Source organism: Cibotium barometz, chromosome 3 (assembly GCF_041138505.1).
Source record: "Cibotium barometz isolate CiBa-2024 chromosome 3, ASM4113850v1, whole genome shotgun sequence".
In the NCBI taxonomy this organism is placed as follows: Eukaryota; Viridiplantae; Streptophyta; class Polypodiopsida; order Cyatheales; family Cibotiaceae; genus Cibotium; species Cibotium barometz.
The window spans coordinates 10,796,025-10,868,113 of NC_141048.1; the positions used below are offsets into that span (position 1 = coordinate 10,796,025).

Consider the following 72,089-nt stretch of genomic DNA (forward strand, 5'->3'; position numbering starts at 1 on the left):
GGGGCTGATGTGAGTGGAAATGTGGTTACACAGAATACAAGTCAGCAATCACAGTCTTTGAGTGGACCAGGAGAGTCCTCATCTAGTGGTTCAGTTGATAGACCATGGAGTGGCAGGCTGCATCATAATACCAATCTTGCAAATGTGATTAGTACATCACATAAAGGCAAAGAGAAAGTGGTTGAGCCCCTTAGTATGCCTGACATTTCTAGAGGGAATTCTCATGTTGATGGAGAGTCTAGTGGCTCAGAGATGAGCCTTGATGAGGATCTTGGGATACCAGCTATGAGAACACCTGGTGTAAAGAAGGCTATGGAAGCCATGAATACAAAGCTACAAAGATCTGGGAGAGTGAAGAATCCTGTGCAGAGGTTTACCTATGATGGTTATGTGGCACATCACTATGCATATATGGCAAAAGTTGTACCGATTGTCGAGCCCACATGCATTGATGAGGCTGTTGGAAATGTGTGTTGGGAGAAAGCTATGGATGAGGAGATGGATGCACTATATGGAAATGAGACTTGGGATTGAGTGCAATCGCCTGAAGGCAAGAAAGCCATTGGATGCAAGTTGGTGTACAAAGTAAAACATAACAGTGATGGAAGCATAAGCAGGTACAAGGTTAGATTGGTAGCCAAAGGATATGCTCAGACATATGGCATTGATTATGAGGAAACTTTTAGCCCAGTTGCCAAGATGGCAACAGTGAGAGTTGTGATAGCAGTGGCTGCGTCAAAGCAATAGTCTTTACATCAGATGGATGTAAAGAATGCATTCTTGCATGGGGATTTGCAGGAAGAGGTGTATATGTTACAGCCACCTGGTTATGAGGATGTGAGTCACCCCGAGCATGTTTGCAGGTTGAAGAAAGCCTTGTATGGCTTAAAACAAGCACCAAGAGCATGGTCTCACAAGATTTCTGAATATCTTGTCACTATTGGCTTTCATGTAGCCAATGTAGATTTCTCGCTATATGTGAGACACAGTGATAGAGGGGTTGTGCTTGTTGTCATCTATGTATATGACCTGATCATTACGGGGGACCATGATGTAGAGATCTTTGATGTAAAGATCTTGCTTAGACAGAAGTTTCAGATGAAGGATCTGGGGGAGCTCAGATATTTCTTGGGCATTGAGGTGATTAGGTCACCGCATGGTATTGGATTACTGCTTCTGCAGAGACAGTATGGCTTGGCCATGTTATCCAAGTATGGTATGACAGGCTGTAAGCCTATCATCTCAGTGCCATTGGATCAGAATGGTAATTTGAGTGCAGATTCAGGAGAGATTTTGGAGGATCCTACTATGTATAGGTGCATAGTAGGAAGCTTGATCTATATGTCGATTACCAGGCTAGATTTAAGCTATGCTGTTGGGTTGGTGAGTCAGTTTATGTAGGTTCCTCGACGGAAGCCACATTTGCATGCATTGAGATGCATACTGAGGTATATAAGGTCTACTTTGCATTGTGGACTATTTTATAAAACTGGAACAGAGATATATGTACATGGGTACACATATGCTGATTGGGCTGGTAGTATCTCAGATAGAAGATCTACTAGTGGCTTCATGTTTTCTTTGGGGAGTGCTGCTGTAACTTGGAGCAGCAACAAGAAGCAGCCTACGGTTGCTCTATCCAATACAAAGTCCGAGTACAGAGGTGCTACTATGGCAGTATGTGAGGTAGCTTGGTTGAGAAAGCTACTTGTAGATTTGGGTCTATCAGTGGATAGACAAGTTGTCATTTTTGTGACAACATTAGCAGTATGGCCAAGAACCCAGTTTTTCATGCTCGCACACACGAAGCATATAGAGGTCCACTACCATTTTGTCAGAGAGAAGGTTTTGTCATGTTGACCTTATTTATGTCAGCACCACACAGGATCAGGTTGTTGACATCTTCACCAAAGCATTGGGTACAGAGAAGCTCCGCAGATTCAGGGCTTTGCTTGGTGTACATGAGATGGAGTTGAGCTCGAGGGGGAGTGTTGAGATATCGAGCTCATCTAGTGAGGCGGTGGACACTGATGACCCGCCTGCCTGGGGGATAGGCCCCACACTTACACCACTGGCATGGTTGGTGAGATCATGGGGGATATGCGGCCAGTGGGATGACAGGCTATGATAGCCATTCTAGAGACTAGCATAGTTATAGCGCCAGCTCATTTAGTTGGGTTCACACTATAGAGAACCCTAGTATGTATTTGGTTGAGTACCTTTTCATATTGTGTGTACTCTTATCTTTGTATATGGTGTGTTGAGTGTTGTGTGAAGAAGAAGAAGATTTTCAGCCTCTCACCTTGTGTGTTCTCTTTTAGGGTTTTGTGAGTGTGTGTGTGTGCTTGCTCAACAAGAGCTCAAGCTCTATTCTCCCCTGCATCTTTTCAAGAAGAATTTTTGGGTAGAGTTGATTAGACATGAAACGCAATTATTCAGGTGCAGTAGGGGTGATTAAGGAGATCTAGGTGATGGGTCGTACCATGGACCCCCAGGCTTGCACCCACCTAGATGGTTGTTAATGATGAAGCTTTATGCAGTGTGTGCGCATAGGACAGAGCCCAGTAAGATTTGCAGGTGTTGTGCATGGGTGAGGGCAAAAGTTGTGCCTGTGGTCTTAATCACCTAGAGACTTTTTTATTTGCATGTTTTTATTGGTTAGCACCCCTAAGAGGGTTTTGTACTGAGTGGCCCATGTGGCTATAGTTGTGAGCTTACCTTTGAGTTTATCTTTGAGTGGTTGGATAAGTGTAGCCATGTGTAGCATTGCCCCTTAGTTTGGTGATGAAGTCAAGGGGCGGGGTGCGCGAATGAGGCTCTGTGGGTTGAAAGGGTTGGGAAAATTTAGTTTTGGAGTGCCCATGGGTTGGGTGTGGGCAAGCTCGGAGGATTTTGTCAAGGAGGAGGGGACTTGTGTACCCGTTGGTCGCTAAACCATCTTTGTTGATTGGACAGGTACTAGCGTGGCGGGTGTGGTTTGGGTGAACTGTTGAGGGGTATGCCTTAGGAGCCAAATGATGGAATTGCCATTATCATGGAAGCCTTGGGCTTCTAGGAGATATTTGGGCACCCAACGTTGCCAAGTGATGAAGGTCTATGGTTGGCGAGGCTTCCAGATTTTTTATCGACGAGGCTTTGAGCTATGAGGTGTTGTCGACACACGCACAGTTAAGGCTTTTGTGTTGAAATGTGAGCATAATGATGAGCTATGGTGGATCAAACACTAGAATCAACATCATTAACAAAGTGATTAGCAAATGATTAAGACGTAATTAGTGAATAATTAGCAAATAGATTAATGTAGGCATGGATACTCAAAAACCAGCAAATTCTCATTAGGGCTATGCCTCAATTTATAGAGTTTACATCAAGCATCAAATCCCATTGATTTCTCCGTGATTCACTCCCAGAATATCTCCACCTTTTGCCTGATTCTCTCCACCTCTTCTCTTTTCCCTGAATATCTCCACACTCCTAAATTCCCTCATGCTACCCATTATTCTCTCCCAGTAGATTTTTCTAACCTTTTCACAGGTTCTTTCACAATTACATCTCCTCTTTTACAGCCTCTATCCAAGAGCTTGTTCCCACACACACCCTATTCACTTGTATATTCAACACCTCCCCTCAAGTGAATAATCCTAGCACACCTGGACCCTGTATCAAGTTTCCCTCTTACTTGATAGCCTGCGACCAGTGCCTCAAGTCCCTAAACTCCATAGTCCTTGACACTCTCTCTCTCAATGTGTCCAAGGCTACTATAAGTGCCCGCGACCTTGACTAAAGTGCTCACACATACATCTACCACTTGGCCTACATCATCGGGGTGGCTCAGAGGTGGTTTTACTTTATTGGGGCAGGTTACATTGGGTTGTGGGTTCTCTCTCTCTCTCTCTCTCTCTCAGAAAAGATGATCCGACTCCACTTCCCTTGGAGCCTCCATGAAGTTTGCCGATGTCGTTCCTTCTTCACTGGATTTGCTGTAGCAGTCTCTCGCCATGTGTCCTGGCTTTCCACATTTGTGGCAAGTGAAGGTCCTCCCTCCTACTCTGCCTCTTCCTCGTCCTCGTCCTCGAGAGAATCCTCCTCGGGTGAAGAATGCTTTTTCCTCTCCTGCTGTTGAGTGGAGCTCTTTCTTCTCTTTGCCTCTGCTCTCTTGCTCTAGTAGAGCTGCTTCTATCTCGCATATCTTCAGTTCAGGTACATTCTTTAGTGTTGCTACAATGTTTTCATAATCTCTTTTGTCCACACTTTTCAAAAGTACAGCTAATGCTTCATCATCTTCTACCTTTTTGCCAATAGAGCTGCCAGCTGTTGCTTAATGCTTTTATATTTGTTCAAGTGTGTGATTAAAGGTTCACTTTCCTTCATGTCCAATTTGTATAATTGCATTAATAGATTTATCTTGGAATTTTTTGCTTGCGTACCAAATAATTTATTGAGTTCATCCCATGCATCTTTTGCCCACTGTGTCCCTGTGATATGATGAATGATCTCATCATTTAAACTGAGTGCAATAAGTCCCAATGCTTTTTCATTCCTACTCTTCCACTCATTTTCCCCTCTCTCTGGGCATTCATCTCTCCCTTCAACTAATCCCCACAGATTTTTCCTCATCAGCAAATACATGGTTTTTGTTTGCCATCATGTATAAAACTGTTCCCCATTAAATTTGGCTATTTCCTGTGCTGAATTCATGGTGATGTGAAGGGGGTCTTACCTCTTGATCCAAATTCAAGATTCAAGGGCAGTGTCTACCCTTTTACAACTCAATCTGGTGTTTAATAGATGATTACAACAATTTTATCAGCATAAAATCACTAGAAATTACATTAAATTGAGAGTAACCAATTTGTACGGGATGGTTGGAGTATCAAACCAACTCCGATTTGCAATCTGAAGCTTTAGGGATCTATATCAGATACCTAATGGTTAATTTGAACCCTCAATTGCACCAAAGTACAGTGATTAGCACTGATTAATCACTGATTAGCAAATTAATGCTCTGGTTTGTGTGCAAAAAACATAGTATGCGGGGAGCCCAGATCTGGTGCCTTCCACTTCAAATGAGCTCAAATGCTTTCAAGGGCATCAATAGCAATGAGTCTAGTAGAGGATTAAGCCAAGAAACACAAGATTTGACCAAATAATGAAAGCTTAATCTCTGTTTTACCAAAGTCACATGCAGATTTGATGAAGAGCTTTGATCTCAATGTAGACTTGATGAAATTGATTTCTGTCTTCACCAGCTTGTAGAGCATGCTTGATTACCCCTTGGGCTAGGAGGAATTGAAGCAATTTGACTTGATGAAGTAGCAATGGCAAAATCTGCAGAGAAAAAAGGCGCCGGCGAAAATGACGATTTCTCCTGATTCCTTCGGCGGTTTGCTGCGCTGTTTCGATGAGCTGGTAGCCAGGGGTGTTGGCTAGCTTAAGCTAGAAGCTTGTGCCCTAATTTAGAGTGTGCAAGGTGCTAGAGATCCTCCACTAGCTGGGGGTGAAGGGGAAGATGAAAAACTCACTAAAAAATTGATTTTTTGGCTAATTACCTACTAATCCTAATTAATTCACTAATGGGCTCATAAATCTGGTTGATTCTAGGCATGGCTCTGATACCATGTTGAAATTTGAGCATAATGATGAGCTATGGTGGATCAAACACTAGAATCAACATCATTAACAAAGTGATTAGCAAATGATTAAGACGTAATTAGTGAATAATTAGCAAATAGATTAATGTAGGCATGGATACTCAAAAACCAGCAAATTCTCATTAGGGCTATGCCTCAATTTATAGAGTTTACATCAAGCATCAAATCCCATTGATTTCTCCATGATTCACTCCCAGAATATCTCCACCTTTTGCCTGATTCTCTCCACCTCTTCTCTTTTCCCTGAATATCTCCCAGAATATCTCCACACTCCTAAATTCCCTCATGCTACCCATTATTCTCTCCCAGTAGATTCTTCTAACCTTTTCACAGGTTCTTTCACAATTACATCTCCTCTTTTACAGCCTCTATCCAAGAGCTTGTTCCCACACACACCCTATTCACTTGTATATTTCAACATTTTGATTGTGGGTTGGGGAGCCACAGCTACCTTCTTGGAAGCCTTGTGCTTTGAGCACATTGGTAGGCACCCATCGTTGTTGGCTTCACTATGTTTGGGGTTGCCGACCTTTGTGGTTGTGGGACCTTTTGTCGTGGTTTCTTGGGGAGTTGTGGTGGATGAGCACAAGTAGCGTGCTTGGGTAGCTAGAGGCGAGTGTTGCCTTCATAGTAGCTTTGTGCTCGTAACAGGTGGTTGGGGACTAGCCAATGTTGAAGCTTTGTCTTAGGGTTGGTGTGTGTTGGCTTAGTTGGCTTTTTGTGCTTGGGTTTTAGAGATGGCCGTTTGGGGATTTATAATTCTATGTAGCCATTGTAGAATCCGTGAGCAGCAAGAAGATTCTTTGGCACGCACCATTGATTGTCATGATAAAGATATGAGGTCGGGGTGCTTGCAGTGTGGGAGGTTGAGGATGTAGAGTTGAGGGGGGCAATGTTGACGACAAGGATTGTTTGTCATTGGTGGGTGGTGTCAACAGTGGTGGTGGCTGATCGACCGACTTTTGTGAGGCATGGGGTAGGGGAATAGGGGAGACTGCCGGTGATGAGGATGGGGCGTGAGGGGGAAGGGCAATGAGGGTGAGGGTGTGTGGATGATTTCCTCTTGGGGACACAAGAGGACAGTGGCCTTTTTACTGTGAATTTCCATGGTGGCCGTTTCTTTGCGCGCCAATTGATTTGGCACAGTGGCATCAATCCACTCTTTTCTAATTATTATCTAGCCTTGGAGTGCACCTGCATCTATGACATAAAATCTGCACTCCAATTGGTTGTTTCCAATAGAAATTTTAGGAATGAAATACCCAACACTCATGAGACGCATTTCATGTGAGATTTGAATGTAAGTGTCTTATTTTGTTAGTGTGGGTTTTCCAAGAGCTTTCCGTGCCTCTAGGAATATGATATTGGTGTGGACCATAGGATATATGTGGGCTTTCCACCGTTGTAGACCATTCTCGGTCGGTAGTCCAATCATCATTCTTGGTGGGTTGAGTTCTGGGGGGTAGGGGGCAGTGGCCAATTGTTTTTGGGGAGGGTGTGAGAATACCCTTTGTGTAAGCAGTTTTTGAGGGCAGAGGAGCATCGTCGATACACTCCCCATCTCAGAGGATCATTGTTACCTAGGATAGTTGTGTTGTTAGCGAAGTTTATTGTACTTGTAGTGTTCTGAACCTAGCTTCCTCCAAGGATGACTACTTCCTTTGTCTCACCTATGGGAACCACATAGAACTTACAAGCCAATGGGTTAGATACAATATGTACAGTTTGTGTAAAGGACCCAAGGCTTTGTATGCATTGTCCACTCGGCAATTGAACTTTGGCATGGGCAATTTTTAGAGATGGTTTTCCTAGAGAGACCCATGTTTTCCATGGCAAAAGATTGTGGCTAGCTATGGGAGATAGCAAGGCATGCTTTCTTTGAATATTTATGCCAAAGGGAAAATCTATCCAAACCTGTAGAGTGGTTGTTGTAGGTTGTGGAGCTATGCTTACACTCAGGGTGTTAAGCGAGGCAATGGCTTTGTAGGGTTCATGAAGGGTGTGGCCATTTGGGAGCACAAATTGTGTGCCGAGTGTGCGACCAGGTAGGGTGTCAAGCATAGCAAGGACTTTCAGCTAGTCATGGTTGACTTCGTCATTCATAAATAGAAGTGGCTGGGGATGGCACTTGCACGTCCACTCTCATGGCATCGAAGGCCTGGTAAATAAACATTGCAACAAACAAAGAGATCGTGGCTTCTGGCGGTGGTCACAAAATCTCTAGCAAGGGGAGATTTGGCCATGGGATGTGAGTGCTAGGTATATAAGTTGACCTTAAGTGTTTGAGATGCTTTGCGAAGGTGGACATTATGTAGGTCCCAGTCATGGAGCAATCGGGTTTGTCTCATGAAGGTCCAACCCAAGATGGCATCATAGGAGGCGTTACAAAAGTCCATGACCACAAATGTGAGGTGGAATGTCATGTCACAGACTTTGACCTTGAGGTCATGCACTAGGCCCAAGGGTTTTGCAGAGTTCCCGTCCGCAAGTTTGATCACCAATGTGGTGGGATCAAGGCATGGTTGGCCCCAGTTTTCCCAACATGTTTGTGTGAGGATGCTTACACCAGCACCTCCATCCAGGATGCCTTTGACCACATGCCTATTATAGGAAATGGGCAATGTTGCATTTGTGTCATCACCTTCAAAAAGTATTGTTCCCACCAGTGTATTGACGCGAATTGTTGGTGCACCTTTGGGTCATGGTGATGGTGATGGAGTAAGTTTGGATGATGGGGCTCAGATTCATCTGAGGAATCTCGAGCTGCATTTGTGTCATCACCTTCAAAAAGTATTGTTCCCACCAGTGTATTGACGCGAATTGTTGGTGCACCTTTGGGTCATGGTGATGGTGATGGAGTAAGTTTGGATGATGGGGCTCAGATTCATCTGAGGAATCTGGAGCTTCCTCGTCTACATAAGCCTATAGTTTGTGTTCCATCCAATCCCGAAGGTCATTCCATAAATTTGGACTACCTTTTAACAAGGTTCTAATGGGCATTTGGATTTGGGAGGAAAGGAAGGCAGAGAGGCCGGCCAGGTTGCATTGATGAGTAGGGGATTCTTGAGGGGCAGGGCTTTGATCATAGGGTGGACCAGCAATAGTTATGGAAGTTCAATTTGGGCCTTATTTGATAGGTGTGGAGGTCGAGAGGCAGTTGTAGTAGGAGGATAAAATTCCTGAGCAAATTTGGTGTGCAGACCTCGTGAGTGTGTGTCGGACTCTGTGTCATTGTTCGCATCGAGTTGTTTGATGTGAACGTGGGATTTGGGCTTGGTTGTTTGTGGAATAGGCATAGGAGGATGAGGAGACGCATGAGGGGCAAAATCGTCATTTGTCAATGTCATGTTGGTGAATGGATCTTCCTCAGGTTGGAGTGATTTTGCGGGGACTCCTGCCTGACTTGGTGTGGAAGTTTAGGTTCAATGGGGGATGGCACGCACTCCGGTACAAGGTTAAAGGTTACGAAAAATGGGTGGCGGTTCAAGTTGAGACTGGTATTGCTCTACTAGTGCTTGGGCCTTCTGAAGACGTTGCTTCTCAAGGATGGCATTGATATATTTGGCCATCCATTTTTCCCATTTGGTGATTTTTGATGGGCTGCAGGGGGGAGTGATAGTTCGACACGATCATCGCTCATGAAGGAGAGAATGACGTGGTCTTTGTTGAGCCCATGCAGATGTTAACCCGATCGTCACCGTGTCCAACGTGCTTAGAGCGTTGTTTCTTTTGGGATGTGGCCTTCTTTAGCTTGGCTTGTAACCGTGTGACAACATTCAATGGGACAGTGGATATCTTCCCATGCTGAACGCTCAACACATTGAGGGATGGCATCGATTGTGGAATGAGAAACTGATTGCAAGGGGAAATCCTTATAGTAATGGTCATTTCCATAGCCACCATGACATTGTGGTTGTATTGGGAGACGTTGCTTCTAAGGGCAATCCGCCACTCTATGGGGTTCATGGCAAAGGAAACACATAAGAGGTGGTTTTCCTGCAGGTGCACCTATAGTGTGCACAAGTGGTTTAGGGTCCATGTGAGGCATCGCCAGAGGGAGATGAGGTGGTGGGGTGCCTTGGGTATGGTGGAGCGCATGGTCCGCTATGGACCTGGTTGGGGTCTTTCCATAAGCAATGGGGTTTTCCTGGAGAGGCAGCAGTTGGCATGGAAAGATTGGTACATGAGAGAGTTGCGTGGTGGCGCCATGTGTGAGTAGTGAGTTTGTGGTGGTGCCACCAACAAGGCTTGGGGCCCACGAGGAGAGGAAGGTAATGTTACAAAGGAGATGTGGGGGTGGTGTTGGTGCGGTGGCCAATTGCATGGAATAGCTTTCTCACATGTTGTCATCGAGAAAGATCGCCCATTTGCAAGCCTGATCAAAGGTGGAGGGGTCCGTGTCCAACGTGCTTAGAGCGTTGTTTCTTTTGGGATATGGCCTTCTTTAGCTTGGCTTGTAACCGTGTGACAACATTCAATGGGACAATGGATATCTTCCCATGCTGAACGCTCAACACATTGAGGGATGGCATGCCTTCGATTGTGGAATGAGAAATTGATTGCAAGGGGAAATCCTTATAGTAATGGTCATTTCCACAGCCACCATGACATTGTGGTTGTATTGGGAGACAGGGCAGTCCGCCACTCTATGGGGTTCTTGGCAAAGGAAACACATAAGAGGTGGTTTTCCTCCAGGTGCACCTATAGTGTGCACAAGTGGTTTAGGGTCCATGTGAGGCATTTCCAGAGGGAGATGAGGTGGTGGGGTGCCTCGGGTATGGTGGAGTGCATGGGCTCCGCTATGGACCTGGTTGGGGTCTTTCCACCATAAGCAATGGGGTTTTCCTGGAGAGGCAGCAGTTGCCATGGAAAGATTGGTACGTGAGAGTGGTGTGGTGGCGCCATGTGTGAGTAGTGAGTTTGTGGTGGTGCCACCAACAAGGCTTGGGGCCCACAAGGAGAGAAAGGCAATGTTACAAAGGAGATGTGGGGTGGCGTTGGTGCGGTGGTGGCCAATTGCATGGAATAGCTATTCCAATTGCATGGAATAGCTTTCTCACATGTTGTCATCGAGAAAGATCGCCCATTTGCAAGCCTGATCAAAGGTGGAGGGGTCCATGTCCAACGTGCTTAGAGCGTTGTTTCTTTTGGGATGTGGCCTTCTTTAGCTTGGCCTGTAACCGTGTGACAACATTCAATGGGACAGTGGATATCTTCCCATGCTGAACGCTCAACACATTGAGGGATGGCTTCGATTGTGGAATGAGAAACTGATTGCAAGGGGAAATCCTTATAGTAATGGTCATTTCCATAGCCACCATGACATTGTGGTTGTATTGGGAGACGTTGCTTCTGAGGGAAGTCCGCCACTCTATGGGGTTCATGGCAAAGGAAACACATAAGAGGTGGTTTTCCTGCAGGTGCACCTATAGTGTGCACAAGTGGTTTAGGGTCTATGTGAGGCATCGCCAGAGGGAGATGAGGTGGTGGGGTGCCTCGGGTATGGTGGAGCGCATGGGCTCCGCTATGGACCTGGTTGGGGTCTTTCCATAAGCAATGGGGTTTTCCTGGAGAGGCAGCAGTTGGCATGGAAAGATTGGTACATGAGAGTGGCGTGGTGGCGCCATGTGTGAGTAGTGAGATTGTGGTGGTGCCACCAACAAGGCTTGGGGCCCACGAGGAGAGGAAGGTAATGTTACAAAGGAGATGTGGGGTGGCGTTGGTGCGATGGCCAATTGCATGGAATAGCTTTCTCACATGTTGTCATCGAGAAAGATCGCCCATTTGCAAGCCTGATCAAAGGTGGAGGGGTCTATGTCCAACGTGCTTAGAGCGTTGTTTCTTTTGGGATGTGGCCTTCTTTAGCTTGGCCTGTAACCGTGTGAGAACATTCAATGGGACAGTGGATATCTTCCCATGCTGAACGCTCAACACATTGAGGGATGGCTTCGATTGTGGAATGAGAAACTGATTGCAAGGGGAAATCCTTATAGTAATGGCCATTTCCATAGCCACCATGACATTGTGGTTGTATTGGGAGACGTTGCTTCTGAGGGTAGTCTGCCACTCTATGGGGTTCATGGCAAAGGAAACACATAAGAGGTGGTTTTTTCCTGCAGGTGCACCTACTATAGTGTGCACAAGTGGTTTAGGGTCCATGTGAGGCATCGCAAGAGGGAGATGAGGTGGTGGGGTGCCTCTGGTATGGTGGAGCGCATGGGCTCCGCTATGGACCTGGTTGGGGTCTTTCCATAAGCAATGGGGTTTTCCTGGAGAGGCAGCAGTTGGCATGGAAAGATTGGTACATGAGAGTGGCATGGTGGCGCCATTGTGTGAGTAGTGAGTTTGTGGTGGTGCCACCAACAAGGCTTGGGGCCCACGAAGAGAGGAAGGTAATGTTACAAAGGAGATGTGGGGTGGCGTTGGTGCGGTGGCCAATTGCATGGAATAGCTTTCTCACATGTTGTCATCGAGAAAGATCGCCCATTTGCAAGCCTGATCAAAGGTGGAGGGGTCTCTGACCAACATGTGGTCTTGAAGCCTTGGATTGTGCACGCCCAAGAGGAAACGGTCCATTAATTGCTTATCAGACAATTTTACCCTCTTGTCGCAATGCGAATCAAGATACTTGATGTGTGCAATGTAGTCGCGTAATGTTTCCTTTGGTTTTTGTTCCAATTGGAACAGTCGGATGACAGGGCTCCATTTGGGCTTGTAGGGTGCAAATCCGAGAATGAAGGCCTCTCTCACTGCATTGAAAGTGCTTTTGTGCCGAGGGTCCAAGGATTGGAACCATTGCACGACCTTGCCTTCAAGGCCGAGTCCAAGTAGATGGACTTTGGTTGTATTGTCGAAAATTTCAAATGCCTCACAGATTTGCTTAAAGACCAAGGTGGAATACAGGGTCTCCAATTCCGTAGAATTTTGACAGAAGTTTAAAAATTTTTGCCCACATAGGTTTTGTATGTGATGTTTGTGGGTGCAAGTGTTGTGACACTCCCCTTCTTAGAGCTTGTGCTAAGCTTGGGATGTCAAGTTGTGGCATAAGGGGAGGTGTTGCAAGGGTGGGGGGTGGGAATAGATCCGTGGTGGATAGAGAAGAGGATATGTGAATATGCTCGGGGCATCTACACACGCTGGGGTGCATCTAGGGAGGGGTCCTACTCGATGAGGGCTCTTCAAAGATCATTTTGCCCTCTCGGCCAAGCGTGTGTGCCATGGCGACCACATGTGAATCAGCAGTTGAGACCGGGGTGCCACTGAATGAAATGGAGGCATTGGGGGCATGCAACCATGATTGAAAGGTGTTTATGGTGTGCGGGGAAGCTTAAAGAAGCTTTAATGGTGTGCGCGCAAGCCCGAAATAGGTGTTTTAGGTAAGTTTTATTTTTTTGATTTTTTTTGAGTTGGCACAGTCGTACGCTTACAAGTGAACGCCTGTGGCTTTAGCTTGGAATGGTTGTTGGCAAGTTTTTTTTTTGAAAAAAAAAGATTTTTTTTTTTGGGTTGGCACGGCCGTATGCTTACAAGCGAATGCCCGTGGCTTTAGGTTGGAATGGCCGTGTGGCAAGTGTGGAACGGCCCTGACAAGGTTTTTTTTTGGGTTGGCACAGCCATACGTTTATAAAAGCGAACGCTTGTGGCTTTAGGTTGGAATGGCCGTGGTGGTAAGTTTTTTTTTGGGTTGGCATGGTTGTACGCTTACAAGCAAATGTCTATGGCTTTAGGTTGGAAAAAAATGGTTGTGGCAAGTTTGAATTTGAATTTGAAATTTAAAATTTTGGATTTGAATTTGAATTTCAAATTGGAGGGAAGTGAGTGGGAGACAACTAAGACCCCCTCTTTAATGCTAGCAAGTGGGAAAGGGCTAAATTTATAAGCTACCTCTAAATTAGTGGATTTTGACTAATTTAGAAGCCCTCTAGCTTAACTAAAGATTAATTTCTTAATCCTACTATTAATCACTCCTTAACCCTCTTCTTTGCCCTCAAATTACTCCTAATTGGTGAGGAGTTTAAGCATGGGGATTTGATAGGTGGATTAGCAATGTTTATGCTAATCCAAACATGTGAAGATATTGTGTTGACAGGTTGAGATATGATGTATATAAAACCCATCATTATGGGTAAATGGTTAAAGCAATATAGGAGTTGGAGCACATTTGTTTTGAGTAGGCACTTGGAAATAAAAAATGGAAAGATGCCATGAATGAGGAGATGGCATGCAAATGCAACATGGGAGTTAGTGCCTTTGCCTAGGGAAGAAGGCAATTGGATGTAAGTGGGTATATAAGGTAAAGTAGATGGGTCAGTGAGAGTAGGTACCTATAAGGCAATATTGGTTTCCAAGGGTTATGCGTAGACCTATGGCATTGACTATGAGGAGACATTTAACCTAGTTATGAGAATGGCACCATGAGAGTTGTCATTGCTATGACTGCAACAAACAAAGGGTTGGTCTTTCAATCAAATGGATGCAAAGAATGCTTTCTTGCACGTGGTGATTTATAAGAAATATACATGATGCACCCACTAGGTTATGAGAGCGATGCACACCTAGATTTTGTGTGTAGGTTATACAAAGAATTGCATGGCTTGAAGCAAGCACCCAAAGCATGCTCAATCAAATTTGGGGAGTATCTTGGTACCATTGGATTTCAGATATTCAATGTAGATTTTTCACTTTATGTGAAAAAGACAGATAGAGGGATCATGCTATTAGTAATTTATGTGGATGACTTGATTATCACTATTGATAATCAAGTCATCCACTTGATTATCACTATTGATAGTGATACTAATATACATGACGTTATGACATTTTAAAGTAAAAGTTTGAGATGAAGGACTTGGGTGAATTGCGATATTTATTGGGCATAGAGGTGGTGAGATCACCTCACGCATTTTGCTATTACAGAGGCAATATGGCTTGGACATGTTGCCCAAGTATGGTATGACAAGCTATTTCAATGTCATTGGAGTAGAACACAAAGCTTTCCACAGATACATGTGAGCTTTTGGAGGATCCCACTATGTACAGGTACATAGTGGATAGCTTGATTTACATAACCATTACTAGGCCAGAGCTCGGCTATGCTGTTGGACTTGTGTTTACATGACCATTACTAGGCCAAACTCAAGTTATGTTGTTGGACTTGTGAGTCAGTTTACGCTGGTCCCTAGGAAGTCACATTTGGATGTGGCTAGATGGATTCTTAGGTACATAAAGTCCACAATTGATTATGAAATTTTATATGAGGCTAGCATAGAGATATAGCTACATGGTTGTAGAGATGCTGATTAGGCTGGTAGTGTCACAGACAGGAGATCTGCCATCGGCTTTATGCTTTTATCTAGGAGTGTTGTTGTGAATTGGAGTAGCAAGAAACAGCCTGATAGTTGCGTTATCCATTACAGAGGCAGAGTACATGGGTGCTACTATGGCAGCTTGTGAGGTAGCTTGGTTTGAGAAGCTACTTGGTTTGAGAAGCTACTTGGTGATATGGGTGAGCTCGTTGGATAGGGCCATTGTCATTTATTGCAATAACATGAGTAGCATACCAGTAATCCAATATACCATGCTAGAATGAAGGACATTGAGGGAGAAGATTCTGGTAAGAGTGATGTAGATCTGATATATGTCAGCACATAGGATCAAGGGGGCTGACATCTTCACGAAGGCACTTGGCACAGAGAAGCTCCATAGGTTTAGGAGCTTACTTGGACTGTAGTGTGTGGAGTTGAGATTGAAGGGGAGTGTTAAGATATCGAGCTCAACTAGTACTATGGATATTGACGCCCGAGTGATAGCTTCCTTACGCCACTGGCATAGTTGGTGAGATTACGGTTGATATGCCGCAAGTGGATGATAGACTGTGAGCCACTATGACGTACTAGAGCTATGGCATAGTTATAATGCGAGCTCATGTGGTCGGGTTCACACTATGGACCGAACATTGTATGTTATAGTAGGAGAGTACTTTCCCTTATAGTATGTACTCTTATCTCTTTATGTTAATGGTTGTAGAGAAGAGAAGGAGTAGAAGAAAATTCAGCCATCCATCTATCTCTCGTGTCTTGCTCTCTCTTGTGTGTGTGTGTGTGTGTGTGTGTGTGTGTGTGTGTGTGTGTTTTCTTGCAAGAAACTTAAGCTCTTCATCTCCCTCACATTCTCTTCATTATAGTGCATCTATAGAGGCTTGGAGACATGGGGCGGCCACTACAAAGGTCCATGGTCATAGTTGGTTCCATCCTCAACTGTTCAATGTCTAAACTAGGCTTGTGTGTCAAGTTTCTCAACCATGGCTTCTCCTCATAACGTGGGCCTTACAAAATATGAGCTAATTAAATCCATTAAAAATCAGAGTGAAGAAATAGACAAATGCTACAATAATAACCAAAAAACAAGCAAACTAAAAATTATTCAAAGATCCTAAGTAAAAAATCATTCAATGTTTCTATGTGATAAATTAAGGGCCATAGGGATAGTATCAAGGATGTGACCACCTACATCAACGTGCATGTTAACTCAACAAGATGTGAAAATCAAGAGATCATTGTGAACCTTTTAAGCTTGCTTCCCTCTAATAATGTTCCTTATCTTAAGGCTTGCCTTGGGTATTATGGGTCACCACAATATACAAGGATGGGCTTGACTAAATTAGTGATCTTTCAAGTTAGCTCTTGCAAGTGCTATGCCCACTTCTTGGTTTGATTATAAAATGGTATAGAGTCTATTCAAAGGTTGAATATCTTATTGTGTAAAATGAGCCTTTCTTTGCCACAACAATAAACTTTAACATCAACCTTCTCTACACTTCAAAGAGTGTATTTTATTGACACTCAATAGACATCTCTCTTAAGGTTTGTTTGTGGGTGAAGGATGATCTTGTCTATACATTTCTTAGAAGTGAGTGTATTTAGTGTGCTTTTGAGGGTGTGTGTGTGTTTTCAATAAAATGCAAGAGAACATATATTAATAACGGTAAAGGATTATTTATGCATGACTTGTGAAGAGAATAGATTTCAACAGATGTACCTCTCAGGGCCCCGCATGCCCTTCTACAGACACCACACCCCACACACACCCGCGGGCAATATTACAAGATAGTATCATTCGGGGTAGCTAGTAAGGTTTGAACCCATAACCTCGGGCATATCAACCAAACACCTTAACAACTTATGTACACATGGAACGGCTTTTGGGTGTGGTGCTTTTGTGTTTATCTATACAAGATAAAGGAAGAGTGCCTACCCCTTCACGTGGCGAAAGCAGAGGGAGAATTTTTGAAAAGGAGAAAGGAGAAAGGAGAAGAGAAGACAAGTGTTTGGGGGTTTCTTTCCCACACGCCGAGATGCATTGGGGCTCACAATTAGTTGTCACCACCATCAAACCATTTACTCATTGAATGAGTTTCTTATATATATATATATATATATATATATATATATATACATTAGAAAGCAAATTGCCCACCCCTCCCCCCTCCTCCTCATCACACACACACAGAGAGATATATATCTTCTAATATTATATTATGTGCATGTGTAAGAGAGAGAATATACATACACACACACACACATATATATTATGTGCATGTGTAAGAGAGAGAATATACATGCACACACACACGTATATATATTATGTATGTATGTGTATCTATAGGTATGTAAGCATGTATATATAAATAGATTTATATGTATGTCGACACACACACATGTATGTTTATGCACACACACACACACACACAACACAAACACAACACAAACACAAGCACATGATACATGCACACACATATACAACACACATACACACTCGTACGCATGGACACACATGTAACACATAGAGATATGTACACTTGCACACATACTTAAGCTTGCACATACACACATGTGTATACATGCACACAAGCATATAAATACACTCACATACACAAGTACATGTGCATACACATGGACATGCATACACTCACACACACATGCACTTACACGTGCACACACATAGATGTACACACGAGTATATTCACATGCTCACACACACGTACATGTAGACACTCGCTATGGATACACATAAATAAAAACATACACACCATGTACACACACACAACAGATACACACTAACACATACACACAATCAAGACATTTGCACGACACGTGCACGCGTGAAGACATTACATAATCACACATAAGTGTGTATGTACACACCCACCAATCACACACATATGTATGTAAAAGAGAAGACAAAAGACATTGTATATAAGATACACTTATTTAAGAGTGAACACACCTCATCATGCATCCCCACTTATTAAAATTTAATATTAATTAAAAATGTGTTTATTTATTTTATAAATGCACATGTATACATAGGTATACGTCTCTAAATATAATAAAACATAATATTATAGATAATATATATTTACATATGGGGATGTGTGTGTGTGTGTGTGTGAGAGAGAGAGAGAGAGAGAGAGAGAGTGCATGAGAAAGAAGTGTGTTTGTGTGTGTGCATGAATGTATGTAAGAGAGAGAGAGAGAGAGAGAGAGAGTTTCTATATGTGGGAGAGTGTGTGTGAGAAGAGAGATAGCATGTGTGTGTGTGTGTGAGTGGAGGGGGGGGAGAGAGAGAGAGAGAGAAACATAGAGAGAGATAGAGACATGGAAGTCTATGTGTGAGAGTGTGGGGGGGGAAGGAGAGTGTGTGTTTGCATTAGTACATGTGCATGTGTGTACATATGTGTGTGTGTGTGTGTGTGTAAGAGAGAGAGAGAGAGAGAGAGTTTTGACATTTGAGAGTGTGTGCATGTGTACGTGAGAGAAAGAGGGTGTGCATGTGCATGTGTGTGTGTGTGTGTGAGAGAGAGAGAGAGAGAGAGAGAGAGAGACATTACATGTAAGATGCATTTATTTGAGAGTGAGCACACCTCACCACTCATCCCTACCATTAAAATTTAATCTAAAATTTAATTAATTAAAATTATATATATGTGTGTAAATCTATTTAAGCGTGTGTGTGTGTGTGTGAGAGAGAGAGAGAGAGAGAGAGAGTTTCTATGTGAGAGAGTGTGTGTGTGAAGAGAGAGAGAGTGTGTGTGCATGAGAGAGAGAGAGGTAGAGAATTTCTATGTAGGAGATAGTTTGTGTGGGAGGAGAGAGTGTGTGTTTGCATTAGTGTATGTGCGGCGTGTACATGTGTGTGTGTGTGTGTGTGAGAGAGAGAGAGAGAGAGAGAGAGAGAGAGAGAGAGGCAAATAATTTTTACGTAGGAGTGTACATGTGTGTACATGTGTGTGTGTGTGTGAGAGAGAGAGAGAGAGAGGCAAATAATTTTTACGTAGGAGATAGTTTGTGTGGGAGGAGAGAGTGTGCGTTTGCATTAGTGTATATGCGGTGTGTACATGTGTGTGTGTGTGTGTGTGAGAGAGAGAGAGAGAGAGAGAGAGAGAGAGAGTATATGCATGCATGTGCATACATTTGCATCTATGTGTAGAATGTGCTTGCGAGAGAGTGAGATGGGGAAGACCTTGAGAGAGAGAGAGAGAGAGAGAGAGAGAGAGAGAGAGTATCCATGCATGTGCATACATTTGTATCTATGAGTAGAATGTGCTTGCGAGAGAGTGAGATGGGGAAGACCGAGAGAGAGAGAGAGAGAGAGAGAGAGAGAGAGAGATGTAACGAGGGAGAGAGTGAAAAGAGAGAGAAAGAGAGCGAGAGATAGAGAATAAAAAGTAGCTTTTAATAAAATATAAACAGAAATATAAATTAAATAGAAAACATATATTTATATGTGTGTATACATGTGTGTGTTTTTATTTACATTTATACATACATACACACATGTATACATGTATGTATGTATGTATGTATATGTATATACATATATATATGTGTGTGTGTGTATGTGTGTATGTGTGTGTTTAGATGTGTGTATGATATATCTATCTATATATTTAAAAGTGACCAGAGCTTATCACCCATCTCCGTACATTAAAATTTAATCAAGATTAATTAAATTATGTCGATGTTTGTATTTATATTTTTAAATACATGTATATATGTGTCTATGTATAGGTATATGTATCTAAAACATAATATTGTATATACTATATATTTACATATGTGTATGTGTGTGTGTGTGAGAGAGAGAGAGAGAGAGAGTGTGTGTGTGCATATGAGAGAGAGAGAGAGAGAGAGAGAGAAAGCGCTTCTATGTGTGTGAGTGTAAGAGGAGAGAGGGAGTGTGTGCATGTGTGTGTGTGTGAGAGAGAGAGAGCGGGTGTATATGTGTGCATGAGAGAGAGAGAGAGAGAGAGCTTGAGTGTGTGTAAGTGATAGAGAGAGGAAGAGGGTCATGTGCATGTGTATGTGTGTGTGTGAAAGAGAGAGAGAGAGAGAGATGGTTGTAGAGAGGGAATAGTTCTTTTCTGGAACCTTGGTAGGCAGCAGCAATGGGAGTGTTTTTGTGCTCGCTTGACTATGACAAGAGGTGCATGCTAATAATTGTAATTCAACGTGTACTCAAATCTGAAAAAAAACAAAGGTACAACCATGTGACAACTGGGATTCTATGGTCTGAATCAGGAACAAAAATTAGGAAAGGCCTAAAAAAGATATGGGCCATCGATGGAGTTGGATCGGACGATTCATATAGAAACTTCAGATGGGCCTTGATCCGTGTTTTGCTTGATAACCAATCGAAAGCCAGGGTTTTGGCAAGTGAAGGTTTATAACGAGGGGCCTTCAACTGAACCAGATTTGAATTGGTTTTCTTAAGCATTTTTTGGTTGTGCGAGGTCTGTGAGAGAGAGAGAGAGAGAGAGAGCGAGCTCAGCTTTCTTTCTGCGAACGTGCCCGCTCTTCCGCCATGGTTGCTGCGAAGGTTGCTTCTTCGAGGAAGACGATGAAGGGAAAGCTTGCTTCGACTGCTGTGAAGAAGAAGCCCGCCGCCCCCAATGGCCCCAAACAGGAGCCCCTACACCCCCCTTATCTTCAGGTTTCCATTCTTTCGTCGTTTTCTTACTGTGTTTTTCTTATGCAGTTAACGGATGAAAGGAGCGTTGTTCATTTAGATTTTCCCTCTCGCCATGGCTCTGTTTCCTGGATTCTTTTTAGCTTCTTACCTGCTTTAATTCCTTCATAAAGGCTGTGTACTGTCTCGGCCCTCTGCTTTTAGGGTAGTTTCTTCTTCTTAACTAACGTTTATTTCCTTCACTTAGGCTCAATACTGTCCTCACACTCTGCGTTTGGCGTTTTCTCTGGGCTATTTTTGCGTATTGCATCTTGTTAGGGTTATCCTGTGCTGAAGCTCCTTTCTCCATAGCTTTGTTTAGGTTTCTGATTCCAACTGGGTTGGGTTTCGCCATAGCTTTGTTTAGGTTTCTGATTCCAACTGGGTTGGGTTTCGCCATAGCTTTGTTTAGGTTTCTGATTCTTCTCTAGTTTTTCGTGGTTGGGTTTCGCTTGCGCAGATGGTTTCTGAGGCCATTGCTGCGCTGAAGGAGCGGACCGGATCAAGCCAGTATGCCATCGCCAAGTACTTAGTGCAGCAGTACCAGAGAAACCTTCCCGGCAATTTCAACAAGGTGCTGCTGGTCCAGTTGAAAAATCTGGTGAAGCAGGGAAAGCTGGTTAAGGTAAAGGCCTCTTACAAGCTCTCAGATGAATTGAAGAAGACTGTGACCAGGTCAGTGAAGGCAGCTTCCGAAGCGCGCAACTCGTCTCCGAAACCGGTCAAGTTCGCTCCAAAACCGCTCAAATCGGCTGCCAAACCGGCCAAGTCTACTTCCAAAGCGCCGAAATCAGCTGCCAAACTGGCTAAGTCAGCCCCCAAACTAGCTCCGATGCCTGTCGAATCAGCTGCCGCTAAGTCCAGGTCAGCAAAACGTCCCAGATCACGTGGGAGGCCGCCCAAGGCATTACCGAAATCGCCCGGTGCTGCAAGAACGAAGGTGAAGGCGCAGGCAGCTACGCTTAAGACTGCTTCAAAGTCACCCAAGAAGAAAGAAGAAGCGAAACCTGCGAAGTCGGCCAAGAAGTCCGAAATGAAGCCTGTGAAGTCGCCCAAGAAAGCCGAACCATCTGCTGTGTCTTCTCCAACCAGAGCCGCTGCGAAGGCTGCCAAGGCCGCGACGCCGAAAAACTCTCCTGCGCCCAAGAAAGCCGAAGCGAAGCCTGTGAAGGCTGAACCATCTTCTGTGTCTTCGCCAACCAGAGCCGCTACGAAGGCTGCCGCGGTAGCCAAGGCCACGACGCTCAAAAACTCTCCTGGGCCTGCTAAGCCTGCCCCCAAACCACCCGCTAAACCCGCCACCCCTTCTGCTAAACTCGCCAAAGCTGAACCTAAATTCCCTGCCAAGCCCTCTAAGTCTCCTGCTAAATCACCCAAGCTCAAGAGCCCCAAACGTCCTGCCAAGAAGACCAAGAAGGTGTAACTCTGCCCATCAAGGCTTACCTTAGTTCATCAATGTTAAGCTTAACCCACATTTATCTGCCAACTTTTCTGTAGTCAGAGCAGTAGAAAGCTAACTAAGTCTTTGCAGAGCAATCCTCTTCATAGCCATTACGGTACTTGCTGGAGTAATCTGAGCAGTATACAAGGGAACAGTGATTTGCTGGAGCAAGCAGTCTAGAGGGGCTAGTTTGTTGGTATGAATTTTCGGTCCTCACCCTATCCTTCAAATATATACAATTGTTTCTACCTTTCACGGCATTTTGGGCCACTGTACTATACAGACATGCCGGATGTAAGTAGCCTTTTGATGCGCACTCGCGAGTCCCTGTTTCTATCAGAGAATCGTCGATTTGTGCTAGCGGGTTCGTCCAGATTTGCTGCCAAATTGTACATGTGGTCTCACTGCAACACCAAATTGTACATGTGGTCTCCGTGCAACAGAAATACAAGAAACATCAACTATTGGTTCTACACACATATATATATATATATATACGTATATACACATATATGCGTGTATATATGTGTGTATAATATATGTAGGTTATATATATATATATATATGTGCGCGCGCGCAAATACAGTCTCTCTTCAATTAACTCTGTTTTGTGATGTGCGAATACGGATTCCCTTCAGTTAACTCCATAGTCACCAACAAACGAGAAACGGGAATGGGGAACGGGAACGGAGACGCTCGAGGAACGCATATGGGGGAACGGGTTTTTAGGGGTGAAAACAGCCATTTCTTGGACAAATCACTTTGGAAATGAGAAACTGTCATACAAACTGATGGGGTCTTGAAACGGAGAAACTGTCATACAAACTGATGGGGTCTTGAAACGGAGAAACAGGGTTCTAGGGGACTGAAATGGCCGTTTCTTGTGATTGTGATTAACTCTTTGTTTTGGGTTCTTCCTAATATTAGTTATCAACTTGGGTTTCATTTCAGTCGGTGATGTTCTTTTAGTGGGTGTGAGTTCTTCAAGTTGAGAGTGAGTTTTTCTCATTCTATTCTAACCTATATATATATATATTCTCACGCGAGCGCGCGCACACATATAAACTAGTACTCAACTTGTGCCTTGTGTAGAGGGGAGAAAATATAAAAAAAATCACATCTCATGCATCTTTCGTACTTCTTCTACGATTGCCATGTGTTAGGGTTGGAGCATCCACCATGTGGCAAGAGGGGGGAATTAGCGTGTGTAAGAAGTACGAGTCCTCAACTTGTGTGTTGCTACAGCACAAAAAACAAAACGTTCATTCCTTAGCTTTCACGTGGTTGCACTCTTCCCTTGTCTTGCCACGTGTCCCCCTCTCTCCTCGATGTTTAATAGATAATATAGAATATAGATATAGAAATCATGGACGTATTCGTAGAATGAATGTTCCTACACATACGTGTATCTCTCTCTATGGTACTCACATGTACGTATCCCTCTCTCTCTCTCTCTCTCTCTCTCTCTCTCTATATATATATATATATATATATATATATATATATATATATATATATATATATACGTGCATGCATGCATGCACATATTCACTTCATGTGGAGTATTTTCTCTTTTGTTTTTTTATTTTCGTAATAGAAGATATATTACCAAAAATTACTTTACAATTGGCTACATGGGCGCCAGGTGGTGTAATAGCTTTCTCTCACTAATTACTCCAAACCACAGGTGTAGCTCGGAGTACCCTCATCCAATATATAGTTGTGTCATTCTCCACCAAATGAGCTGACTGCAAGGAAGAGACTTGCTACAATAGTAGCTCTTTTATACGACCTATGTGAGTTGTAATACCCACTTTTGTATCAAATATGAAGGCATTCCTAGTTAACCATATATGCCACAAACCTGTCCACCTGAAAAAATGAAAGAAAACTGAATGTTCAGGGTTATCTGGCCCATTTGAAATCTTGCCAAAAATCAAGTCTTTAACCTTTACGGACTTGTCTGTCAATGGAATCCATACGCAAGAAAGGGAATCCCACACTTCTTTGCCACCGAACATGAAATGAAAGATGTGGGCATGTTTCCAAGCATGTAGTACAAAACACACAATTACCAGAAGCAATTTGTCGCTTTCACAACTCGTCCCCCAATGGTATGCCTCCAACTAGCATGCACTATAGGAACACCTTCCCTTGATTTGGAATCTTAGACCACCAGCCCTGTAAGATTACTTTCTTCCACCAGGCTCTACTTTTCTTGATGTTCCATATCTTATTAGCCTTCTCAGTGATCCAGTGCTTATCTTCCACCATCATATGGTACACTTGATTTGTTGTACGTTGGACAATGTCCTGAGGCTTTCTAAATGCCCAATCTAATCGAGGTGGCTGGCGTGCAAGGCAAGGTCGTTGCTTTGTTTGGTGTGGAGAGCAGGGTTGTGTGTAGGGCGTTCTAGGTCTTTCGTGTTGTGTGCAAGGTTACATTGCTGCTCGCGCAGGGCGAGAAGGCATCGAGGTGGGCCGTGTGTAGGCATTCGATGTTTTCGTGCAGCAGGGCAAGAACTTCGGTGGCACCACGACAGGCGTGACCATAGGGTGATACAACCGAGACAGTCATGAGTGCAAGAATGTGATACCCGTGGCTTGCGTTGCTACTATGACACAAATTGTCCCCCTTGTACACTATTGCCACGTGGCTAGATAGGAGATGGCTAGAGAGAGTGACACATGGGAAAAAAACCTTTGCATAAAGATAGGTGCCTTTTCCCATGGCATTCTGGCTCTGCTGCCCACATGTTGTCAAGGTTGCTTGTTGTGCTTGCCTTGCCGCTTGCTATGCTGGCCCTCCATGGTTGGTCGACTAGCTGTCAAGGCCTTATGATGGGTAGGCTGATTGGGCCACTAGTCCACCCGGGCCTAGCCGACTGAGGCAACAATTGGCAAGAGCCTTAACCCTTTTGGGGTGGCCCATAAGGCTACCCCTTTTACCTACCTGCCTACATACCCTAAACCAGGTATGTTACAAGACCTAAACCCCTAACCAACTGACATGGAACACATCACGCATAGTCCAACTAGGAGGTAGCTTTAGCTTCATAGAAACCTAAATAATCTTCTTTAGAATGGGAAAGGGTCCAAAACTCTGAAATGATAGCTTTGGTCATCACTTGCCCACCTGTTTCAACCTTTGCTTCATTATCATGAGATATACCCAATCTTCTTCCGAGAAGATCTCATATGTCCTTGTTGGTTTGTCGAGTATAGGCCTCTTGTGCTTTAGCCAACCGGTCTTTTACAGACTCCAAAAAATCTCTTGGTAAGGCTTTGTCAACATGTTAGCTTCAGGCACCGACGATGACATCCTAGTTAAAAAAGGTTGGAACAGTCTTCCAAATGCTGCCTCATATGAAGTCCCTAAAGAAAAAGAGTCATTCAATACAGCTTGAACAAAGGCAAAAACTGTTGCCACTTACCTTGTTGGTCGTGAACATAGCACTTCAACATGTCAATTGATTGTAAATCTCCATCTGGCCATCCATTTGTGGGTGGAATGCACTGGAAAAATTTAACTTAGTTCCAAAGTTATCAAATAATGCCCTCCAAAAATGACTGGTAAACTTGGCATCTTGATTTGACACAATGGTCTTAGGTATGCCACTGGTGGGATACTAGTGCTAGATAAACAACCTAGCAACATCTTCAGTACTAATGTTAGCCCTATAAGAAACAAGCATAATAAATGTGCTAAAACAATTACAAACATTGTGTATTACGCTTACCTAGACTGTAAGAACCCTGTTCCCACCGAGCAACGGGTTCAGGGTACTGGCAGCGGAAGTAACGCTTCTCGCGCGGGACAGGGGTCCCACACTCGGGGCCTCGCCCACGGATATCCGGATAAGAGACTAATCCGTCGGTTATTCCAAAACCGAACCCGGAAAAACTTCCTTTACCGGAAAGCACGGGCGATTCCACCAGGATAACTTTTTACTCTAACGTAGTCAAGATCATTTCTGATCGAGATGATCCAATTACATCTATAAGATACTTAGTCAGTTCAAGGAAGAAACTTGCACTTCGATCATTGGGATCAACGCTTTTTTCCCCATTCAAGAGGCACAGCCGTTGATTCCTATCCATAGAACAGTTACTGTCCGGGATTTATTTTTTTTTTCTATCGTAAAAACAAAAGTTTGAGTCTCGATTTACAGATCCATCAATCCAGCCTAACCCCATCCAATCCCATGGGTTAGCCAACCGCCCAACCACTGTAGTGATGGGATCCAATTAAAAATTTGGTTAGGTTTTGTCCCGGGTACCAAGGAAAAGAGTTCCAAGGCCCCCTAGCCGGATGTTCATGCAAAATAAAACTAGTCACACCACTCACACACCCAATATGAAATTGCCTTTTTCAACCAGATTCAACCAGTTTAAAACAATCCTTTAATAAAACCATAGTATCATTGATCACCATCTTCCAATTTATCCAATTGATTCTTAATTTCCCATCATTCCTTCATCAGAGTATCTATGGCATCATTGGCAACTAGAACGCTCAGGAGCCGTTTCGATAGTTCCTAGCCCATAATACTTGGCAATATAATCACTTAACATGATGGACTCTCGTTGAAGATCAGCAAGATCAACCAACAGATCCATATAAGGAGCCATGGACTCATCCATTGAAGACCAGCAAGGTCAATCAACCAGATCCATGCTCGATTTCAGAAAACAACTCCAACTCTGTTCCAATATCTTCCTCGACGCACGCGTGGGTATCCTAGGCGACCCAGAGCCCGAGCACCGTATGGTCAGCACCCTCTAGGATCCTTCGCAGGTAACCTAGCGCTTCACGCATAGGCCGCTTCCTTGGCCCCTCATCCACCGTACCGGAAGCTCACCATTTTAATCGCACCGAGGCTGGTCAAGACCTCGGCCGACCTTGCTACGCGAGACGTCCTTCATTGACTCCCCGTCAGCAGTTGCAACTTTCTCATCACGACCTTAATCACAAGACGGTCAAAATGCTCCCCCCAGCATTCTTGACATAAAACAATCATTTACAGACAGCATTTACAAACAGTTTACAATACAATTTCTATTTTAACTTTCATTTTTCCACATTATTCCTCCTCAATCTACATTACTTATTCCATATTCCATTTATATGTATACTCATCCCATCACATCATTTCCATCTCATCACTTCAGATTCCCTCACATCACAATCGTATATTCACATCCATACATCCACAACTATATGCATACATTCACATCTACATGCATACATCTACATCCCTATGCATACATCCACATCCACATTCACATTCACCTCCATACATCTACATCTACATGCATACATCCACTCCACATTCACATCCACATCTATACATCTACATCTACATGCATATATCCACCTCTACATCCACATCTACGTCTATACACCTACATCTACATGCATACATCCATATCTCCATTTTCATCTATATCTATACATCTACATCTACATGCATCCATCCACCTCCACATCCACATCTACATCTATACATCTACATCTACATGTATACATCCACATCTCCATTCACATCTACATCTATACCTGTACATCTACATGCATCCATCCACATCTCCATTTACATCCTCATCTACACATCTATTTCTACATGCATACATCCACGTTCCATGCATACATCCACCTCCACATTCACACTCACATCCATACATCTACATCTACAAGCAACATCCACATCTCCATGCATAATAAAATTCTTTTAATTAATCTAGGATGATAGTTCCTAGAATATGGTAGGAATTCCTCTTTTTATACTTTGAATGAATTTATTTTATGCGTAATTTCTATAAAAATTTTGCCATAGCTCCGCTACTATGACTGATAAATCTCAATTTTTTTTCTAAGAGATAAAGCTCATTATTAAAGAAATAATTAGAATGGTCTCTAATTGGATCATCAATCCATAATGGTCTCTAATTGGATCATTAAGAAAACAATTAGAATGGTCTCTAATTGGGTCATCAATCCATAATGGATTGAATCATCAATGTGCATAAACTAAAAGCATAGCAAAAAGCCATTAATTTGGCCTCAAGCATAGCTTAATCTTGGATTAAGGAAAGGCTTTATGAAAAGCTTCATTTGGATTGAGAATGGTTCATGAGTATGACCATTTCTTGAGTGAGAGAGAGAAATTACATAAAAACCATTAGAATTTAAACATAAATGAAAATTAACTTCTATAGCATTTATTAAATTATGTAACTCTTCACTACTATTCACCAATTAACTTCAATAGCATTTAAAAAACCATACCAATTAAACTTCTCAAGCTTGAGAGGGGTTGAGAAGAGAGAATCATTGAGAAATTATAGAAAGATCAAAATTCAATATACTTACCTTATAATTTGCTTGATTCTTTATTCACGGTAGAGGCCCCCAACCAATCAATTGGTTTAGTATGTTGATGGAGCCACCAATGGGGATTGAAGAAAGAGAGAAGTATCAAAAACTAGTGAATTATTAAAGAATTCACAACTCTTGGCTTAGGTAGAGTAGAGTAACAATGCATAAGACACTCTATATTTTGGCTTAGGTGGAGTAGAGTAACAAGCATAAGACTCTATATATTTTGACTTAGGTGGAGTAGAGTAACAAAGCATAAGACTCTATCTAATTTGGCTTAGGTGGAGTAGAGTAACAAAGCATAAGACACTATATATTTTGGCTTAGGTGGAGTAGAGTGACAAAGCATAAGACACTATATTTTTTTCAACAAGGGGAGGCTTCTATTTATAGGAAAATTTGAGCTCCTAACCAAACAAACTGATTCTAGAATTTTCCAAGTCAGTTTGGTTGAATTTGGACTAGATTTGGACCTATTTTGGTTACTTTTTGATTCGGTTTGGTTTCATTTTGATTTGGTTTGGTTCAAGAGAGATGAGAGATGAGAGATAAAAATATCACATTATTTTTGAGTTTAAAACTCATTCAAGCATGTGAAATATGCACCTTCTTTAAAGAATTCCCCTTCCTTACATATGTGTCAAAATTTTATTGCTCATAGTTTTTTACTAATAAACCTTGTACATTTTCAACTCTTCATCTTATGTGAAATATGCACCTCCTTTAAAGAACTCCTCTTCCTTACATATGTGTCATAGTTTTTTTACTAATAAACCTTGTACATTTTCAACTCTTCATCTTATGTGAAATATGCACCTCCTTTAAAGAACTCCCCTTCCTTACATATGTGTTTATTTACTAATAAACCTTGTACATTTTCAACTCTTCATCTTATGTGAAATATGCACCTCCTTTAAAGAACTCCCCTTCCTTACATATGTGTTTATTTACTAATAAACCTTGTACATTTTTAACTCTTCATCTTATGTGAGCATTTACTCATTTTTGGATACCCAAAATATCTCATATTTTTAATATTGCTCATAGTTTTTTTACTAATAACTCTTCATCTTATGTGATCATTTACTCATTTTTGGGTATCTTCTTTTACAAATTGGATTTATCTCCTCCCTACACATGGATTGATGCTATTGGCCCATAGGAACCTTAATTGGACCATAATCTAAAAATTTCTGAAAATCTAGACCCTTAGACTAAGGTTCTTTATACTTATTTTCAATTAATTTCAATTGCACATTGGAAAATTCTTTTTGAATTTCTATTTCAGGGGAACTTATTTTAATAAGATGAGTTAATTTTCTATCCAAAAATATTCATAATCTGAATATTCTCTCTCTAGCATATTTTTCTCTCTCTAGGCTAAAACAGTTAGAACAAGGCCTTTATATTTCTGAAGAGGGATTGATTACAGGGGAAGATACTAGACATCAAAAAGGGGGTTGGGGGAGGAATCTTACATTCTACCCCACTTAAAAAATGCGAGATGTCCTCATCTCGCAAACTGGGATAATTTTACAAGATGCACGAATATGAGATTTAGAGAAAAATTTTAATCAAGATTAACCACCAAGAAAAGTCTTAAAGAGAGCAAGATTCAAAATAAGAACAAGATTTAAACTTTATTCATTCACGGAACTTATACAGTAAAGATAGAAGAACTCTTTACACTTCCATAAGCCCGTCCATCATATGGTCACAAAAGCAGTCCTCACAAGCTGCACAAGTATAGGGTAACTCATCTATGGGAATGATTCTGCTGGTTATTGCCGCACCTATCTCAGTGGTATGAGGTGATCTAACAAAAGGACCTCTGAGAGGCAAGCCAAAAACGGGATAAAGGCATATCTTCTCATGAGGAAGAAAACACGCCAGTAAGAAGACCCGCTCAGAAAACCCAAGATGCCTTGATCTCATGACGCAGTAGTATCGGGGACCCAAACCCAAAGCTTCAATAACCATGGCCAAGCGGACATTGTTACGAAAGTGCTGCTGACCCCAGGGTGTTACCCTAGTTATGTTTTGATAGGTCCGCCATTTGGTCTACGCTACAGAAGTTCCTAGGTGAGGAAAAAGTGAGCGCTCATACTGTTCTATAAAGTCTTTCTTCACAGACTCTCTTGCGTCTTGAAGGTGAGAAATCATCATGGATAAAACTAGTTCTTGTTGCCAAGCCATGAAGGAGATTAAGAAAGAAGGGAGATTGATGGGAGTAAGATTACTGTGAGCGACAAGTAAAAGTTACGACTTATATAAAGGAAGGAGCTAGCGTAACCTAGAAGCCAACGGTAACTTGCCACTGAAGTTTTACCGTCTTTCTATGATTTGAGTTTGACACATTTTTCTATAGAAGGCATTAAGAATTTTGAGATGAGGAGATAAAAGAACTTGTAGGCTAAGTCACCTACTTTCATTGAATTCAGATATAAGGATCACAATATCTGGGGGATAACTTCTTATACTCCCCAAGAGATAAAGAACTTCTTTTGGGCCGTACTCGAATGAAAACCAAAACCTTGGTATCCAAAACACCGATTCTCACTTCTAAACTCATTGTTCTAAATCCTTAAAACAGGCGTGACTCCTGAGAAGTATTCTAGGAAAAGGGTCTTCCTTTTTTAAACAGAAATTTTCTTTTATTTTAGAGAGGGAGTAATTATAAGATCAGAAAGGAAGATTCTTACTCCAGTATACCTCGAAGGTTGGGGAGGAATCTTACATTCTACCCCACTTAAAAAGTGTGAGATGTCCTCATCTCGCAAGGTAGAGGACAGCTCTTTTTCTTAAGATCCAATTTTATTCTGGGTTCCTTATATTCTGGTCAACCCAACAGAACACTGGGATAAATATCCCTTATATAGAACTCATCATTAAATAACAATTCATTCAGATCATATCATTCATATCTTTAACATGATAAAGGTCCATTAGACCGAAAAGTTTCCTTTGGAACATTCCTTCCCACGGAAATTTCAGTCAAGCAAGTTCTCAATTTGACATCCCTTAACTTGATCTACCGGTCAAGTATTAACAGTAGCAATCTGACAGCACAATCCACTAATCTCATAGTGATTTGCTGAATTCGTTATCATCATTCTAGTTATGAATATCATCACAGGGACTCGTCCCATTCCCCCTCATTGTGGTTTCATTATATTTCAACTAATTTTTAAAATTCAACATTTTTTTTTCAATCAGCATTTTCAATCAGAATCCAAATCAATTCATCAATTCTCAAACAGAATTAAAAATCATATCAATCACATTCGAAATCATCATCTGGATAGCATTAACGCTTATAATTTCAAGTCTTAGATTTACTCGTATATACTGTCAGTAAAGAGCTGCAGTATACTCTCGGTATATACGCGTAGTCACGGCCCTTGGAATTATAAGGTAAATACTATCATGTCTAGGCCTCAAGCAAGTCAGGGATTCTATATAATTGCGGTACTTCCATCTGAAGAACCGATTTCCAAATTATGAATTTCAGTTTGAATATCAATTTGTATGAATTATATCACACAATTATAACCTTTTGGTGTTTCTTGATAATTTTTTGACATATTTGTCTTCTCAGTTGATCTTTATTAACCAAATGCTCTGATACCAACTGTAAGAACCCTGTTCCCACCGAGCAACGGGTTCAGGGTACTGGCAGCGGAAGTAACGCTTCTCGCGCGGGACAGGGGTCCCACACTCGGGGCCTCGCCCACGGATATCCGGATAAGAGACTAATCCGTCGGTTATTCCAAAACTGAACCCGGAAAAACTTCCTTTACCGGAAAGCACGGGCGATTCCACCAGGATAACTTTTTACTCTAACGTAGTCAAGATCATTTCTGATCGAGATGATCCAATTACATCTATAAGATACTTAGTCAGTTCAAGGAAGAAACTTGCACTTCGATCATTGGGATCAACGCTTTTTTCCCCATTCAAGAGGCACAGCCGTTGATTCCTATCCATAGAACAGTTACTGTCCGGGATTTATTTTTTTTTTCTATCGTAAAAACAAAAGTTTGAGTCTCGATTTACAGATCCATCAGTCCAGCCTAACCCCATCCAATCCCATGGGTTAGCCAACCGCCCAACCACTGTAGTGATGGGATCCAATTAAAAATTTGGTTAGGTTTTGTCCCGGGTACCAAGGAAAAGAGTTCCAAGGCCCCCTAGCCGGATGTTCATGCAAAATAAAACTAGTCACACCACTCACACACCCAATATGAAATTACCTTTTTCAACCAGATTCAACCAGTTTAAAACAATCCTTTAATAAAACCATAGTATCATTGATCACCATCTTCCAATTTATCCAATTGATTCTTAATTTCCCATCATTCCTTCATCAGAGTATCTATGGCATCATTGGCAACTAGAACGCTCAGGAGCCGTTTCGATAGTTCCTAGCCCATAATACTTGGCAATATAATCACTTAACATGATGGACTCTCGTTGAAGATCAGCAAGATCAACCAACAGATCCATATAAGGAGCCATGGACTCATCCATTGAAGACCAGCAAGGTCAATCAACCAGATCCATGCTCGATTTCAGAAAACAACTCCAACTCTGTTCCAATATCTTCCTTGACGCACGCGTGGGTATCCTAGGCGACCCAGAGCCCGAGCACCGTATGGTCAGCACCCTCTAGGATCCTTCGCAGGTAACCTAGCGCTTCACGCATAGGCCGCTTCCTTGGCCCCTCATCCACCGTACCGGAAGCTCACCATTTTAATCGCACCGAGGCTGGTCAAGACCTCGGCCGACCTTGCTACGCGAGACGTCCTTCATTGACTCCCCGTCAGCAGTTGCAACTTTCTCATCACGACCTTAATCACAAGACGGTCAAAATGCTCCCCCCAGCATTCTTGACATAAAACAATCATTTACAGACAGCATTTACAAACAGTTTACAATACAATTTCTATTTTAACTTTCATTTTTCCACATTATCCCTCCTCAATCTACATTACTTATTCCATATTCCATTTATATGTATACTCATCCCATCACATCATTTCCATCTCATCACTTCAGATTCCCTCACATCACAATCGTATATTCACATCCATACATCCACAACTATATGCATACATTCACATCTACATGCATACATCTACATCCCTATGCATACATCCACATCCACATTCACATTCACCTCCATACATCTACATCTACATGCATACATCCACCTCTACATCCACATCTACGTCTATACACCTACATCTACATGCATACATCCATATCTCCATTCCCATCTACATCTATACATCTACATCTACATGCATCCATCCACCTCCACATCCATATCTACATCTATACATCTACATCTACATGTATACATCCACATCTCCATTCATATCTACATCTATACCTCTACATCTACATGCATCCATCCACATCTCCATTTACATCCTCATCTACACATCTATTTCTACATGCATACATCCACGTCCCATGCATACATCCACCTCCACATTCACACTCACATCCATACATCTACATCTACAAGCAACATCCACATCTCCATGCATAATAAAATTCTTTTAATTAATCTAGGATGATAGTTCCTAGAATATGGTAGGAATTCCTCTTTTTATACTTTGAATGAATTTATTTTATGCGTAATTTCTATAAAAATTTTGCCATAGCTCCGCTACTATGACTGATAAATCTCAATTTTTTTTCTAAGGGATAAAGCTCATTATTAAAGAAATAATTAGAATGGTCTCTAATTGGATCATCAATCCATAATGGTCTCTAATTGGATCATTAAGAAAACAATTAGAATGGTCTCTAATTGGGTCATCAATCCATAATGGATTGAATCATCAATGTGCATAAACTAAAAGCATAGCAAAAAGCCATTAATTTGGCCTCAAGCATAGCTTAATCTTGGATTAAGGAAAGGCTTTATGAAAAGCTTCATTTGGATTGAGAATGGTTCATGAGTATGACCATTTCTTGAGTGAGAGAGAGAAATTACATAAAAACCATTAGAATTTAAACATAAATGGAAATTAACTTCTATAGCATTTATTAAATTATGTAACTCTTCACTACTATTCACCAATTAACTTCAATAGCATTTAAAAAACCATACCAATTAAACTTCTCAAGCTTGAGAGGGGTTGAGAAGAGAGAATCATTGAGAAATTATAGAAAGATCAAAATTCAATATACTTACCTTATAATTTGCTTGATTCTTTATTCACGGTAGAGGCCCCCAACCAATCAATTGGTTTAGTATGTTGATGGAGCCACCAATGGGGATTGAAGAAAGAGAGAAGTATCAAAAACTAGTGAATTATTAAAGAATTCACAACTCTTGGCTTAGGTAGAGTAGAGTAACAATGCATAAGACACTCTATATTTTGGCTTAGGTGGAGTAGAGTAACAAGCATAAGACTCTATATATTTTGACTTAGGTGGAGTAGAGTAACAAAGCATAAGACTCTATCTAATTTGGCTTAGGTGGAGTAGAGTAACAAAGCATAAGACACTATGTATTTTGGCTTAGGTGGAGTAGAGTGACAAAGCATAAGACACTATATTTTTTTTCAACAGGGGAGGCTTCTATTTATAGGAAAATTTGAGCTCCTAACCAAACAAACTGATTCTAGAATTTTCCAAGTCAGTTTGGTTGAATTTGGACTAGATTTGGACCTATTTTGGTTACTTTTTGATTCGGTTTGGTTCCATTTTGATTTGGTTTGGTTCAAGAGAGATGAGAGATGAGAGATAAAAATATCACATTATTTTTGAGTTTAAAACTCATTCAAGCATGTGAAATATGCACCTTCTTTAAAGAATTCCCCTTCCTTACATATGTGTCAAAATTTTATTGCTCATAGTTTTTTACTAATAAACCTTGTACATTTTCAACTCTTCATCTTATGTGAAATATGCACCTCCTTTAAAGAACTCCTCTTCCTTACATATGTGTCATAGTTTTTTTACTAATAAACCTTGTACATTTTCAACTCTTCATCTTATGTGAAATATGCACCTCCTTTAAAGAACTCCCCTTCCTTACATATGTGTTTATTTACTAATAAACCTTGTACATTTTCAACTCTTCATCTTATGTGAAATATGCACCTCCTTTAAAGAACTCCCCTTCCTTACATATGTGTTTATTTACTAATAAACCTTGTACATTTTTAACTCTTCATCTTATGTGAGCATTTACTCATTTTTGGATACCCAAAATATCTCATATTTTTAATATTGCTCATAGTTTTTTTACTAATAACTCTTCATCTTATGTGATCATTTACTCATTTTTGGGTATCTTCTTTTACAAATTGGATTTATCTCCTCCCTACACATGGATTGATGCTATTGGCCCATAGGAACCTTAATTGGACCATAATCTAAAAATTTCTGAAAATCTAGACCCTTAGACTAAGGTTCTTTATACTTATTTTCAATTAATTCCAATTGCACATTGGAAAATTCTTTTTGAATTTCTATTTCAGGGGAACTTATTTTAATAAGATGAGTTAATTTTCTATCCAAAAATATTCATAATCTGAATATTCTCTCTCTAGCATATTTTTCTCTCTCTAGGCTAAAACAGTTAGAACAAGGCCTTTATATTTCTGAAGAGGGATTGATTACAGGGGAAGATACTAGACATCAAAAAGGGGGTTGGGGGAGGAATCTTACATAGACTGGGAGGCAGGTTCATCACAAAATCCATCGAGATATCCTGAAAAGGTTCTTCGGGAATAGGTAAAGGTTACAACAACCCTATCTTCTTCCCACGAGGAGCTTTTACTTTTTGATAAACCAAACAATGTTGCACATGAGTGAACACGTCTCGCCTCATTCTGGGCCAATAAAATTACTGCTCTAACTTCTCGAGAGTCGAGTTCATGCCTCTATGACCACCAGTAATGGCATCATGGCATCATGGAGAAGAGTTGCCTGGAATTGCAACACACAAAGTCGACCTTTATAAAAAAACCCAATCATCATGTATCAAGAAATGGCATGGTCTTGTGGCATCCAATACCTGTTCCCACTAGTAGTATTGAATCCCATGGAATCCACATTCTTGTGCTTCATTTCATCTAGTCTTGTACCAACAAATTCCATCTATGTGGATTGCATGTGGGGCACAGATTCTTTCCTGCATCAAGGCATCGACCACGGGGTTAGCCTTGCTCGAAAAATATTCGATCATCCCACTAAACGACTGGAAAATCTTGCTCCAACGGTGTTGAAGGTCACTCCAATTTGTGCTTGGCGTCATTTGAAGCCAATGCAAAGCCTAGTGATCTGTGCGAACCTCAAAGTTGTGCCCATAAAGAAAATGTTTCCAATGCTTTAGGGCATGTATCATTGCTTGCAAGGAGTTCGCGGTCATAAATCGAGTAGTTCTTTTTTGCTAGGATCAGTTTACGAGACATGTAAGTGACTGAATTCCCATTGTGTTGCAAGACCGCTCCGATAGTGATGTTACATCGGTGTGATCACCTGAAATGGGTCATCCCAAGAGGCTAACGCTAAACAACCTTTAAGCAGATTGGTAAGAGCAGATCTATTTCCTCCGAGTCTTGACACCTTTAAGCAGATCAGTAAGAGCTGCCGAGACATTCAAAAACTTGTCGATGTGGGTTGAATATGTCCCACAAACGACTGAATGTCATATGCCATTTTTGGAATCTCCCAATTAAGGAAGCTACCTTTGCAGGGTCGGATGCCTTTGGCACTAATTTATATATATGAGGTAATGAACCTGGTATGGATAAAATTTTGATTTTTTCTCAATGACTTAAAGCTCATTGCTTTTTCCTACAATTTCATCACTTTTTCCATGTCAATGTTGTGCTGCTCTTTTGTACCTGAAGAAATTAGTATGTCATCCAAAAAGATGAAGACACACTTGCCTATCAAGTCCTTGAGATCCTTTTTCTTATCTTTGAGCTCCCGTGTGACTGACAATGATGGCACCAATCACAGGAGTGGAGCTAGAGTACTAGTGACAACCTGGGGGTTTGGTGTGGGAGGCTAGCTCACCACAAAAGCTATCGAGACCGGGGTGGTAGTATGAGCAGAGGCCTTTTTAGGGAATGCCTTAGAAGTATGTCCTTTTAATGACAAAAGAAACATCGGTCCCCCCTTGTATTTTTCGTGTTCCCGAGACTGAGCTTACCACTTGTCTTGTCGGCCAGAGCATTCTGGGTTTAGAGTAAGGCAAGATCCATTGTTCAAGTTCCAGGGTAGACCATGATTGGGTCTGGTTCCAGTGGTAGTGGTGGCTACCTTGGCTACTCCGGGCTAGGAGGTCTTTGCTTTTCCGTTGTCGTATTTCATCTCGACACTTTGTGCAAGCAAAAGTGCCCAATCAAAAGTCTAGGGTACCCACTGGATTTGCATGTCCAAACCATAGAGGAATTTCTACAATTTTAAAGGCAGGTGAGTGACTTTATTTATAAACTAGAGGATTGGTAGCACGTTCTAGTGTAATCCCTCTGTACTCATCCTCAAGCTGCTCAAGATAATGAGGCAATAGAAACCGCTTCTTGAGGTTAGTGACAAATTGGTTCCAGTGGTAGTGGTGGCTACCTTGGCTACTCCGGGCTAGGAGGTCTTTGCTTTTCCGTTGTCGTATTTCATCTCGACACTTTGCGCAAGCAAAAGTGCCCGATCAAAAGTCTAGGGTACCCACTAGATTTACATGTCCAAACCATAGAGGAATTTCTACAATTTTAAAGGCATGTGAGTGACTTTATTTATAAACTAGAGGATTGGTAGCACGTTCTAGTGTAATCCCTCGGTACTCATCCTCAAGCTACTCAAGATAATGAGGCAATAGAAACCGCTTCTTGAGGTTAGTGACAAATTGGTCCCACTCGTAGTAGGCAGCAACTCCATAGTTGGAATTGGCGTGGGCCCAATGAGTCCACCAAGAGATGGCTTCCCCTTCGATGTAGCAACTAGCTACTAACACCACCTTCTCTATGTTTGACTTCCTCTACTGGGGTTCAAACTGATGAATCCAGGAATCTAGAGTTGTGGGATTGAGTTTACCGTTATACATGTTAAAATTCACCTTCTTGTGAAGGTGAGTTGAAAAAGTCATGGGTACTATCCTTGCGTCGAGAGCTGTAAGGTATCGCTCATGCTCCACGCGTCGAGAGCTGTAAGGTATCGCTCATGCTCCACGCGTCGATGTTGTTCCTCCTATGGAGCAAAGCGAGTTGCCACCTATGTTTGAAGCTCTACCTCTCCCGTACCTGCAAATCATGTAACACATGGGATTGCTATGTTAACTCTGCAATGGAGATAATCGAAGCAGGGATTAGGGTTACAACTATGGGGGCTCAAGGATGGGAGCCATGGTTAGAAGTCAGTGAGATAGAGAGAAGAGAGAGAAACACAAAGATAGAGAGAGAAAGAGTACACAAGTAATTGATGTGATAGATGATTCTATTAAGTACATGAATGGGCTAGTGGCCAAATCAGCCAACCCCATGGAGCGGCATCTTAGCAAGTGGCCAACACAATAGGTAGCCTAAATAGTATGTGGTTGTTGCCTCAGTCAACTAGGCCTAGATCGTCTAGTGGCCCAATTGGCTAGCCATGGAGGGCCAGCACAACAAGCATGTCAACAACACCAGAATGCCCATGGGAAAAGGTGCCTATCTTTATGCTAGATTAAACAAGTCATGGAGCATAAATCAATCAACCGACTGACTCCTTCTAGAGCAAACCAACCATAAGCCTACTTGTCTATAAAAGCATGGGCTAGTCAAAGGTCTTATTCATCTCATATCCACAAAGTACTGAAGGAATTTAAGGGCCACGACAGCCTAGGGAATTCCCAAACAAGGTGAACTTGAAGGTCAAGAGTCAAGTAGCTTAGGCTACAGATTTATAGCCAAGGTGTGCCTACAAATTTCAATCTTTTGGTCATCATTCAATAAAGCAAATACACCATTCCTTGGCGGGGGCCCTTCATAGGGTACTTGGGACCCAATTGGGTGTACCTTGTCTTTATTGTTCTTCTCTCTCTCTCTCTCTCTCTCTCTCTCTCTCTCTCTCTCTCTCTCTCCCTCCCTTTGAACTCTTATCTCCACTACATTGTCCAATTGTTAGGAATTAAGGTGCTAAATGTTCATTATCAAAGTATAATCATGTTAAAAAGCTTTCACATGCTACAGTGGTATCAAAGCTTTACCTTTTGTTAAAGAGTTTCGGCCAAGAAAAAAAGAAGAAATTTTATGTTTCCTTGTGTGGTTGGTTTTCAGACACCGGTTGCACTCCCATTCCAATGAATCTTGTCCCTTGAAGGATGGTTGCTTTATAGACTCTGGAAGTGACCAAAAATGCCTCCCACACACATAGTGGATGGTATTATTATAGTAAGGGAAAAACTTGACTACTCCTACTGTAGTGAATTTCAACGAGATGAGAGAGAACACCAGATCCCTATAGAAACTATTTCTTCACAGCGACTGGAATCTAGAAGCCAAGTCCTCAATCGGGGGACACAAACACCATGTTCTTGGAACTTATGTGCATCATAGCACAATAAGGGGAAATAGATGCGGCTGTGTGCGGCTTCTATACAAGCCTTGGAGAAATGTATACCGTTTTAAGAAACCTCGACACCCATCCCCCACTCTTTCGCCAGTCATCTCACTGAGGTCGCTTCTTCCCATACCCCTTCCTTGTGTCCCCTTCCTTGTGTCAGATTAGAAGCACAACTTCAAGAAACAAAAATACCGACTAAGGGATCAGCCAACTTGAGGGCATTCTCTATCCCTCCAACAAACCCTTTGGTGTGAGCGGGCACATGGGATAGGAGGGAGGGAGAGCATGGAAATTCTATGTGTTTAATTTTTATATATGTGCGTCAAGGGTTCTCTACCTAAGATGTCCCCCAAAATCTAAAAAATAATCTCCGTGTGTGTTTTTCTCTTATATGTTTGTAATTATCCTTTATTCTTCGGGCTTACCCCTATTTAAAGCAAGGGGGGTATTGTGATTGAAACCAATGTAGGACATGGATAACTAACTCCCAGTGTTACCTTGGCCTCTAAGTTGGAGTTTAGGGTAAGCTACGTGAACCTCTAAGTCAAGCATGATAAGCCTCTGAGCCATACTAGTTTTGAGCCTTTGAGCCTACAGCTAGAACATACCAAGTTCGGACTCAAGTTGGAGCATGAAAAGATGCAGGGGGGAAGAGAGCTTGAGCTCTGGCAAGCACACACACACACACTCACAAAACCCTAATAGAGAACACACAAGGTGAGAGGCTGAAAATCTTCTTCTTCTTCACTCAACACTCAACAACCATATACAAGAATAAGAGTACACACAATATGAAAGGTACTCACCCAAATACATACACGGGTTCTCTATAGTGTGAACCTGACTAAATGAGCTGGCGCTATAACTATGCCAGTCTCTAGAATGGCTGTCAGCCTGTCATCCCACTGGCCGCATATCACCTAAGATCTCACCAACCATGCCAGTGGTGTAAGTGTGGGGTCTATCCCCCAGGCAGGTCATCAGTGTCCACCGCCTCACTAGACGAGCTCGATATCTCAACACTCCCCCTCGAGCTCAACTCCATCTCATGTACACCAAGCGAAGCCCTGAATCTGCGGAGCTTCTCTGTACCCAATGCTTTGGTGAAGATGTCAGCTACCTGATCCTCTGTGCTGACATAAACAAGGTCAAGATCTCCTGCCAAGACCTTCTCTCTGACGAAGTGGTAGTGGACCTCTATGTGCTTCGTACGAGCATGAAAGACTGGGTTCCTGGCCAACTGTATACTGCTAATGTTGTCACAGAAAATGACAACTTGTCTATCCACTGATAGACCCAAATCTGCAAGTAGTTTTCTCAACCAAGCTACCTCACATGCTGCCATAGCAGCTCCTCTGTACTAGGCCTTTGTACTGGATAGAGCAACCGTAGGCTGCTTCTTGCTGCTCCAAGTCACAGCAGCACTCCCCAAAGAAAACATGAATCCACTGGTAGATCTTCTATCTAAGATACTACCAGCCCAATCAGCATCTGTGTACCCATGTACACATATCTCTGTCCCAGTCTCATAGAATAGTCCACAATGCAAAGTAGACTTCACATACCTCAGTATGCGTCTCACTGCATCCAAATGCGGTTTTCGTGGAACCTGCATAAACTGACTCACCAACCCAATAGCATAGCTCAAATCTGGTCTGGTGATCGTCATGTAGATCAAACTTCCTACTATGCGCCTGTACATAGTAGGATCCTCCAAGATCTCTCCTGAATCTGCACTCAACTTGCCATTCTGATCCAATGGCACAGAAATAGGTTTACAGCCTGTCATACCATACTTGGACAACATGTCCAAGCCATACTGTCTCTGCAGTAATCCAATACCATGTGGTGACCTAATCACCTCAATGCCCAAGAAATATCTGAGCTCCCCCAGATCCTTCATCTCGAACTTCTGTCTAAGCAAGATCTTTACATCAAAGATCTCTGCATCATGGTCCCCCGTAATGATCAAGTCATCTACATAGATGACAACAAGCACAACTCCTCTATCACCATGTCTCACATACAACGAGAAATCTGCATTGGCTACATGAAAGCCAATAGTGACAAGATATTCGAAAATAGTGACAAGATATTCATGTAGTCACTATTGGCTACATGAAAGCCAATAGTGACAAGATATTCGGAAATCTTGTCAGACCATGCTCTTGGTGCTTGCTTTAAGCCATACAAGGCTTTCTTCAACCTGCAAACATGCTCGGGGTGAAAATTTTTGACATTTCTGGCTTCTTAGTTAAACCACTTTAGCTAAATTGCTGCGATACCAGCTGAAAGATCCCCACATCCTCATAACCAGGTGGCTGCAACATATACACCTCTTCTTGCAAATCCCCATGCAAGAATGCATTCTTTACATCCATCTGATGTAAAGACCATTGCTTTGACGCAGCCACTGCTATCACAACTCTCACCGTTGCCATCTTGGCAATTGGGCTGAAAGTTTCCTCATAATCAATCCCATATGTCTGCGCATATCCTTTGGCCCTACCAATCTAGCCTTGTACCTGTTTATGCTTCCATCACTGTTATGTTTAACTTTGTACACCCACTTGCATCCAATGGCTTTCTTGCCTTCAGGCAATTGCACTAAATCCCAAGTTTCATTTCCATATAGTGCATCCATCTCCTCATCCATAGCTTTCTCCCAACACACATTTTCAATAGCCTCATCAATGCATGTGGGCTCTACAACCTGCGCAACCTTTGCCATATATGTATAGTGATGTGCCACATAACCATCATATGTAAATCTTTGCACAGGGTTCTTCACTCTCCCTGATCTTCGCAGCTTTTCATTCATGGCTTCCATAGCCTTCTTTACACCAGGTGTTCTCATAGTTGGGATCCCAAGCTCCTCATCAAGGCTCATATCTGAGCCACTAGACTCTCCATCAACATGAGAATGCCCTGCAGAAATGTCAGGCATACCAAGGGGCTCAACCACTTTCTCTTTTCCTTTACGTGATGTACTAATCACATTTGCAGGACTGGTATTATGACGCAGCCTGCCACTCCATGGTCTATCAATAGACCCACTAGATGAGGACTCTCCTGGTCCACTCAAGGACTATGATTGCTGACCTGCATTCTGTGCAACCACACTTCCACTCACATCAGCCCCAACAGCTTCTTTTTCAGCAGCATACCAGCTGCTCATCTCATCAAAGACAACATCCCTGCTTACCCTCAACTTACGTGTAGCAGGGTTATAACACCTGTATCCCTTTTGCTCAAGGGAGTATCCAATAAACACACATTTTTCAGCTTTTGGATCCAGCTTAGTTCTCAGCTCATCTGGAACATGCACATATGCAATGCATCCAAAGACTTTCAGATGAGACAAATCTGGTTTTCTGCCAGTAAACCTCTCCTCTAGAGTTACATCATGTATGGCTGTAGTTGGAGTCCTGTTCATGATGTATACTGCTGTAGAAACAGCCTCAGCCCAATAGTTATACGGCATATTCTTCTCTTCCATCAATGCTCGTGCAATCTCAGCAATGTGCCTGTTTTTTCGCTCAGCAACTCCATTTTGCTGCGGAGTGTCTGCATGTAAACTGTCTTCGAATACCATTCTTCTTCAAAAATTCAGAGAACTCATTGGAGAAGTACTCTCCCCCTCCATCTGACCTTAGGCACTTTACATATTTTCCTGTTTGCTTTTCAACCAAAACTCTGAAATTCTGAAAGTTGCTGTATTTTCTACAGCGGTACTGTAGTACTCTCAAATGTTACAACTAGTGACTTCAATGTGCATACATACACCCAATGGCAACTGTAGACCACTTTGCAGCACCCACAGTGTCTGCACAGTCAATCTGTCTTCCTGCAGTTCTTAAAACAGACTTCTGCAGAGAATCGATGACTTACTCGCAGTGCTCGAAATCGCCTGCTTCATGAAAAATGGAGGTCCAGACGCGCCCGAAATGCGTTTTCGGCCCTGAAATAGTTGTCCGATGCCTCCCGTAGAGCTCCTGACAAGGGTGTAGTCACCAACACAAATAGGGAAGAGTAGTTGAAGCTCTTACCCTCGTACCGCTTCCTGTGGTTCTCTTGCTTGCAGCTCAGCCCTTAGCACGAACCAGGCTCTGATACCATGAAAAGATGCAGGGGGAAGAGAGCTTGAGCTCTTGCAAGCACACACACACACTCACAAAACCCTAATAGAGAACACACAAGGTGAGAGGCTGAAAATCTTCTTCTTCTTCACTCAACACTCAACACACCATATACAAGAATAAGAGTACACACAATATGAAAGGTACTCAACCAAATACATACACGGGTTCTCTATAGTGTGAACCCGACTAAATGAGCTGGCGCTATAACTATGCCAGTCTCTAGAATGGCTGTCACACAGCCTGTCATCCCACTGGCCGCATATCACCTAAGATCTCACCAACCATGCCAGTGGTGTAAGTGTGGGGTCTATCCTCCAAGCGGGTCATCAGTGTCCACCGCCTCACTAGACGAGCTCGATATCTCAACAGAGCATGTGTATTCCTACCTAGTGAAAGTTCATCATCACACTTCCACTCTGCTCTAAAGGGGGTTTTGTTGGGTATTTTGGAGTCCAATGTGTGCGTGTCCATCTTGTGTTTGTAGTGTCACGCCATATGTGCGTCTACCCGTGTTTATATGTACATCTTAGCCAGTGTGTATTTATTTGTATGTGTGTGTGAACCGTCTCTTAGAGGGGTCATAATAATATCTAGATATTTGTGTGTGATGATATAAGCAATGATGCCAAGAGAACCTTTATACTTAAGGCATAGCCGATTGAGGCAACAACCCCATTTTGGGTTGGTCGACTTGCCATCCAGGCGTAGCTCTGACATCATGCCCAACCATACCGTGGTTTTTGGGCTTGGCCATGGGGCCTCCTTGGTCCCTAGGGTGGCCCAAAGGCTACCCCTTTTACCTACTTGCCCACATATCCTAAACCAGGTAGGCTATAGAACTAAACCTATAATTGGTGTCCCAAGCAGAGCTCGACTCACCTCTACATCATTCTAGAGGGTGACTCAATGTACAAAGTGGCACTGCTTCATGTGCAGGACTTGCACACTTGACCAAGACCATGTACAAGACTTGTACGATCGAAAGATATTTGGTGTATGAATTCTAGTGCCTCTAACCACTTGACCAATTATGGTGAGTGATTTAGATATATGTAAAAAATAGAAAACTAGGGTATATTAAAACATGACTAGTCACCACCATGACCAGTCATGGTGAGTGGTTTAGATATATGTAAAAAATTAAAAAAACTAGGGTATGTTAAAATATGAGATGATATTGTGCATCCCATTGTACATGTTGATAAAGTGTCATTGTCTATATAGGATAGCAAAATGAAGTATTTGGTAGATGTACTTCATGTTCCTAATATTACAAAACACCTGGTTTCTTTTACAGAGATGGTTGAGTAGAGTCTGCACGTGACGTTCAATCCTTTTAAGGGTGCTGTGTGGAAGACTTGAAAAATTGGTGTCACTTGGTTGTAAAGGGTAACATAAATGGTAGAATGTTTACTTTGAATGCTAATATGCCTGAGGTGAAGGTAACCATGATACATGTGCTATTATAGATATTGACATATGACACAAGTGTATTGGTCACCATGTTAATATGCTTGAGGTGAAGGTAACCATGTTTACACATGAGATATGTGTTATTGTAGATATTGACACATGACACAAGTGTATTGGTCATGTGAATATACAACACAACTAAAGTCTATGCAAGCCTAAAATATTATTGCAGATTTGTTGAAGTTTAAGATTTATGGTATGCACAAAGTATGTGAAGCATTCCATCTTAGTAATAAACATGTCAGACATGATTTCGCACATAACAAGCATGTTAGTGCAAGGACATTAGATATTATAAATTTTGATATATGGGGACCGGCCAAGACTGTAACATGTAGGTTGTAGGTACTATATTATATTTATTGATGATCACAATAAGAAAGAGTGGGTTTAATTGCTCACTTTCAGAGATTTAAAGTCTTGGTTGAGAAGTTAAAAGGTATAAAAATTAAATACCTAAGATCGGATGGTGGGAGAGAACATTTCTCTAATTACTTCAGTGATTTCTTGAGAAAGCAGGAAATCAAGAGGCAATTCACATGCAAGTACACTCCACATGGAGGGAATCAAGAGGCAATTCACATGCAAGTACACTCCACATGGAGAGAATCAAGAGGCAAGGAGTGTACCTACAATTCACATGGAGGTACACTCTACAACAACATAATGTTATCACAGGCACATTGTAGAAGTTTCTCGTACCTTGATATCTGAAAAGAATATGCTCGATTATTTTTAGGTTAAAGCTGTTGTGTACATTGTGAATAGGACCCACTGTTATGGCATGATGCCTAAATAAAAATTTAAAGATATAAAACGAGATGTGTCTCACTTGAAAGTATTTGAATATATTGCATGTGTATATTCCTGATGAAGTGAGAATGAAGTTAGATCCAAAGGTAGAGAAATGCATCTTCATTGCTTTAGAGCAAAAAGTATAGAGATGCGATAAACCTACCACTCGTGAGATGCAAGTAAGCAGAAACGGTATTATCTTTGATGAGATGAGTAGTTGGTATGTACCATGAAGGCAACTAAAGATACAAATGTAATAAGTAATGATGATGTTCCACATATATAGTAACAATTATAGGTGCATGTCAGTGGTGGTTACTCTTGGCACACGGAGAACCATGTCTATTTTGAGAACACCCTAAAATGATCTAGGTGTATGTAGGTCTACTCGGGTTAGATACCTTGTAGATAGGCTGAGCTATGATGGATATACAACCCATGATTATGCTTGCATGGTTAAAGAAATACATGAGATAGAGCCCACTTGTTTTGAGTAGGCACTTGGAAATAAAAAATAGGAAGATGCCATGGATGAGGAACATTGAATACAAATGAAACATGGGAATCAATGCCTTTGCCTAAGGATAAGAAGGCAATTGGATATAAGTGGGTGTACAAGATCAAGCATAACTGAGATCGATCTTTGAATAGGTATAAGGAAAGAGTGGCTTTGCCAAGGGTTATGCATAAACATATGGCATCGACTAGGTTGTGAGAATGGCAAACATGAGAGAAGTCATTACTATGGTGCAAACAAGGGGTTGGTGTTTACATCATATGGATTTAATGAATGCTTTCGCACATGGTGTTTTGTAAGAAGTTTACATGATGTAGCCACCAGGTCATGACAATGATGCACATCTAGATTCTATGTGTAGGTTACGTAAAGCCTTGTATAGCTTGAAAAAGGCACCCAGAGGATGGTTAAACAAGATTATGGAGTATTTTGTTACCATTGCATTTCAAATATCTAATGCAGACTTTTCACTTTATGTAAAAAAGATATATAGAGAGATAATGTTGTTAGTCATTAATGTGGATGATGTGATCACTGGTGATAGTGATGTTGGCATACATGATGTTAGGATGATTTGGATTTGAATTTTGAGATGAAAGACTTGGGTGAGCTGTGGTATTTTCTTGGTATAGAGGTGGTGAGATCACCTGATGGCATTTTGCACGAGACAAAGGTAGTATGGCTTAGACATATTGTCCAAATATGGTATGATAGGCTATAAGCCTATTTTAGTACCATTGGAGAAAAAAGATTTTTATAAATATACATGAGATTTTGGTGGATCCCATTATGTACAGGCACATAGTGGGTAGCTTGATCTACATGACCATTATTAGGCCAGATTTGAGCTAAGTTATTGGACTTGTGAGTCAATTTATGTAGGCCCCCCATGAAGCCACACTTGGATGTGGCTAGACGGATTCTCCAGATATATAAAGTCTACTATTGATTATAGAATTTTCTATGAGGCTAGCAAAGATATACATTTTTACACATGGGTATACACATGCTGAGATTAGGTGGGTAGTGTCCCAAACAAGAGATCAATCCTCTACTATGTTGTAGCCATACAATACTAGCTAGATGGATTCTTCTAAGGTAGCATTGTCTAAGGAAATAGCATTAATTGGTATTCTTTGTATGTAGTGATAGTTTCATTAAGGTAGAAGTGTGGTATAGATAGGGCAAAAAAGGGAGTGTAGTGCTATTGTGAGTTGGAACAACAAGAATAAGTTGTCGATGATAACCTTATTGAGCAATGTTATTATGTTAGCGATGCTAACATACCTTAGGTAGAACATTGTAGTATCTTAGGTGAATTCACCACCACGGAGATATAATAAGGTGTAAACGCCACTTCAGATCTTCTTTGTAATTACTATATATACAAGCACTAAGCACTCATTATACATTGAAGATTCATATAACAGATTCATTGTAACATAAAAAATGAATATTAATACAATTTAATTCCAATAATGTCTTAGCTTTGCTTTGTGTATTTCGTTATGTTTTTTTTATTTGTGCAAAACTCTGTAAGATACGGTCTAATGGTGGACGATGGCGTGGCCAGTCTCTTGCCAAAATGATGTTTTCTTTTCAGCAAATGGCATAGTCGCCACTCTGATGTTTTTGGGTCATGTCCTTGACGTCGTGTGACCAACATGCCCTCACACGGAAGGCGACTCGACGCCCCAAGTATTGGTTCTAGTATGATAAGGTAGATCAATTCTTTGTATTCCCAGGCATTCTGACAAATCTTTTGGGCATGATTAGTGTACCACCCAGTCGGGCAGAATCCCTTGATGATGAGAAGAGTTAATTCTCAAATGACCTGCTAGATAATGACGTTCCACTTGCAAATCCTTGCATTGTTGTTGCCAACTTATTGGTAACTGATGTGTTCTCTTGGCGCAACTGGCAACTCCGCGACCCCCTCTGAGAAATCACATCTCAGGGTTAGTCTCGACGGTTTTCCACCTCTCTGAATGGCACAACCACATGAGAAAATGAGATATCCCATCTTTAGAGGCAAGCATTTGCAGGATCTTGATACTTATGTAAGTACATTCGAGAGTCACTAGCACTCCAATAGTAATCAAAATCAACTAGATGAATTAAAGCGCAATGTCTTCACATCCACCGTGGAATTTAAAGCCGATGGATGGAAAGGGCAATAGGTAGATGGTAATTTTTCCACTTATGTGGTATTACGAGATGCATTTCTTCAATAGTATCACACTACCAAGATGCCTTCGGAGGTGTTGGGTAAGCTTCGGTCACTCCGATAGAAAAGGTTGGCCAGTGGAGGATAATGCAACAAAATTCCACACTCTCCATGAATGGGTGGATGTAGCCAATCGCCCATTTAATGAGGTTGCCAACAGATGGTTCGTATATGGCTTATTGTCTTTGATGAGCTAATGGAGGCCACAATACGTTTTGAATGGGTGCTATCAGTGGATTTTCATACCAAAAAGAAATGTAAAAGTAAGAAGAAAGCTCAGGAGTCAAAATCCACACCATTCGATAGTGGGGTAGTTTCCACTTCCGCATGACGAATCAGAGGATTTCTCAGACAAAGATGAGAACCACAACAAGAACGAAAGAAGCCAGAAAGCTACACGACCGCCAAAGAACGACGGGGCAACTTTGGTTAAAGTGACCGGGGGCAGTGCGAGGACATCTAGATCTGAAAATTGACCCAAAATCTAGTGTGGAAAATGTTCTATGCTTGGACATTTGAAGGAAGATTGTGTAGCAACTCGCTTCTACGCCATTTTCAATTTAACTAACCATTCAACTGAGCAATGCTATTATAATAGGCAACCTCCAAACTATTAAGATATAGGCCTTGGAGCCTTAGTGAACAAGGGTGTAGAAGGTGTGTGGGTGTGAATGGTCCTAGTGGCCTATTAAGATATAGGCCTTGGAGCCTTAGTGAACAAGGGTGTAGAAGGTGTGTGGGTGTGAATGGTCCTAGTGGCCTATTAAGATATAGGCCTTGGAGCCTTAGTGAACAAGGGTGTAGAAGGTGTGTGGGTGTGAATGGTCGTAAGGGAGCCACCTAACCCTAGGCCACTAGGGCTCCAAGGCCTATATCTTAATACACACCACATGACTAATCAACCATAGCATAATGTGGTGCCTATCCAAACCGTTATAGTTTAGCCAATCAGTGATACAGTCCCACAAGCAACAACAGTTCTCACAGAGCTTGATCAAAATCCCCCACTCGAAAGAAGAATTACCTACATGGCAGGATCAACAAAATATACAAGAGTAGGTGTGACACAGATGGTAGGGGAGGCCCAAAAAAGAGAATCAATCTCATCCCGTTTGGTCAGTGCTTCGATGTTAGTGATTGTTATTGCAGAGGAAATTCTAGAAGCAACATTGAAACTACAAGAAACTCCAACAATTGCTAGGAAACAAAGCACCTTAGACTAGCACTTCGTAAAAGTAAAGTTGACAGTGCTAGTAAAGCAATGCCAAAGCCAAATGAAGGACAGTAGACCATCATAGTATGATTTGTGGGAAGATTTAAAACAGATGAAAATCAATATGAGGCTGGGCTAGTTGTTGCTGAGCCTATTATTGAATTATCAAAAGGAGCTCCTAAGGAAACTGATGGATCCAGTGATATAGATGGACATAGTGAATACAAAACCAAAAGCCACCACAGTAAGAGTCTACTGAACCATATTGGGACACATCAATTCCTGAAGTAAGAGTCAAGGTCAAGTCACGATGCATTTCTCGCATTCTACTAGATGCATTTTCCCCTACATAAAATTTCCAAAGCCTCCAATTCAAATCACTTTGGACAAAGAACAAGGAGAGGAAACACAGTGATGGATTAATCTTGATGTGGCTATTGGACAAATTAGGTCTTGGAAATGGCCAAGAAAGTTGTGAAAGGATAATACAAACCAAGACCAAAATATGAGGAGCCCCTTCCCAATAAGCTACAGGAATACCCTAACCTGAGAGGTGAGATCTCAAGGTTAAGAAAATCATAAGACTCAGTATTGTGGAATCAATTAGAAATAGAGAGACAATAAGGACCTATCATGTTGTTTTCATAAAATATTTCTATATCGAGACACCTAGAGCCAATCCTAGAAGCATCTTAAGTGGGGAATCACAAAAAGATCAACAATCATGGTACCACACATGACCTATCATCTTGTTTTTGTAAAAGATTCCTATTTGAGGCCCCTTGAGCCAATCCTAGAAGTATCTCATCAGGGTAGTGTTTCAAGCAGGAAATCACGAAAAGATCAACAATCACGAGACCACTCAGAACTACAATAGGACAGAATGAATGCACCAAAAGAGCTTAGAACCAAAGCAAAAACTTCTAAACAAGCCTTAGTGGCATCCTTTGATTGATGTCGTTTTTATTGGTCCCCCAAACATCAAAATTCACAACATCCACCAATGGTCTTTAACTAACATACCTATCATGTGGAAATGTATGCTTAGATTGTTTTCCCAATTGGCATGCTTCACATAATTTGTGCATTCCATCTACTCTAAATCAACAAACCTGTAAAAATGATTTGAACTTACATGTTTCTCAACTTGCTGAATATTAACATGATCAATATACTTATCCCAAATGTCAATGTCTACAATCACACCTGTACCATGTCCAAACATTATAACCTTAATTTTAGAAATGTTTACATCCAATGTAAACATTCTTCCAATTATATTTCCGTTTGGTGCAGCTTTATATGGAATAATCACACAAGCATACATCCACCCTTCCAATTCTATTTCCGTTTGGTGCAGCTTTATATGGAATAATCACACAACCTGTAAATCTTATATTCTATGTACAAACTATCCTACAACCAAATTTATGTTGCAACTTTGCACTAAACCAAAAATTTGGCATATGACACAATTGAAATCAACACTTTCATAGGGTGCCTACAGAAAACTTGCAGTGCTAAAACAGGTTCAAAAAATGCATCCGAATCGCCTCAAAACATGTAAAATTAAGGTTAACAAAGCTACTTGCACATAGCAGGGTCTTCTTCCTTTACCTAGGAGAATGCCTCAATCTGACACAACAGTGACTTCTATGTCTGCCTATAGCTCTCAGAGCTACCCAAAGGTGTTTCTCCAAAATCAAAGAGGAAAAGAGATAGAATTACCCTTACATGTGTACCACTTCCTTTGCATGCTTATTAAGCTCTTCACATGAACCAACACTCTGCTACCCAAATTTAATCTTCTCATGGACAGACCCTCATTGTCCTGACACTTTGATGTTGCCATATATATAGGCAGTGATGTGTGTGAACACACTTAGGACCGCCGGGGCACTTTTTCCCTCTTTAGGAGGTTTTTTCCCCCGGCTTGTATATACGCCCATCATTCTAGGGCTAACTTATCTTTTGTACATTGACACAATCTAATACACTTTGTGTTGTGTGCATTCTTGCTTCTTCTTCTCCAAGCTTGGTGTGCTTTCCTGCAACCCTAATTCCAACAATTGGTATCAGAGCAGGCATCGACTTCCAGGGCTACACCGCCAGTACCCTCCGACTCACGTTCTCCGATTGAGGTGAGCTTTCACGAGCGTTTACAGGTCCCTATACTCTGCAAATTAATCTGAGGTCGTTTTGGGCTCCGTTTTTGCATTTCAAGTTCTACACAGGTGTTTCCGTCATTTTCTGCAGAAATTTCGATAGTGCAATTTTCTGCAAAATAGTGCAGTTTTCTGCAAAATAGGCATACGTATTCTATTGTGGACCGTGCTACATAGCACAAGTTGTTTTCTGTTCAGTCTTTGCTTCATTACAGGTAGCTTTTGCATCAGTTTCAGTCAGTGGCCATGGCTGATAACAGCAATGATGTATTTCGCATGTTGTCTGCTGAAGACAAACTGGATGGAGACAGCAACTACCCACTTTGGGCATACATGATGCAGCATGTTTTGGTTGCAAAAGGAGTGTGGAACATTGTGCAGGGTATGGATGTACGTCCAGGTTCTGTGGATGTAGGATCTGTTGAGGATGTTGCAGGTTCTAGCAGCTCTGCTGCTGTTTTACCCACTACTGAACAAGCTCGTTGGGATGGTAAAGATGCGCAGGCTCATGCCTTGATTGCACTTTCTGTCAAACGTAACATCACCCCACATATTCGTTCAGCTAAAACAGCAAAACAGGCTTGGGATATTCTAACTGGTTTGTATGCAGGTCGTAACGAGGCAAAAATCTCTTACCTGCGTAAAGAGCTAGAATTGAAGATTATGCAGGAAGATGATGACATGAATGTTTTTCTTGCTGAGATTAAAGATCTTAAAGAACAGTTGATTTCTGCAGGTGAGATTATTCCTGATCATTCTCTTGTGCAGACTGTTCTTGATGCTTTACCTGAGACATATCAGACTTTTGCTTCCACGTGCAGTTGATCAAGCATTTATTGCTGCCCAGCAGCAGAGAAGAAGTGGTAAGGCAGCCCCTTCCACTGTTTCTTCTCCTATTAGTAGGTCTGCAACTTCTTCTCCTTCCACAGGTAGCAACAATAAGTCTGAGAAGGCTCTTGATAAAGGCAAGAAAAAGACCAGGTGCAACTATTGTAAGGCAAATGATCATGTCATTAAGAATTGCCCTAAGCTAAAGGTTAAAGAGGCAAAGAAGAAAGAGTCAAATGCAGCCACAATAGCGGATGCTTCTACAAATGCAGATTCTGCAAATGTTGTGCAGGATACAGAATGGGCGTTTAGCGTGTATTGCCAGTATGACCCATCTATACATGATGCATGTTTGGCAATTTCTGTTGACTCTCATGTATGGTATTTTGATAGTGGTGCTACAAAGCACATTACCTCGCATCGTGATATGTTCACTTGTCTTGAGGCTGTACCTAATGGGAATACTGTCACATGTGCCAATAATGCTTCTTACCCAGTGAAGGGCATTGGTAAAATTATGCTTACTGCTGCAAATGGCAGCACTTTCACACTTTCAGATGCTTTGTATGTTCCAGGGATAAAGAAGAATCTATTGTCTGTCTCTGCACTTGCTAGACTTGGACTTGTAGTCAAATTTGTGGATGACAGATGTACTGTTCATGATTTGACTTCTGGTGATACGATTATTGTATCTGGCACCTTGTTTTGTGGGCTGTATAGGCTCAATTCTTATGACAAGTGTGTGGAAGATTCAGCAAATGCAGTTTCTGATGAAAAGACAGTTTCAGATGCAAAACTATGGCATGCTCGTTTTGGTCATCTAAACTTTGCTAGTTTGCTGCGTTTGCAGAAATTTGATATGGTTACTTCATTGCCCCCTCTTGAGGCACCATTGAAACATGTTTGTGAAGGCTGTATTTTGGGCAAAATGCAGCGTTCTGCGTTTCCAAAGGATGGTTCTGTGCGGACCACTCGCAAATTGCAACTTGTACATAGTGATGTATGTGGGCCTATGCAAACTCCGTCATTTGGTAAACACTTGTACTTCGTGACTTTCATTGATGATTACTCAAGGCATGCATGGGTATATCCACTGAAGGCAAAGTCCGAAGTGTTTTTGTGCATCAAACAGTTTTTGCTTATGGTTGAAAATGTATCCAATTATAATGTGGGCACCCTCCGTTCTGATCGAGGGGGGGAGTACATGTCTAAAGAGTTTGATGCATTTCTGGCTAGTCGTGTGATAAAACACCAATGTACAGTGCCGTATACCCCTCAGCAAAATGGTGTTGCTGAGAGAAAAAATAGGTCACTTATGGAGATGGCATGATGTATGGTCAAGAGCCAAGCTTTGCCACATGCATTTTGGCTTGAGGCTGTCATGTGTGCTGCATATGTACTCAACAGGTGTCCCACTAAGGCCTTGCAGTCTATTACTCCATACGAAGCTTGGCATGGCAGGAAGCCTTCTATTGGTCACTTGCGTGTCTTTGGTTGCTTGGCCTATGCTTTAGTGCCTATGCAACAACGCAGAAAATTGGATGATAAGGCTATCAAATGCATTTTTGTTGGTTACAGTGCTGAGAGCAAGGGTTACAGATTGTATCATCTGCAGTCAAAGCGTATCTTGATTAGTCGAGATGTTGTTTTTGTGGAAGATGCTGTGCAGCCCTTGTTATCATTGATCACTACATAAGTTGCCACATATTCTTTGTACAATCACGGAATTTGATTCTTCAAGCCCACACCTTAATCTTCACCACCATAAAGCCTTCTCTAGTGTTTTGTTGATCTTAACAAAGGTTATCACGTCATGATTCTGCAATGTGTTAAATAATGACCATGACTAGAAAAACAAAGATCTGCTTTTCTTGACCAAATCTTCACCTAGTTCTGGACTAACAAGATATTCTAACCTCTAACATTCTGAAGTCCTGTCGAAGACTTTTAAAGACTTCTATGGCACCGCAGTCGGCCACCATATATTTTTCACATTCATTGGTCTAGGCACTAGAGAATTCATATTTCTCTTGTAATTGATTATTTTACATGTGCGATCGCTGCTTGTATATGAAAGGCGTGCCATGGGATAATAAGGTTAGAGTTACTAGCTAGGACAAGGTGTTTGTACTAGTGTAGACAGTCTTGGATGCACTAGGACTGTATTTTCAACATTGGCCACTATGAGCCAAGTATAAAGTTCAAATTGTAACTCTAAATCCTCATTCTTGTATGCTCTCAAGTGAAGATAGTGCTCTATTCTTATCTCAAACCTTGCCTATCTCTTGCCTTCGTGAGTGTGTGTGTGTGAGGGAGGGAGTGAGAGAGAGCAGTGGCTACACTCGAGGCGTGGTGTGTTAAACCATTCCTAGGGCTAACAAGAGCTACCACCATTATCTTACATCAAGGAGTCAAGGTAGATACACCAAAAGGTCATACATTCAAGATATAAAGCAATGGTGCCCAAAGCTACAACTTGGACGGGCGCCCGTAATGGTCCGATGGAATACTTAAGGTGATTCCCACTTTAAGAGAGTGTGATAGCAAGTTAGGATGAAGTCCCAAGTGATGTACTTCATGGATATGTTATGAGAGTAGTCACTGTAATAGCATTAGGCCTCTTATGAGCTTAAAGTGCCTGGCCGACCATAGTTTAAGTGAGTGTGAACACTTATGGCCATGTATATAAGTGAATTTCTCTCATAATACAATATACTCTCCCATTGTGCAATTGAGTCTTGATCTTGCTAATCTCTCTCCCTAATGCATGCTAGTGAGTGTGTGTGAGTGAAGTGAGGTGAGAGGAGGAACGAGTACCCGTAGTGCAACACGACGGTGTGATAACGCTTGTGGGAGGTGAGGTGGAATTGCTTCTCAAGGAGTTATAGAGCTTGGAGACCTCAAGATTTACGAGCTCAGCCATTGGAAAGATCCTGACGACAGTTGCAGTTCACCAAGTAATCTCTTGTTGGATGTGTTTCAAGAGGGGTTAGGGTGAGCCAAAACATTTTTGTGGCGGCTCTTTTGACCTACTTCGGCGTGCTTCCATTGACATAGCTACCACAAGGAGTCCCTGATTCAAGCAAACAAGATAGAGGTAAGTGAGAGTTGCCTCACTAATGCATTGCATGTTTCCCATGGCATATTGGGTTAGGGTTGGCGTTTAGGCTCCCCAAGGCATGAGAGAAGAGTCCCATTGAGAAGAGTCCCATTGAGTGGTCAAAGGCTCGACATAAATGGTTCCATTTCCAGGTCACCAATATCTTTTCAAGCATCTTGCATAATTTGCTTGTTTGAAGCGGGTTTCACTAATGAGGAAAGGAATGATTCAATTAACAAAAATCCCCCAAAATCATGTGTTTTTTGTTATTTTTCACATCACTAATGAAGAAAGGAATGATTCAATTAACAAAAATCCCCCAAAATTATGTGTTTTTTATTGTTTTTCGCACTAGTTTCATGTTTTTCATGTTTCTAATCACTTCTTATTACTCTTAATCCATGTAATTTCAAGTTTGTATGGTCATTTTGTTAATTTTTGTTTAATTTTGCACTCTTTTTTCAAGAAAATTGAAAAACAAATTGCTCAATTGAGTACAAAATCATGAATTTTTGATGAAAAAAACCGTGCCATTATGTTTGTAGCATGTCAATTAGTCTATTTGCATGTGTACACATGAATCGACAAAATTTGAGCTTTAATTTGATATATGTAGCAAAGGGGTTTGTTGCATAATTTTTTTTTTGGTTTTTTGCAAAAAAAGAGAGAGCTAAAACTCTCCTTTAGCTCTCAAATTATCAAAATTGGGAAAAATGAACAGTGCATCGTGTCCGGAGCATGTTAATTACTCTAATTGACTATGTGTGCGCACGATTTGGGAAGATTTGTGCTTGATTTTGATGCTTGGATTGAAGAGGATTGTGCTTTAAAAATTTTGGCTTTTTGCATAAAAAAGGGATCAAGGATGCTTAATAGGAGTTTCAATCGATGGAAATAACATCGTCATCATGTTTGTAGCATGGAAATTATCTGATTGGAATTCTTCGATTTGGTTGTGTGCAAATCAATGATGATTTGAAGTATTGCATTGCATAGGTCTTGGTATTTGGCAAAAATTCGATTTCTTTTGCTTACCAAAGTGATTTTAATGCTTATCACTGTTAGGCAATACGTTTAATAGAACACCCCAGAGGGCCTACTTGTGTTTATACACACACACACACACACACACACACACACACACACATATATAGCCTTTGAATTGCCTTAATTTTTTCCAATGCCTTTATTGCCTAGTGTTGTACTTTGCTCCCCGCGGCACCAACCATCAGTTGTGCCCATGTAGAGCTCTTGGTAGGCCTGAGCCCTCCAAAGATATCAATTATTGTTGGAGATGTTTAAGAGTGTTTTTATGCAGTCATATATGCCCTTGATGTGGTTTCCATCTTTTTCCTTGGCACCATCACAATTGCCCTCCCCAGCTTCAACAAAACCCACATAGTTGGAAGGCATGGATATCAATTATTGTTGGAGATGTTTAAGAGTGTTTTTATGCAGTCATATATGCCCTTGATGTGGTTTCCATCTTTTTCCTTGGCACCATCACAATTGCCCTCCCCAGCTTCAACAAAACCCACATAGTTGGGTTTTACTCACCCACAATTCTTCATGTGGGCCGGAGCCTCCCACTGTGCACTGCATGAAAGAGAAGCCGGTGCTCTCCCCTGGACTCGACCACCTCTGCATTGTCAGCGAGCCTGGGTTCACGACAACGCATGCAGCTAACAACCATACATCATCACAATCAAATCAACCATACATCATCACAATCAAATCAACCAATTCGATTTTAAACCTATGCACATGTAAACATTCATCTTTGAGAAGAGAGTCGCTCACTACCAGGGGATGGTTCTACACTAATCGTGCTAGCTACATGCACCCACTAGGTACTGCCATCGTCTGTTACCCCTCATGGTGGGCACGGGCTCACATAGTGCCCCTTTATTTCTTGTCTCTTTCACCCCTAGTTAATCCATCATGCCAGGATAACCCAAAGTTCAAACAATAAGAAAAGAAAAGGGGAAAAAAAAAACAAAAGCCAGTTACGCGGTATTTGAAAAAAAGCGCGAGAACCAAAAAACAAAAGAAAAAAAACCAACCCAAAAAAGGAAAAAAAAAGCCACATACGTCACCATCAACATCCACATCCACTCTTTGATGGCGTTGCTTTCGGTAGCATTTTTTTTAAAAGTGTGCAAATAAATAAATAAAAAAAAACAGTGCCAATTTCTTAGCTCTCACACTACACAACACAATCTCTCTCACCCATCCAACCCTGCATATTTCTCTCTCTCTCTCTCTCTCTCTCTCCCCCTCTCTCTCCAATAAGCTACAAGCAAAATATCATGCGGTGCAAGGAGGTTGACATCATGGACACCTGCGAAGCATTTTAGAGGCTTTGGACCTGCACCCATCTTCAAATAGGTGAGAGATTTACCAGCTGCATCCTTCCCATTTGCTGGTTAGACAGTGGCACTTTTTGTATTACACCAATTGTGTGATAGACTGCTAGTAGCCAGGTACAATCCAATTGCTCTACAATCTTGAAGGGTCTTATAGAAACTCTGTGGAAATTGATCCGAGAGCATTGTGTTGTTAATGAACTGACAATCCACATCATGAACTGATAATCCACACACACACATATATATATAGAGCCTTTGAATTACCTTAATTTTCTCCAATGCCTTTATTGCCTAGTGTTGCACTTTGCTCCCCACCAACCATCAGTTGTGCCCACGCAAAGTGCTTGGTAGGCCTGAGCCCTCCAAAGATATCAATTATTGTTAGAGATGTTAAAGAGTGTTTTTATGCAGCCATATATGCCCTTAATTTGGTTTCCATCTTTTTCCTTCGCACCATCACAATTGCCCTCCCCAACTTCAACAAAACCCACATAGTTGGCTTTACCCACCCACACTTCTTCATGTGGGCCGGAGCCTCCCACTATGCGCTGCACGAAAGAGAAGCCAGTGCTCTCCCCTGGACTTGACCACCTCTGCATCGTCAGTGAGCCTGGGTTGCAACTAACAACCATGCATCATCACAATCAAATCAACCAATTCCATTTTAAACCTATGCACATGTAAACATTCATCTTTGAGAAGAGAGTCGCTCACTACCAGGGATGGTTCTACGCTAACCAAGTTACATGCACCCACTAGGCCGCCCTGCCATCATCTGTTACCCCTCATGGGCAACGGGCTCACATAGTGCCCCTGTATTTCTTGTCTCTTTCACCCCTAGTTAATCCATCATGCCAGTGTAACCCAAAGTTCAAACAATAAGAAAAGAAAAGAAAAGAAAAGGAAAAAAAAACAAAATCCAGTTACGCGGTATTTGAAAAAAAGCGCAAGAACCAAAAAAACCAAAGGAAAAAAATACCAACCCAAAAAGGGAAAAAAAACAAATAAAAAACAAAAGCCACATACGTCATCAACATCCACATCCACTCTTTGACGGTGAAAGCGTTGCTTTTGGTAGCATTTTTTAAAAAGCGCGCAAGAACAAAAAAAACAAAACAGTGCCAATTTCTTAGCTCTCACACTACACAACACAATCTCTCTCACCCATACAACCCTGCACATTTCTCTCTCTCTCTCTCTCTCTCTCTCTCTCTCTCTCTCTCGGTAATGCATGAAGCTACAAGCAAAATATCATGCGGTGCAAGGAGGTTGACATCATGGACATCTCCACAAGCATAACCTGTGAAGCATTTTAGAGGCTTCGGACCTGCACCCATCTTCAAATAGGTGAGAGATTTACAAGCTGCATCCTTCCCATTTGCTGGTTAGACATAGTGGCACTTTTTGTATTACACCAATAGTGTGATAGGCTGCTAGTAGCCAGGTACAAGCCAATTGCTCCACAATCTTGAAGGGTCTTGTAGAAACTCTATGGAAATTGATCCGAGAGCATTGTGTTATTAATGAACTGACAATCCACATCATGTCATGGGAGCATCTGTGGCCTAAGGCAATCACTTTAGCTAAAAGAGAGAAGATTAAAAAGTCATCCTCTGCCTCATAAGAGCTCTACATCCACACAACCAACCACCACTAGTACATCTAAACACTAGTGGAGGCTGACTTGGTTTTCATCTTGATCATTAATGCACTGGTATTTGGTAGCATTTCTTCAATTTAATCAATGTCTTGTGGTGGAAAATGTGACTTCATGGATGCTTGGTTTTGTGACCTTGTTAACCACACTAGCTTTACATCATTTTTCAAGCGTGGTTATGCTTCTTGTAACCCATTATTATGTAATTGTGTTAAGCACTTAATGAATAAGATATATGGGATGATTGAGCTTACGACTTGTGTAATGTTGGTTAGGAATGAGCCTAGATGTATATAGATCTAGGAAGCCAATTTTGGGCCCCCAATTGTAAATGGGCGGCTGGCCATTGTAAAAAGTGAGTTCATGTATATAAGTGATTTATGAAATATGAAAAGGGACAATCCCATTATCACAATTGAGTCTTGCCTTCTCTCTCTCTCTCTCTCTCTCTCTCTCTCTCTCTCTCTCTCTCTCTCTCTCTTGCGGCTATGGTGGTAAGCTTGTACTAGTGAATTTTTTCTTGCTTGATTATGGTGTGTGCATGGAGTGGATGATTCTTGTCTTGTCTTCTCTTCTCCCTCTTCTTGTCTCCTTCTCAAGATCCCTCTCGCATACACATTAGCACTGAGTTGAGTTAGAGCTCTCCATAACTCCCTTCTTCTTTGCTCATTACCTAGCTTGTGAGGCTCCACTTGAGTTATACAAGTGGAGGTGGAGTGAGTCCCCTAGCAGCCTCACATCAGAAAATTAACTCTCATAAGTGCTAGTTTTCGAACCGACACACTTGTATGGCATCTTTCTCTTCTTCTCTCCCTCTCTTGTGCAAGATAGTATGTTGACTTGGTTAACAGACCTTGTCACAAAATTTATGAGGTGGTCCTAGTTGGTTTCACAACCCTGCTACTCTTGATACCACCTAGCTTAAGGTTGAATCATCCACTTGATCTTGTTTTACCAAGTCATTCTACAAGATAAGTGCTTAGAGATAAATATTCTGAGGTAAGTGTATTTGTAGCTTAACCCCATCACTCTCGGGCACCCAGAAAGCCTAGAATTGATTGCACTAACTATTAGAATAGATATCAAAGGCTTTGAATAGCTGAAACTTCCCCAACAACACGACTTAAAAGCTCCGGTGAATTCTACATCTGTAGAGGGGATGGTCACGAGCATACAAGAAAACCTTAGGCTAGGACTAGGTGACATCACATATTTGTGTGGTTCCTTAGATGAAGCGCAAGACCTAAGTTGACCATGCATTGCTACTAGCACACTAGCTAGTAGTGACACTAGCCCGAACACCACCCCCAACCAAAAACTTATAAATGATGGCCGAACCAAAGAGAAATTTGAAAGAGTAATAGCCATGTGGTGAGCTATTAATGCAATGAAAGAAGAAATTGAGATTTGTTCTTAACAAAGACTAGCAATTCAACCCTCCCAAGCCAACCCCATAGCTCCCACATCAAAACCAGAGGCTAGCCCTTCAACCATTTCCTCCAATACTAGCCCAATTTCTAGAGAGCCCTTAAGAACCTAGACAAATGGATTGCTCAAGGCCCAAGATTGGCAGTACAATATTAAGAAGCAAGTTCTTATGGATTTGTCTACCTAACAACTATATAGTATTAATTGGCAAGAAATCTTAATGTTTATTGGTGTCTTCGAAAAAGGTTCTGAGAACTTGTCAGAGGTTGCCAATTACCTCATGAGCATAATTCAAAATGGGTGGCAACTTGACATGCCTTATGCTTACTCATCAAGAAGCTACACCAACCAACTCTACCCTATCCTAGTGGATCCGACACCCCAACTAGCTAAACTAAGATAAACCCCATTAGACTTTACAAATTAAGAGTCAAAAAACACCCAGTCTACACAACCCTCAAAAGTAGTACTTGAAAAACAAATACATGTCATAGCGAGAAACTCTATAATGAATCTAGAACCTCAAGAGGCACACAATGACCAAACAAAGCTGTTAGTACCCATTACTCTAGCAATTTTGATAAAGCATGCCAGAGGCTCCAAAGAACTCGACAAATGTTGCTCCATCTTCTAGAGGATATCTGAGCACATGGACGAATGGGGTGCTCAAAAGTGTAGATTGGGAATACAACATTGAGATGACCCAACTACGCAGGGAGTTGTCCACGCACCGAATCTATGAAGTCTTTTGGCAAGAAATTGTGCTAGCTATATCTGGTACCATGAAACGAGCTGAGTATCTTACCAATTGCATTGCTAAGGTGGTTCAGAATGACCGACACTTGCTTGCAACCACCCTACCTACAAATGTGCCCAGGCCACAAGCTCAAGAAAATAAGGTAGAAATTGGGGTGCTGGAACTGGTGGGAACATCACCTCAAAGCCCATCATGTGCTACTTCTATCATGCCACCACCAAGCTTTCCAGAAAAACAAGCTCCAATATGCCTCCACATGAGAGGGATGGCAACAAGATTCTCACTACCCATGTGGTTATTGCAGCCAAGGAGAGTGAGTTTCCTAGCTCAAGCTCACAAAATATGAACATGAATGATATGCCTAGATTAACTGAGAACTCCACCATGGACCCACAAACAAGGAGGATCAATTGCTAGTGATAGGTGCTTAAATGCTAGCTCTATTAGCTCTTTGGACTCTTTAGTGGACATAACAACAACTTCCCCTAAAAATAGCATGAAGTCTCCTCAATCACCTACTTCAAGCTCTATGGTTATTCAAAAAGAGACCATTGGTATAATAGAGATGAACCCTGAACAGACTTCTCAAAGATCCTCGAGCACATGGACGGAAGGAATTCTAAAGGGACAAGATTGGGAGTATAACATAGCAACAAGCATGCTTATGGATCTTGTCACCAAGAAATGATATCCTTTGCTTTGGCAAGCACTTATGTAAGGAGCCATCAAGGACATTGGAATCGAACCGAGTCTTCATTGATGATGATGGGACTGTATCACTTTGTGGAAGAAATGAGAAAAGAGAAAAACATTGTTACTCATGCCAAGAAATCTCAAGAGCTATCAAAGGCAGATGCACCTATAGTTGCTCAAGCCTATAAGCAAGGGAATAAGCAAGGGGACAATCCATTAGCCAATTCACAAATGGCATCTAGCATGACATCCCTAGGATTTTTAGACAAAGCCATCAATTTCTCCACAAAATCAAGAAAAGGTCCAAGAACCATCTGACACAAGCATGAATAGAATTCCAAATGAAATCCTAGCTAGTGACGCATATGTTCCTCTAGCTAGTGGAACCATGGTCGTGACCACATCTTTGGAAAACTACTGCAATGTTGCCACATCTTGGAATTCTAATCACACATGTGAGATTATTCCAAAAGCTGAAGCACTTGTGATTTCAGCCACCATCAACTCTGGAACCAAAAAGAAAATGCATGAACTGGCTAGCCCCTATGGGAAAGTGCTATTTAGTGCTTTAGTTGATGGGGAATCCATGCACTACTTGATCTCTTTTGTTGCTTGGTGCCAACTAGGAAAACCTGATCTTGAACAAGTGAAGCTAGAGTGAGGGGTAACAAGTGAAGCTAGAGTGAGGGGTAACAAGAAGAAAAATACAAAAGTTCTTGGTTTGTTAGAAAACGATACCTATTGTGATAATCAGCTATTGTTAAAAATTGACACCTATTGTGATAATCAGCACCTGATTGGTGACTTCCTAGTCTTGCCTAAAGTAACTTCAGAGGCCCAATCACCCTTATACAATTGGTTGACAAGTGCAAAAGGTAAAAGTGACTCTGCAAAAAAGATTGAACATATGGTAGAACATCCTAATTGCAAAACTCGGGTCTTTACGCAACCTTTAGTGAGGTTGCTAGCTCTCAAGGATGATCACAAAGGAGGGAGCTTTGCCATCAACAAATGTATTTGAAGCTAGTTGCTCAAAACCCTCTACACCATTGTCAATGGAAGATTCTTCAACCTCAACTTCTCCATCGACTACTCCAAAAAAGAAGAATCAAAGAGCTCATAAACAAAAACCAAAACGTGCTGTCGACTCCACATATGAATCTACTAGGGAGCAAACTTCCCAAGAAGTTCCAACCATTGACCCATATCTACCAAAATGAAAGCTTACAAGAAGTAGGAGAAACAACAGCAACAAATGGAGGCGGACAAGGCTACAAACTACTCCTCGGTGGATCCAAAAGGAGCTTCTACAAGTACAAGGCTTTTATAAAGGAAATTCATGGATTTGGGTCCCTAAGCAAAAGCAAACTACCATCTTACCCTAGCCCAAGTATATCAAGGTTTCTGTCTCAATGACCATAACCAATGTGCCCCAATGTCCAAATCACACTAGGAAGAGAAGACCTATCTGAACAGAGACTGTGACAACTTCACCACCAATAGCAATTGCTTCACTGAGAGTAGATAAGGGCAAGGTCCTTATAGATGTGTCTATAACATCCCCTACCTAAAAAGATTTTGAGGGTACACCATAGCTCAAGAAGAGGGGAGTCAAACTATGCTTCAACATCAAAAATCCATAGACCTCCTTGCCACCAAGAGGATTCTTCACCCATCAAAGTATTAACTCATGCTGCTGAACTCCAACTCTTCAGTGCAACACCCTCTCAAGAGGAGAATGCCAATACATCATGAAGAGTACCTAAGCCAAATTAACTCTTATGAAAGCACATTGCCACCTCTTCAGTTGGATGTAAGCACTTCTCAAGAACTCACATGCGTACCATCACCTAGGCCTTCTCAACACAGCATTTGGAAAGGATGGTTTCATCAAGCTTACACCAAAGTGAGTAGAGGAAACACTTGAGGTGGTGACCCAAGGAGATAGTCTCATCTTCAAACCCTCTAAGACACCTTACTCCCATACATTTCACCATGTTCACATCGAGAGGGAGCTTGTTGGGAAATTTAATACCATAAAAACTGGTATTGACCCAACATGTATAGCATTAATACTTTGTACACAGCTTAAACATTATTTCTTTCTTTCATAATCACAAAATAACAAAAAAAGTAATTAAAAAAAAGAAAAAAGAAAAAGAGAAGAGAGCACTAATCATGACAAGCATGTATATACTTCATAGTCTTGGTTAATCAACATGTGTAGATCTTTTCTTAAGGATTTTTACAGGTTTATCATGATGCAACAACAAAGTCTTCTACAACAGCAGACATCTAAACAAAAATCTTCATTCTCGAGACAAAGTAGCTACAAAATCTTGGTTAAGAGCAAAAGGATAAGAAATGACTTCACGAGCTTCAAATTAAACAGGTGTATTCGAAACTAGCTCTTCATACATCTCTCTTTTCCAATTCTATACTTCAAGTGTTTCCTTGGAGAGCATATTTGCATTGCACTTGACTGGTTTGCCTTTCTCTTAGCTTCCAAGATGAATATTAATGCTAGCATCTTTTCTTTTAAATCGTCCTAGTCTTATGATTATGTGTCTAAAGATAAAGTATGCCAAAGGAGTATGCCAAGTACTACATTTTACATTTATTAAACCATCTATATTCTAGCTCTTTAGGTAGCATGCGACTAAAAAAGATGGTTGTTACATTATAAAAAAGCACAATTTTTAAAAACAAAACAAAAAACATTTCCAAGAAGATAGCCATCGCTATGTGGAATCCTCGTAGGTCTTTGGAAAACTAGCAATGGTACCATAAGACCGATGCCTTGATTTCTCATATGGTGGAACCTTGTGTCTTTACTTCACTAACAAACCATCACTGCCAGAGGCTCTTAGTGGTTCTTGATATCCTTGGCGGGAATCATTGGGCCATTGCTTTGGTCTCCATGGGGTGGTAGCTTATGGCTCTTAATTTCACAACAAAAGCAAAAAAAAAACACACACACACACACTTTTGTTATGTAAGTAATTGTCTAATCACATGCAATTTCACTTACAGAGCTAACATATAGCGTTAGATGGTTTGTATGTGCGTCATTGTGTTTGAGATTGTGGTCATAACCATAGGCATATTTTTTTAACTCACTTCATGACTCATCAACTTGTACCTATTTCTAAGTTATCCGCATTAATCTTCATCTTTGAAGCATCTTTGGGAAGCTTAACCAGTCTTATCCCTGATTTCATACTGTTTGTTCAGCTATTTCCTTCTCAACTTATGCTTGTTGCTCCAAGAACATATTACTTGTTCTTATTTTTGCCATGCAGATCATCCCAAGCCTTGCATTGCTTTCCTCCTATGACCTCAAATCTTCTTCAACAACGACATCTTCCGAGGATGAAATTTGCATCAGGGAAGGGGGGCATGTTCAGTGCTGTCTCTCAAAGACTTCTATGGCACTGTGATCGACCACCATATATTTTTCACATTCATTGGCCTAGGCACTAGAGAATTCATATTTCTCTTGTAATGGATTATTTTACATGTGAGATCACTGCTTGTATATCAAAAAGGTGCGCCATGGGATAATAAGGTTAGAGTTACTAGCTAGGACAAGGTGTTTGCACTAGTGTAGGTAGTCTTGGATGCACTAGAACCTCATTTTTAACATTGGTCGGCCAAGTGTGTGAACACTATGAGCCAAATATAAAGGTAAAATTATAACTCTAAGTCCCCATTCTTGTTTGCACTCTTGTATGCTCTCAACAAGTGAAGATAGTGCTCTGTTCTTCTCTCAAACCTTGACTATCTCTTACGTTCAATGCTGTGTGTGTGAGGGAGGGAGTGAGAGAGAGCAGTGGCTACATTTGAGGCATGGTGGTGTTGACTTTGTTGAACTACTTCGGCATGCTTCCCTTGACGTAGCTACCACGGAGTCCCTAATTCAAGAAAATGAGATAGAGGTAAGTGACAGTTACCTCACTAATGCATTGCAAGTTTCCCATGGCATATTGGATTCATGTTGGAGTTTAGGCTCCCCGAGGCATGAGAGAACAGTCCCATTGAGTGGCCGAAAGGACCGACAAACATCTAACAAGGGAGCATGTACTCCTACTTGTAAGGTTTCCCCCTTCAAAAATAGGAGAAACACTTAAGATAGTCCACTAAGTCTTAACTTGGAGAAAATCTCCTATTTATCGATACCTTGACCATGTAGAGATTCAAGGATATGATTCATAGGTAAGACCTAGTCCTATCCCGCAGGGGGAGCGTGATCTTCTAAAAATCAAATCACCCATAGCGTAATTGATCATAAATTGGGCAACTACTAGACTTGATTTCTAGAGGCAACGCTTTTTTCCTCATCCATGCAAGGCATAGCAGCCCGCTGGCCTAGTCTTCTAGAATAGAGTTGCCCAAGAACCTATTTATCTAGCATAGGGCTTTCACTTAATCTACTAGAAAGCTACCCGACTAATCGGGTCCACCCGTCTGTAGGATGGTGCCGTCGGGGCATTCCATCCTCCCACTTTCCACCCTACTCATGCGTCAATTTATTTTCTAATTAATCCTACCACACTATTTGACATAAATAAACATGTTCCTAATTAAGGTCCTTTTACAAGGTTTGTTAAAATAGTCTTTTTTCACAATACAATAATGCCAAAGACAAGATATATATAAAAAGTTTATATATGAATCAATTCCATACAAGCCAAACCGGCTCTCGTATTCTTTTCCTTTATACTACCGATAATCTAGAATTCGGCCTTCCAGCCTCTACATGCTGGGCAAAACCCTACGGGACCATACACCTCATCGTGTCGGCCGCCATTGGCGAGGACTCAAGCCAGCCTGTCGCCCTCTCACGCTCCATCGCTTGATTCTCCCGCCCCTCAGAGGGATGTCTGCACACTAGGGTGGGCTTATTCACCGCACCAGCCTGGGCCCTTAGAACTAGACAGCATCATAATCTCTCGCCTCAATCGGCGAACCTTATTCTCCCAATGGTATGAGGGATACCTTGGGCCATTCTCGGGCTTTGCTCTAACGACGCCGCCCGGCTACATAAGCACGGAACCGAGTTAGCGTCGAAGCCAGGAAAAACTTGCACTCTTTAAGATAACAATTTTAATGCAATTCATTGAATACATCATCACTTAATTTGTAACTTCATACAATTTTATGTCATTATTTTAAAAGGAAAAGATACACATTTATTAATACTAATATTTAAAAAAAACTCTTCTTTAAAAGATGACCAAGCTAACCTGGCCACCATTTCCTTGAGGAGCTTGTAAAGGGAGGGTTGGAGCCGCATCGGGAGCATCTTCTCTAATCTCGTTGTTGCGCGCTCCTCCTGAGAGAGGCAATATTCTGACGTTTTTGAGAAAGGGCCATCTTGGATGTCGTCTTATAGGGCTCGCTGTTGCGGTCGAAACGCTCTAGTCAGATCTCAATTCTAAGATCGTTTGCTCACCGTATGAGCAAAAGACCACAGCGCATGATCCCTCTCTTAAGGCTAAAACATCTTACTAAAGTCCACGCAAATGGGGGGGGAATTGTGAGATGTCAACACAAAAACATTTTGCTGAAGGGGAGAAGGCTGCTATAAGTCTCTCCACACGGGGGGGAGAGAGAAGAGTTAAGGACACTGCCTCCTAGTAGCAAGAGGGGGATAGAGGAAAATTGCCTTATCTGAAAAGTGGCAAATGAGGGGGTGTGGAGAGGGGTGGCTGTACTACAGCAAGTACACTGCATAGGGATAGACGGCGGTATGGACGGCAGCACAGCAGAGCGTAAGCTACGCAGAAATGCGTGTTGCCCATGGAGCACCCCGACGGGGGTTTACATAACTGCGGGGTACGGGTATGGGAGCTGCGCAAAGTAAGGATGAAAGGAGGATGTACCAGCAAAGGCTGTAGATCAGTGGCCTGCATGGCTCTGGGGGAAAGGTACGGTGTCGGGTTAACGGAGAAAGGAGTGGTACACATGTACCTTATCTGGTCAAGGGCAGCATGGGTGTCCACGTTGTAGCGATACCTGTGGACCACACAGTGGGCGACCGTCCTTTGGTTCTTGTGCGGCCATCGTACGGGCACCCTGGTAAGTGTGTACGATCTAAATTTTGGGACAGGGTCCCCAAATTTGGGGAATCGATCGCCTTGATTTACGTGTCGGACCGCGCGGGGGGTCGAAATTTTTTTTAATCCGTGAGGTTCTCCTGGTCATTGGGGTGCAGACCGTTTGTCAATCGGACGCCCGGTCGTGCATTTATTAAGGTTTAAAGGTCACTTTTTAACTAAAAATGACTGAAATTTGCGTATAAGCTTGATCCGAGGTGTCCGTTTTGGATACTGTAAAATCCTATAATAGGGTAAAATCACACAAAGATTCTAAATTTGGGCTCAGAATTTGAAGATTCTAAGTAGAAATGACTCATTTAATAAAATCATTAATTTTTATACCATAAAAACTCATAAATTTATCTATTACATGGACATTTCTTTATTATTGAAGATGGGTATGTTACATCCTTCTCCCCTTAAAGAAATCGAGATGTCCTCATCTCGTCAATGAATTGGGGATAATCCTTTAAGAGTGTAGCTTCATCTTCCCAAGTTGTATTTCTTTATTATTGAAGATGGGTATGTTACATCCTTCTCCCCTTAAAGAAATCGAGATGTCCTCATCTCGTCAATGAATTGGGAATAATCCTTTAAGAGTGTAGCTTCATCTTCCCAAGTTGCATCCTCTTCAGGGTAATCTTTCAACTGTACTAGATGTTCTACAAACAAGAGTTCTATTTCAGAGTTGCCTTTCCCTAGAATTTATGATGCTACTGGGCTGTAATTCAAGGACTCCTTGAGTAGGGATTACAACTTGTTCATCATCAAGAATATGATCGAGACTGGGTACATAAGGTTTTAACAAACTTACATGAAATACATTGTGGACTTTGATATGAGTTGGAGTTTATAGGTACTTTTACCTAGACACTTGATAACTGTATAGGGACCACAATACCTAGGGCTGAGCTTCTTATATTTCCCAAGTGATAGAGAACTTCGTTTGGGTCGCACTCGTAGAAGAACTTTGTCTCCTTCCTTGAAGATCCTTTCAGACCTCTTGGTGTTAGCATAATGCTTTTGTTGATCTTGGGCAGCTTTAATATCCTTTTGGATTGCCTTGGTTTGTTCCTCTGTCTCTTCAAGCATTTTCCTAGATGCCTCAACTCTTATGGTCGAATCAGAGAAATTTAGAGGAGACAAGCATTCTTGCCCATAGAGTGCTTTGAATGGTGACATTCCTATGCTCTGATGATGATAAGATGCATTGTAGGCAAATTCTACCAGAGGAAGGTATTGAATCCACCTTCTTGGTTCCCGTCCACAATATGCTCTGAGAATGTCTTCAATTACTTGATTGACTCTCTCAGTCTGGCCATCGGTCTCTGGATGATAAGCTATGCTAAAGAAAAGTTGAGTTCCCAAGGCTTGAATATAAGGACTGCCAGAACTTTGAAGTGAAGTTAGAATCCCGGTCACTTACTATCCTTTTTGGGAGACCATGAAGTTTGAGGACTTCCTTGATGAATATTCGAGCAACATCAGAAGCTTTGAAGGTCTTCTTTGCTGGTATAAGGTGAGCTACTTTGGTAAGTAAGTCCACTACTACCAGAATGGAGTCATATCCTCCTTGAACAGTGGGAAGACTTGTGACAAAATCCATACTAATGCACTCCCACTTCATTTGGGGAATATCCAAGGGTTGAAGTTTCCTAGGCATCTTGACCCTTTCAGCTTTGATCCTTTGGCATGAGAGACATTGCTTCCAGTACCGAAGGATATCATTTTTCAAGCTTGCCCAATGAAAGCTCCTTCTTACAGCATTTAATGTTTTTGCATAGCCTGGGTGTCCTGCAACAGGACTATCATGAGCTTCATAGAGGATTAGTTTCTTTAAAGCAGGATCCTTAGGGATACATAGCCTGTGTGATTGAAGTAGAGGCTTCTTTCATGAGTGGAGTATCCCTTTATTAGATTCTTCTCTTTCTCTGAATTTCTCCCTTCTTCTACTAACTTCATCATCCTCTGATAATCTGGATCATGAGATGAGACTTCTTTGGCATTGAAATTGCACTCAAGAAAGATTTGCGGCTAAGTGCATCTGCTACCACATTATCTTTCCCAGGGTAAAATTTGATGTCGAAGTCATATTCTTGTAGAATTTCAATCCATCTCCTTTTCTGCATGTTGAGGTTAGGCTGGGTGAAGATCCACTTTAGACTTTTGTGGTCAGTTATTACAAGCTGGAATTTGCCCCCCAAGAGATAATGTCTCCATAATTTGAGGCAATGAACAACTGCTAAGAGCTCCAAATCATGGGTGGAATAATTTGCTTCCTATTGCTTTAGCTTGCAGGAAGTATAAGCGACTGGTTTTCCTTCTTGGCCTAAGACACCACCAAGTGCTAGACTAATGGCATTAGTAACCACTTCAAATTCCTTGGTGAAATCAGGAAGTTTCAGGACAACTGGGGCAGAAGTAATAATGACCTTGAGCTGATCAAAACTGTTTTGATGGATTGGCAGCCACACTATTTTGCAATCCTTCTTAAGAAGATCCATCAAAGGTGCAGCTACCAAGGCAGTCTTTGATAAATATCCTATACCATCCCGTGATTCCCAAAAACCCACGAACTT

General features: G+C 41.6%; 1 protein-coding gene across 2 annotated transcripts; it reads left to right on the forward strand.

The window, feature by feature from the left end:
- Positions 1–20,406: 20,406 nt before the first annotated feature.
- Positions 20,407–22,571, forward strand: LOC147639702 (uncharacterized). 2 transcript variants are annotated; one of them, XM_086822396.1, is made up of 2 exons: positions 20,407–20,979; positions 21,025–22,571. In XM_086822396.1, the coding sequence occupies exon 2, from the start codon at positions 21,118–21,120 to the stop codon at positions 22,078–22,080; it is 963 nt and encodes a 320-aa protein (XP_086678522.1). In that variant the 5' UTR covers positions 20,407–20,979; positions 21,025–21,117; the 3' UTR covers positions 22,081–22,571. The 2 variants fall into 2 exon arrangements, with proteins under 2 accessions (XP_086678522.1, XP_086678518.1); XM_086822392.1 differs by having other exon boundaries at positions 20,407–20,642; positions 21,118–22,571.
- Positions 22,572–72,089: the final 49,518 nt, after the last annotated feature.

Bases quoted from the DNA above. Each gene is read 5' to 3' on its own strand.
- LOC147639702 (XM_086822392.1), top strand. From the start codon at position 20,514: ATGGTTGCTGCGAAGGTTGCTTCTTCGAGGAAGACGATGAAGGGAAAG. The intron at 20,643-21,117 runs GTTTCCATTCTT...TCGCTTGCGCAG, and splicing joins TACACCCCCCTTATCTTCAG to ATGGTTTCTGAGGCCATTGC.